Consider the following 72,089-nt stretch of genomic DNA (forward strand, 5'->3'; position numbering starts at 1 on the left):
GCTATCAAATCCCCCCTCATTCTTCTCTTCTGCAGACTAAACAATCCCAGCTCCCTCAGCCTCTCCTCATAAGTCATGTGCTCTAGACCCCTAATCATTTTTGTTGCCCTTCGCTGTACTCTTTCCAATTTATCCACATCCTTCTTGTAGTGTGGGGCCCAAAACTGGACACAGTACTCCAGATGAGGCCTCACCAGTGTCGAATAGAGGGGAACGATCACGTCCCTCGATCTGCTCGCTATGCCCCTACTTATACATCCCAAAATGCCATTGGCCTTCTTGGCAACAAGGGCACACTGCTGACTCATATCCAGCTTCTCGTCCACTGTCACCCCTAGGTCCTTTTCCGCAGAACTGCTGCCGAGCCATTCGGTCCCTAGTCTGTAGCGGTGCATTGGATTCTTCCATCCTAAGTGCAGGACCCTGCACTTATCCTTATTGAACCTCATTAGATTTCTCTTGGCCCAATCCTCCAATTTGTCTAGGTCCTTCTGTATCCTATCCCTCCCCTCCAGCGTATCTACCACTCCTCCCAGTTTAGTATCATCCGCAAATTTGCTGAGAGTGCAATCCACACCATCCTCCAGATCATTTAGGAAGATATAGAACAAAACGGGCCCCAGGACCGACCCCTGGGGCACTCCACTTGACACCGGCTGCCAACTAGACATGGAGCCATTGATCACTACCCGTTGAGCCCGACAATCTAGCCAGCTTTCTACCCACCTTATAGTGCATTCATCCGGCCCATACTTCCTTAACTTGCTGACAAGAATGCTGTGGGAGACCGTGTCAAAAGCTTTGCTAAAGTCAAGAAACAATACATCCACTGCTTTCCCTTCATCCACAGAACCAGTAATCTCATCATAAAAGGCGATTAGATTAGTCAGGCATGACCTTCCCTTGGTGAATCCATGCTGACTGTTCCTGATCACTTTCCTCTCCTCTAAGTGCTTCAGGATTGATTCTTTGAGGACCTGCTCCATGATTTTTCCAGGGACTGAGGTGAGGCTGACCGGCCTGTAGTTCCCAGGATCCTCCTTCTTCCCTTTTTTAAAGATGGGCACTACATTAGCCTTTTTCCAGTCATCCGGGACTTCCCCCGTTCGCCACGAGTTTTCAAAGATAATGGCCAAGGGCTCTGCAATCACAGCCGCCAATTCCTTCAGCACTCTCGGATGCAATTCGTCCAGCCCCATGGACTTGTGCACGTCCAGCTTTTCTAAATAGTCCCTAACCACCTCTATCTCTACAGAGGGCTGGCCATCTCTTCCCCATTTTGTGATGCCCAGCACAGCAGTCTGGGAGCTGACCTTGTTAGTGAAAACAGAGGCAAAAAAAGCATTGAGTACATTAGCTTTTTCCACATCCTCTGTCACTAGCTTGCCTCCCTCATTCAGTAAGGGGCCCACACTTTCCTTGGCTTTCTTCTTGTTGCCAACATACCTGAAGAAACCCTTCTTGTTACTCTTGACATCTCTTGCTAGCTGCAGCTCCAGGTGCGATTTGGCCCTCCTGATATCTTTCCTACATGCCCGAGCAATATTTTTATACTCTTCCCTGGTCATATGTCCAACCTTCCACTTCTTGTAAGCTTCTTTTTTATGTTTAAGATCCGCTAGGATTTCACCATTAAGCCAAGCTGGTCGCCTGCCATATTTACTATTCTTTCGACTCATCGGGATGGTTTGTCCCTGTAACCTCAACAGGGATTCCTTGAAATACAGCCAGCTCTCCTGGACTCCCTTCCCTTTCATGTTAGTCCCCCAGGGGATCCTGGCCATCTGTTCCCTGAGGGAGTCAAAGTCTGCTTTCCTGAAGTCCAGGGTCCGTATCCTGCTGCTTACCTTTCTTCCCTGCGTCAGGATCCTGAACTCAACCAACTCATGGTCACTGCCTCCCAGATTCCCATCCACTTTTGCTTCCCCCACTAATTCTACCCGGTTTGTGAGCAGCAGGTCAAGAAAAGCGCTCCCCCTAGTTGGCTCCCCTAGCACTTGCACCAGGAAATTGTCCCCTACGCTTTCCAAAAACTTCCTGGATTGTCTATGCACCGCTGTATTGCTCTCCCAGCAGATATCAGGAAAATTAAAGTCACCCATGAGAATCAGGGCATGCGATCTAGTAGCTTCCGTGAGTTGCCGGAAGAAAGCCTCATCCACCTCATCCCCCTGGTCCGGTGGTCTATAGCAGACTCCCACCATGACATCACTCTTGTTGCACACACTTCTAAACTTAATCCAGAGACACTCAGGTTTTTCCACAGTTTCGTACCGGAGCTCTGAGCAGTCATACTGCTCCCTTACATACAGTGCTACTCCCCCACCTTTTCTGCCCTGCCTGTCCTTCCTGAACAGTTTATAACCATCCATGACTGTACTCCAGTCATGTGAGTTATCCCACCAAGTCTCTGTTATTCCAATCACGTCATAATTCCTTGACATCACCAGGACCTCCAGTTCTCCCTGCTTGTTTCCAAGGCTTTGTGCATTTGTATATAAGCACTTGAGATAACCTGTTGATCGCCCCTCATTCCCAGTATGAGGCAGGAGCCCTCCCCTCTCAGACATTCCTGCCTGTGCTTCCTCCCGGTATCCCGCTTTCCCACTTACCTCAGGGCTTTGGTCTCCTTCCCCCGGTGAACCTAGTTTAAAGCCCTCCTCACTAGGTTAGCCAGCCTGCTGGCAAAGATGTTCTTCCCTCTCTTCGTAAGATGGAGCCCGTCTCTGCCCAGCACTCCTCCTTCATGGAACACCATCCCATGGTCAAAGAATCCAAAGCCTTCTCTCCGACACCACCTGCGTAGCCATTCGTTGACCTCCACGATTCGACGGTCCCTACCCAGGCCTTTTCCTTCCACGGGGAGGATGGACGAGAACACCACTTGCGCCTCCAACTCCTTTATCCTTCTTCCCAGAGCCACGTAGTCCGCAGTGATCCGCTCAAGGTCATTCTTGGCAGTATCATTGGTGCCCACGTGGAGAAGCAGGAAGGGGTAGCGATCCAAGGGCTTGATGAGTCTCGGCAGTCTCTCCGTCACATCACGAATCTTAGCCCCTGGCAAGCAGCAGACTTCTCGGTTTTCCCGGTCAGGGCGGCAGATAGATGACTCAGTCCCCCGGAGGAGAGAGTCCCCGACCACCACCACCCGCCTTCTCCTCTTGGGAGTGGTGGTCGTGGAACCCCCAACCTCAGGACATCGCATCTCATGCCTCCCAACCAGCGGAGTCTCCTTCTGCTTTCTCCCCCCAGACAACTTCTGTGACAAGCCTTTTAGGTTGGTCAGTGAATGTTGCAAGGCCGGTTAGGGATCCTCCTCCCCACGGGGATCCTCCTCAGCCCTCAGAATGTGGCCAACCCACAACACTTTTCAACACTGAACTCCACAGGCTCTAGGGCGTGGGTCTCCAGAGTTGCCAGGTGCTCTCCTTGCTTTGTGACATAGGGTACTCTGTGGTTTGCCTGCAGGAAACCCACAAGGATCTAGCCACCGAGACTAGCTGGAGGATGGAGTGGGGGCACTGGGTATATTTTAGACACCTCAGAGCTCATGTGGCTGGGGTTGTTCTCCCCTGACCTACAGCCTGAGATGCTGGGAGTTGACGAGGTCATCCCAGGTCGCCTGCTGCACCTCCAGGCCTGTGTGGAGAGGCTGACGTTGAATCTGTTCAATGTCTACCCCCTGAACTCAGGCTCGGAGTGGGTGTGTTTCTATCAACAGGTGTCTGCCTCCCTGAGCACTTAGGATCCTCACTAGTGCCAGGGCTGGGTGGGGATTTTAATACCATCTTTGAGGACCAGAATCACTCAGGGATCGAGAGCAGCCAGGCCTCTGAAGGCATCCTCAGAGAGATGGTCAGTCATCACTCCCTGGTGGATGACTGGCATGACCAACACCCGGATGACAATTCCACCTTTACCTATGTCCAGGGAGAGGTCGATCGGTTATGCTACTCCTGGTTGGATTGCATGTATGTATTTTGTTTTCACCTTGCCCAGGCCTGCTCCTCCAGCATTCAACCGGCCCAGTTTTCGGCCCACCACTCAGTGGCTATGATGGCCTCTTTCATCTCGGAGCTCACCTGGGGCACTTCAGCCTTCAGATCCCACTGCGCATACTCCAGGAGGAGTATGGGGGCCACCTTATTGCTTACTGCGCAGCTTTTCCTTGAACGGGGCTTACAAGAGGGTGCTCCCCCTTGACCCCTCACCCCAAGACCTCTGGAATCCTTGATTGGATTCCTGTCTCATCAGTCACCCTGGCCTCCTCCCTTTCATAACCCCAGTCAGCTGCAAACCCTGCAGCCAGTTCATTTCTAAATTCCACTGAGGGAATAAGTTCACATTCTCATGCTCCATATGCTTTACTTCCTCAGATGCTCTGATACCAAGTGGTGGGACTGAGTACCACCTTTGGAGGGTGAGGAACCCTGGTGGGCCAGACAGTACTCCACCCTTGTCCCATGGCCAACCAGGGATATCAGTTGGTGGATCCTTCATGGAGCCATGAGCACAGGCACGTACATGACACAGTTCAGCTCCATTACAGATGCCTGCCATTTTGTGGCATGAGGTAGACCCTGGCACACGCCTCTGTAGAATGCACAAGGTTGCAGCCCCTATTCCAACTCCTCCACAACTTCCACAGGAGGTTCTGGCTGCACTTTTCTCCACATCTTTTCATACATGCTCACTGCTTTAGCTCAACATACAGGATGTGGTCTGCAGGTCTCTTGTGTTACAGGTGAAATCTACTCTAATCTAAATCTGTAAAATTATTAAGAAAACAAATGATTAAGCCCATAAGAAAAAAAGAAACTTATAAGAAAAGATATATAGGCAAGCAAATAGGCTAGACTTTAGGCTGCCACAGCTGCTGGCTTCTAGTTGGTAATGGCCAAGGACTTAGAAGTGACAGAGAGAGGGAGGCATGTCTGTGTGGGGGTGAGTTACAAATCGAAAGAGAGAGTTTAAGGACTGTGAACAGGCTTTGGAGACCAGAGTGTCTGAGATGGAGGAGATAGGGAAGACAGAGAGGTACATAGATGAGACTTTCTGGGACAGAGAAAAATGGTTCCCCCACCCAGTCTGACAGCCTCTGTGCTGTTGAGGAGTGTAGTGAGCCCGAGTGGTCTCCCTCTGAGCAGGAGAGCGAGGGACCATTACGTGTCCCTTGGAGGGTGGAGCCTGATTGCCCTGCCCCCCTCACTAGGAGTACCGGGGTGTGGCCGGAAGTATAAGAGGACGGCCCTGCAGCACAGTTGCAGGAGAGGCTGTGGAGGAGAAGGACGCTCTGCCAGTTTGGCTGCATCCCCGAGAGCAACCCTCACCAGGCAGGGCCCAATCTACAGGCACCGATGAGGACTGGCCCAGAGTACCTGCTGCCATCTAACCCAAGGAGCCAGAAGAGGCCTGGAGGCTAGAGGTACTGAACCCAGGAGTGGCAGGAAGTGGCTCAGGGGCATCCCTGAAGCAGCCAGCTGCAGAGCCAGAGGTGGCCCAGTCAGCGTGTTGTGGCTGGATCCCCGCCGATGCATGAGCAGCCGATCCTGCCCCGGCCAGGGCCCTGGGCTGGGAAGCAGTGGAGTAGAGTGGGCCAGTGTCCCCCTGCCAACCCACCCTGGGCTGGCTGATCCCCTATCCTGTGCAAGGAGGCTCTAGCCCTGCAGAGGAGCTTCTCTTATTGGTCACCCTTAGAGACTGTCTGCTTGCTGGCTCCCTGAGCTCTTCCCAGGCCCCAGCCAGCCTGGATAGACTCTGTTTAAGGGCTGACTGCTTGACCCAAACCCAGGCTAAAGCCTGACAAGGACTATTAATTGCCCAGCCCTATTGTGCAGCTCTGGGCTGTCTTGCAGATTTGGGTCCGGGCCAGACCGGACTAGCCCGAGTGGTCTTCCTCCGAGCGGGAGAGCAAGGGACCATTACAAGGAGGCTGAAAGTCTCAGAAGAAGAACATTCAACTGGAGCAGTTGGGACCCTCTTTCCAGACAATCTCGTGGTGTCCTCTCTCACTGTGGATATTTCTTCGAGGAAGGGAACTCCATGTGCATATTGGGAAGAGACAGGTGATAGTTAGAGGGGATTCAATCATTAGAAACATAGATAGCTGGGTTTGTGATGACCAGGAGAACTGCATGGTGACTTGCCTGCCAGCTGCAAAGATCTCATGAGACATCTAGATAGACTTATGTGTAGTGCTGAGTAGGAGCCCATGGTTGTGGTATATGTAGGTACCAATGACATAGGGAAGGATAGGAGAGAGGTCCTGAAGGCCAAATTTAGGCCACTAGGTAAGAGTTTGAAGTCCTTGACCTCTACGGTAACATTCTCTGAGATGCTTCCACTTCAATGCACATGCCCACTTAGAAAAGCAGAACGGCAGGGTCTTTAAATGTATGGATGAGATGATGGTGTAGGAAGAAAGGGTTTATATTTACTAGGAACTGGGGAACCTTTTGGGAAAGGAGGAGCCTATACAAGAAAGATGGGTTCCACCTAAACCAATATGGAACCAGATTACTGGCATTTAAAATGACAAGGTCATATAGCAGTTTTAAACTAAGGGCTGGGGAAAAGCCAAGAGGTATGGAGGAGCATGTGGTCTGGAAAGAGACATCCCTTAGGGGAGGATTGGTTAATGGAGATTCTCTTTGTCTTAGTAAGGAAGAGATGCTGGAAGGCGATAAAATATTGGCAGGATCTGATAAGAAAACAGAAAAGGAAGCCATTAAATAACATTATGCAATGGCAGACAGTTTAAAAGTGACAATATTTTAAAGTCCTTATACACAAATGCTAGATGTGAAAATAATAGGATGGGTGAAATAGAGTGCCTTGTATTAAGTTAGGATATTAATATAACAGGCATCACAGAAAGTTGGTGGAATGAGGATAGTCAATGGAATACAGTAATACCAGGGTACAAAATATATCAGAAGAATAGAACAGATTGTGCTGGTAGGGGAGTGGCACTATATGTGAAAGGGGAGAATCAAATGAAGTAAAAATCTTAAATGAACCAAACTGTACCATAAAATCCTTATGAGCAGTAATTCCATGCTTGGATAAGAAGAATATAGCAGTAGGGATATATACTACTGACCACCTGACTAGGGTGGTGATAAATACTGTGAAATGTTCAGGGAGATTTGAGAGGCTATAAATTTTTTTAAAAAACCTCAATAGTAATGGGGGAATCTCCATATAAGTAGTATACCACTCGATAGCATTCATCACCATACATTTTTGACAGGTTTCCACACCCCATTTAGGGCTTATGTCCCACCCTTCATCCCCATTTCCGTTGGCATCGAAGTTTGGTTCCATGGGCCATTTTGAAAAAAAATTCTTATGTTTGAATAGGAGGAGTCTTGTGTGTGTTTGTGCTTTGATACGTTTAGAGAAAAAGGTTGAAAGAACAGAGTGAGAAAGTTTAAAGATTAAAAAAGAAAGTTTGGTAAGGTTTAGAGGAAAGAAAAGTTATTTGGTGAGGTTGAGTAAGAAGACATGATTGTAAAGGCCTCGTTTGGCATGTTATTAAAGAATCGAAAGAGAACTGAAAGAAAATGAGATTTTTGTTTTTAAAGGGTTAGTTTGAAAAAAGAGAGGCAAGTTATTAAACAATTGACTGATGATTGTAAAGGCCTAGTTTGGCATGTTATGAAAGAATAGAAAATTTTGAAATAAATGCAAAAGTGTATTAACTATCAGGGAAGGTTAAGAAAAGAGTATTTAAAAACAATAATATTGCAAACTAGGTTTAAAAAGAAATTTACGAATGCAGAGCCTGTTTAGTAAGCACATGGTAAAAACTATAAAGGGTGGCTAAGAAAAACAAATTTAAACTACTAACTATCAGGGTAGGTAAAGAAAAGAGCACTTAAAAACATTAAATAATATTAAAAGCTAAGTTTAAGAAAACAAATAGCAAAAAAGACTAAATTTACAGTTTAGTAAGCACATGGTAAAAAAGTGAATAGAAAAGCATTTAAACTATTAAATACAAAGGTAGGTTAAGAAAAAAAGAGTTAAATAAAAAAGAAACATAGAGGTTAAAAGAAAGAACACGGCAAGAAAAGGGAAAAGAAAGCCCCTTTTGCAAAGGGCAAAGATAGACAGCATGTGGTTGAATCAGAGAGAGAGAGAGAGAAAGCACTCTTATCCTTCCAGTTTTTTGGCAAATTAACCAGTTTTCCAGGGTTAGATCCCCTCAGACTTATTTTGACTGCCTTTGGATTGGACCAATCAGAGGTTGTTCTACAGCAGCATCCTAGAATTCATTTTCCTGAACCAATCCTGTAGTCCCATGATTTTAAACAAGAGCCAATTCCCTTCTTTCTTTCTTTCTTTCTTTCTTTCTTTCTTTCTTTCTTTCTTTCTTTCTTTCTTTCTTCTCCACCCCTACAATTTTAACTGTTTTATTCTTATATAAAAAAACCAGACCCCAAGTATTTTCCCCGCCATGTAGCCCTTTTACACAGAGGCTTTAATAAAAGTTAAAGCCATACCTTTGTAGTAACAAACAATTTTTAAAAGTTTTCCCCTATGTTTTAGGCTAATATGGGTTATTTTTTAGCAAGCACAATTTGAAACAGGCTTTTTTTAGCAAAGCCATTGTTAGCAAAAACAACCTCTGTGAGTCAGTGGATTAGAGATAAGGCGGCTGCTTCTTCCCCAAACTTTGTAACAAATGCAAGTAAAAGTTATATTAAGTCTTGTAAAGGGATAAACACTTTAAAAGACAATCCTATATGAAGACACATCCCTTCATTTAGCCCCTTTGGCAGAAGCGTTTCAATAAAAAGTGACAGGTTTCAGAGTAGCAGCCGTGTTAGTCTGTTTTCGCAAAAAGAAAAGGAGTACTTGTGGCACCTTAGAGACTAGTCTCTAAGGTGCCACAAGTACTCCTTTTCTTTTTAATAAAAAATGAGCATGCAGAAACAACCCAGGATTAAAAACACAGAAAACCTGTTTATAAAAGTAGTGTATAGTGAAAAAAAAAGTCCCCCCCCATATGTTTTAGACAACCACTGGTCATTTTTCAGTAAGGACAGTTTGAAGCAGCAGGCTTTTGCAGCAAAGTCGCTGTCAGCAAAAACAGACCCGAGACAGAGCAGGGCTGGGGAAAGGCAAAAGGAGCTGGGGAGCTCCAGCCTGGCAACTTCCCAGGCTTCAGATCTTGTGCAGGACCTAAGTCAGGTACTGGGGTTGCAAAGGTGCAGCCTGGGGCTAGGCAGAAGCAGCAGATCCAACCCCCCCTTGCCAGTGATGGGTGGTTTACAGACTGCAGTCTGCCCCAGTGAGCGGGGGCTAGATGGTGACTGGCAGTAGCCACTGAGGCAAGGAGGGGATAGGGGATTGGGGGTTCCCCAGGGAGGGGAGACCCAGATCTGTGGGTTACTGCAGTGGGCAGAACTCTGAGATAAAGGGCACCGGCGTCCAGACAGGGACACAGGTGCCAGCGGCGGGCAAGACATCGGCCAGCAGGGGGCTCTCCAAGGCTGGTGCCAAGAGCTAATTCCCGGACTGACCAACAGGAGGCGCCGTGCAGGTGAGTCTTGCATCACTACATGTACATGTACTTAACAATAATGCTTCTGTTTATTGTTACTTGTGCTTCACTAGCTATATCCTTGAAAGGAGGCACTCCCTCCACCCCAGCCGAGCGTCTACGCTGGATAAGAAAGTGCCCAAGACAGAGCAAGGAAGATATGTTCTGGCAGGTGCTGCAATTCTCTGGTACAGACAAGACGGAATGCAGGCTGTGGAGGGAAAGCGACAAGCAGGAAAGAAAAGAAAATGAGGCATGCACTCGGGATGCAATGGAGAGGCTGATACAAGTTTTGGAGCAGCAAACCAATATACTACAGTCCCTCATAACCCTCCAGACAGAGAAGATACATGTCTGCCCTCCCCTTCAGCACAATCAGAGCTCTTTCCCATGCCCTTCTCAAACTCCACCCACACATCTATTTCCTATTTCTGGGACTTCAAGCTTTTCCCTACACTCCACCCCCACAAACAGCTTTTCGAATGACAGCTGGACTTACTCTTAACTCTAAAATTCACCCCTCCCCTGGTACCTCCCCCCCTGCAAGAACGTGTGTGTGTCTGTGTGTGAGTGCATGGTGTTAGGGGGTTTTTGGCTATGAAAGCAGTTATTTCAATAATGATCACACTTTATTTGTTTCAATGGAACTTATGAGAGCAGATGTCAGTAGCTAACAAACAAGCAGTTTTATCATTTCCTTACATTGCATCCTGGGCCTGAACAATCACAACTGCTTCCTACCCAACCAAAACTGGACTTCATTATGCATTACAATCCCAATCACAGCACCAAACACTACTGGTTCCCATCTTCAGTGTGTTGCCTCAGCGCTTCACTGATTCAAATTGCTCCCTGTTGTGCCCCTCTAATAGCCTTGGTAGCTGGAGCTCAAAATCAGCAGCCAAGGGTTCTGCCTCAGCAGTCCACTCCTGAACAAACTTTTTGCCCTTTCCTTCACAAATTTTATACAACGTGCACATGTGGCTATGACCACAGGAATATTATCCTCATTGAAGTCTAACCTGCCATAAAGGCCTTGCCAGCGTGCCTTTTATATGCCAAATGCACATTTCACGGTCATCCTGTCCCTACTCAGCCTCTTGTTGAAATGCTCCTTACTGCTATCCAGGTTTCCCATGTACAGTTTCATGAGCCATGGCATTAAGGGGTACGCTGGGTAACCCAGGATCACTATAGGCATATCGATATCCTCTATGGGGATTTTCTTGTCTGGAAAGAAGATCCCCGCTGGCAGCTTTTTGTAAACACCAGTGTTCCTGAAGATTCATGCGTCTTGCCCTTTTCCAGACCACCCCGCATTGAAGTCAGTGAAACACTTGTGGTGATCCATGAGCAGTTGCAAAACCATGGAGAAGTACCCCTTCGAATTGATGTACTCCATCTCAATGTGATCTGGTACCAAAATTGGAAGGTGCATGACATCTATCTCCCCTCCGAAGTTAGCGAAACCCATATCTGCAAAGCCATCCACAATTTCATGCACATTGCCAAGAGTCACAGTCCTTCACAGCAGGATGTGATTAATAGCCCCTCACACTTGCCTTAACACAGCCCAAATGGTTGATTTCCCGACTCCAAATTGATTTGTGACTGACTGATAGCAGCCTGGTGTCTCCAGCTTCCACTCTGCAATCACCAAGTACTTCACCACCAAGAGGGCAGCTCTCATTCATGTGTTTTTGCCCCACAGGTATGGGGTGAGGTCAGCACACAGTTCCAGGAAGGTGCCTTTCAGCATCCTAAAGTTCTGAAGCCACTGCTTCGCATCCTACACCTGTATAATAATGTGATCTCACCACTCAGTGCCAGTTTCCCAACCCCAAAAGTGATGTTCCACCCTGTTCACTTCTTCTGTGAATCCCAAAAGCAATCTAATGCTGCTGTTATCCATGTCAGACAGCATTTCAGGCAACGGTAACTTCTATTGCCTTTGCAACTTCAAGACTGATTCCACTGCAATTCGCAATGTGCTACTAACAGCTGGCAGATCAGTGGGGAGCAGCGCGGGATCCATGCCTGCAGAGAGGGATGGCAAGTTGAGTAGAAAACTAGGGATGTTAAAAACGCCGCGAACGGGAGATGGAAAAACATGGAATGCTGGGACAGAAGGCAATGTATCATGGGACATTCAGCTTGGACCCATGATGTGTTGCATTCTGCTCTGCGTTCCCACAACACCTATCAGCACAAGGAGGAGAGATGAACTGTGGGATAGCTACCCCCAGTGCATTGCTCTCACTGTTGCTGCACCACCCCTCATGTGGACGCGCTATGCCAAAAGAAAAAGACAGTGTGCATGTGCAACAATGATTTTCTTTTAAGGCTTTTTGGTCGTTGACCAAACTTTCAGGGAAAAAAACCCTCTGAAAGTGTAAACATAGCCTTAATGCAATGAAACCCAGGTTAGAGAGTCCATGCTGTAGGGATTTCCCCACTAACCTGGTTGCTCAAAATCTGAGAGTGGAAAAAAACCAAACCTTTGCCAAGATGTGCCAGAGGAAAAGAAAACATCCCAACTAGAACACACCTCAGGGAAAAGACCTGGGCATTTCTGTTCAACAACTTTATTAATGATCTGGATGATGGGATGGATTGCACCCTCAGCAAGTTCGCAGATGACATTAAGCTGGGGGAAGAGGTAAATACATTGTAGGGTAGGGATAGGGTCCAGAGTGACCTAGACAAATTGGAGGATTGGGCTAAAAGAAATCTGATGAGGTTCAATGAGGACAAGTGCAGAGTCCTGCACTTAGGACGGAAGAATCCCATGCACCGCTACAGACTGGGGATCAACTGGATAAGCAGCAGCTCTACAGAAAAGGACCTGGGGATTACAGTGGATGAGAAATTAGATATGAGTCATCAGTGTGCTTCATTGCCAAGAAGGCTAAAGGCACATTGTGCTACATTAGTAGGAGCATTGCCAGCAGATCGAGGGAAGTGATTATTCCCCTCTATTCAGCACTGGTGCAGCCACATCTGGAGTATTGCATGCAATTTTGGGCCCCCCACTACAGAAAGGATCTGGACAAATTGGAGAGAGTCCAGCAGAGGGGAATGAAAATGATCAGGGGGCTGTGACACATGACTTACGAGGAGAGGCTGAGGGAACTGGGCTTGTTTAGTCTGTAGAAGAGAGGAGTGAGGGGGGACTTGATAGCTGCTTTGAACTACCCGAATGGGGGTTCCAAGGAGGATGGAGCTCGGCTGTTCTCGGTGGTGGCAGATGACAGAACAAGGACTCAAGTTGCAATGGGGGAGGTTTAGGTTGGATATTAGGAAACGCTATTTCACTAGGAGGGTGGTGAAGCACTGGAATGTGTTACCTAGGGAGGTGGTGGAATCTTCATCCTTAGAGGTTTTTAAGGACTGGCTTGACCAAGCCCTGGCTGGGATGATTTAGTTTGTGTTGTTCCTGCTTTGACCGGGAGGTTGGACTAGACGATCTGCTGAGGTCTCTTCCAAACCTAATCTTCTATGATTCTATGACTAGGGCACCATATTATGGAACGCAGGGACTCTGAAATGGGTTTCTTGGTCACTGTGGAAACCAACTCATTGTGAGCTCCCAATGTGATTCTGTGGCCAAAAGGACAAATGTGATATTAGGATGCATAAGCAGGGGAGTGGTGAGTTGGAGCAGGGGAAAGAGTTCACATTTACTAACATCTTTAATCCTGAAGGATCCCCTGTGTCACTGAAATGCAGCCACCTCAGTGCTAGAGACTGTCAGGTGGGGAGGCACAGGAAAGAGGGACTTTTTGGCCCATGATACTGGAGCAAACTCATCCCCTGTGGATAAGGGACCTGGGATGTTTAATGCCTGTGCGGAGTGGAAATGATTACAGACCTATTCTCTGTCCCATTGTGTGCACCTTGCATTGCGTTTGTCCGACAGAAAAGAGATGGTACCTGTGATTTCTGAGATGGAAGCATCTTCCCTGGGAATCCCCCTCCAGAGGCTGTGTCCCACACTTCTCTCACCCTGGCATCTGCAACATCATCCCATGCCAATAGCTGAAACAGGAGTGTGCACTATTTATAAATCAGCTGTATGCAATCCCAGGGGGTCTGCTCAGCCTCTATGGGAGAAGTGGCATCTGGATGTAAACAGGATGGACACTGGAGCCACTCTAGCCAATGTCTCTATTTCCAATTCTGTGCTTCTGTAATGTTTATCCTTTATTAGGAGTAAACAGTAATTAATGGACCTCCCCAAAGAGAGATGAGGCTCTGTGCCAAGGACTCCCTTTCCAGGTCCAAGCTTCTGTGTTTGTTATCCACTGTTAGCAGTAAACAATTTTTAAGTGACTTTCCCAGAGGGAGTTGAGACCCCTTGGGCTCTGTGCTGAGCGAGAGAGGAAATAGCTATTCTCTGTGTATATTTAAAAATTATAGTTGATTACTAAGAAAACTAGGGATAATGCCTAGGATAGCTAAATAGCAGATAGACAGATCTGGAGAAAGATGACTGAGGGGAGACATGAATATTTTCTGCAGGCACATGGGGCTGTCGGTCAGGGATCAGAGTTCAGTAATTCTCATCAGTAATTATCATCATAAAGGGAATAAACTTTCATTGAAGGATCTTCAAAACACCTAGGAAAACAAAGTCACTATGAACATATACATATCCGCATTATACCCATAGAGACATAAGTTGGCCAAAGTAACACAGAGAATAACAGATAGAACCCAGGAGTCCTGACTTCCTGGCCATAACAATGGTCTCTCCATCAGTAACTGTGTGTAAAACAAACGGGAAATAAACTCACAATCATAGAATCATAATATCATAGAATATCAGGGTTGGAAGGGACCTCAGGAGGTCATCTAGTCCAACCCCCTACTCAAAGCAGGACCAATCCCCTACTAAATCATCCCAGCCAGGGCTTTCTCAAGCCTGACCTTAAAATCTTCTAAGGATGGAGATTCCACCACCTCCCTAGATAACCCATTCCAGTGCTTCACCACCCTCCTAGTGAAAAAGTTTTTCCTAATATCCAACCTAGACCTCCCCCACTGCAACTTGAGACCATTGCTCCTTGTTCTGTCATCTGCTACCACTGAGAACAGCCGAGCTCCATCCTCTTTGGAACCCCCTTTCAGGTAGTTGAAAGCAGCTATCAAATCCCCCCTCATTCTTCTCTTCTGCAGACTAAACAATCCCCGTTCCCTCAGCCTCTCCTCATAAGTCATGTGTTCCAGTCCTCTAATTATTTTTGTGCCCTCCATTGGACGTTTTCCAATTTTTCCACATCCTTCTTGTAGTGTGGGGCCCAAAACTGGACACAGTACTCCAGATGAGGCCTCACCAATGTCGAATAGAGGGGAATGATACGTCCCTCGATCTGCTGGCAATGCCCCTACTTATACATCCCAAAATGCCATTGGCCTTCTTGACAACAAGGGCACACTGCTGACTCATATCCAGCTTCTTGTCCACTGTAACCCCTAGGTCCTTTTCTGCAGAACTGCTGCCGAGCCATTCGGTCGCTAGTCTGTAGCAATGCCTGGGATTCTTCCGTCCTAAGTGCAGGACTCTGCAATGTCCTTGTTGAACCTCATCAGATTTCTTTTGGCCCAATGCTCTAATTTGTCTAGGGCCGTTTGTATCCTATCCCTACCCTCCAGTGTATCTACCTCTCCCCCCAGTTTAGTGTCATCTGCAAATCTAGTAGGACCTGTTCATTGGGTGGGTATGAAGGACTTCTGCAGGGTGCAACCTGGAACTGGGGTACCACAAAGCTCTCTGGCATACCACGATGAGCCCCCTCTCATGTTGTGAGGCTGTGAGAAGCTGCAATCCACTCCAGGTCTTGCACTTACACAGCCATACACAGACAGGGTGTAGCGGGGAAGTTACCCCACTCCGGAGCAAAAAGCCTGGACTGAGTGGGGAAGCAGCCACAGCTGGGGCCACACCCCAGTGAAGTCAGAGATGGCCCAATAAAAGGGCTGGGAGCCAGGAGCTGAGTGAATCTCTCTCTAGCTCTTGAGGGAGAAGGACCTGGCTGCCTGGGACCACAGGGTACCAGGTGCAGAGCAGAGCAGAGCAGGGCTGGGGAAAGGCAAAAGCAGCTGGGGAGCTCCAGCCTGGCAACTTCCCAGGCTTCAGGCCTTGTGCAGGGCCTAGAACAGGTACTGCGATTGCAAAGGTGCAGTCCGGGGACAGGCAGAGGCTGATGGTCCAAACCCCCCTTGCCAGTGATCAGTGGCCATTATAGACTTCAGTCTGCCCCAGTAAGCGGGGACTAGGTGCTGCCTGGCAGTAGTCACTGAGGCAAGGTGGGGATAGAGGGTTGGGAGTTCCCCTGGAGGCAGCACCCCAAGGTAAAGGGGCATTGGGGTCCGGGAGGGACATGGGTGTCAGCGGCAAGTGAGACATCGGCCAGCAGAGGGTGCTCCAAGGCTGGTGAACATCTAATTCTCAGACGACTAGCAGGAGGCACCATGCCGGTGAGTCTTCAACATCACTACAGAGGGAGACACCCAGCTGCAATTACATGAACGCTTTCACTAGCCACTCATGAACCGCAACAGAGAGGCTCCAGCCAGTTCCCCCAGCTCCCCAACCTAGGACCTCAGAGCTGTACTGTCTTGCCCTTGTTTCAAGGTTACTTCCCCATTCTGAACTCTAGGGTACATATGTGGGGACCCACATGAAAGACCCCCGAAGCTTATTCTTACTAGCTTAGGTTAAGAACTTCCCGAAGATAAAAACTGCCTTTTCCTTGAACTTTATGCTGCCACCACCAAGCGATTTAAACAAAGAACAGGGAAAGAGACCACTTGGAGATGACTTCCCCCAAAATATCCCCCCAAATCCTACACCCCCTCTCCTGGGGAAGGCTTAATAAGAATCCTCATCAATTGGTACAGGTGAACACAGACCCAAACCCTTGGATCTTAAGAACAATGACAAAATCAATCAGGTTCTTAAAAGAAGAATTTTATTTAAAGCAAAGGTAAAAGAATCACCTCTGTAAAATCAGGATGGCAAATACTTGACAGGGTAATCAGATTCAAAACATAGAGAATCCCTCTAGGCAAAACCTTAAGTTACAAAAAGACACAAAAACAGGAATATACATTCCCTCCAGCACAGCGAATTTACACAAGCCAAATAAACCCAAAAGAAAATCTAATGCATTTTCTAGCTAGAATACTTACTAATTTAACAGGAGTTAGAGTAGCAGCAAAAAGAAAAGGAGCACTTGTGGCACCTTAGTGACTAACAAATTTATTTGAGCATAAGCTTTTGTGAGCTACAGCTGTAGCTCATGAAAGCTTATGCTCAAATAAATTTGTTAGTCTCTAAGGTGCCACAAGTACTCCTTTTCTTTTAACAGGAGTTGGAAGGCTTGCATCCTTGATCTGTTCCCAGCAAAGGTATCACACAGATAGACAAAACCCTTTGTCCCCCCCTCCAGATTTGAAAGTATCTTGTCCCCTTATTGGTCATTTTGGGTCAGGTGCCAGCCAGGTTACCGTAGCTTCTTAACCCTTAACAGGTGAAAGGATTTTGCCTCTGGCCAGGAGAGATTTTATAGCACTGTATACAGAAATGTGGTTACCCTTCCCTTTATATTTATGACAATTATGAACTGGAATATAAGCGTTGAAACCAAAATGTGGTCGCTGATTGCCTTTCTCGCCTGCCTTTGCCTTCACCAGATGGTCCCCTGGAGGATGAGGATGTAGTGGTTGTGCTTATTACAAGCACTCTCACTGCAGTTACAAGAGAACAATTTCAAGCTGCTCATTCAGCATGTCCAATTCAACAAAAACTATGGGAATTTCTGACAAAGAGATGGCCCAGTCACCCTGAAAACCTTGACCCAGTTTTTCTGCCTTATTTTAGAGTTTGGGATGAACTTTCTTTGTTTGATGGATGTGTGCTATGAGGTGCACACCGGCTCCTTGCGCCAGAAGAATTACAGTCAAAACTCATACACCTGACACACGATACTCATCAAGGAATTGTAGGAACCAAACAATGACTATGTGATCTTTACTGGTGGGCAGGGCTGGACTCTCAAACTGAAGCACTCATCAAATCCTATGTCACTTGCCAAATGCATGATAAGACAGCAGTGACATGTACCCCTCCATTACAGCCTGTTCCTCTTCCTGAATCTGCATGGGAAAAAGTGGAGATTGACATTGTAGGAACCTTTGATACTGCTCCAATTGACTGTCATTATGCCATCACTTTAATAGACTATTTCAGTAAATGGCCTGAGGTAGCGTTTACATCGCAAATCTCTGCTGGTACAGTAATTAAATTCCTCTCTTTAGTGTTTAGCAGGGAAGGTAACCCCAAAGAACTGGTTTCAGATAATGGTAGTCAATTTACTTCCCTGGAGTTTCAAACTTTTCTAGCACAGAGGGACATTTTACACAGAAGGGCATCCCTACATTACCCTCAAGCCAATGGGGAAATCAAACAGTTTAACAGAAGTTTGAAAGAGAGTTTTCAAATGGCTAAACTAGAAGGGCAATTGTAGAAACCTTCACTACTGATTTCTTGCAAGCATACCAGGCTACATGACATGCCACAATGAAAAGATCACCTGCAGAGTTACTGCATGGGAAGCAGATGAATACTAAACTGAACATTTCTGGATTGTTAAAGGGATGACCTGATGCCCCAAACGAGGATGATGTGAGAAAGACAGTTGAACAGAACCAAGCAAAGTCTAAGGCTTTCACAGACAAGTGGCAGGATGCTAAGGAACCAAAGTTTGAGTGTGGTTTCTTTGTTAGAATACGAAAACCTGGAATTTTATGCAAAGGGGACCATAAATTCACAGCTCCCCTTAAAATCGTAGAGAAGAAGGGACCTTACACCCATCGACTTTCTGATGGGTGGGTATGGAATGCTTCTTATCTTCCACCTGCCTGTGCACCAAGAGGAGATTATGCCAACACTCAGTCTGCATTAGATGACTTCACTGTAGTACCAACACAACAAGACATTGCACTGGAACCGGGTCTTGAGAGACAGCCTGTCAGACCCAGACGACCACCTGTCTTGACTAGGGACTATGTTATGTAGTATCTACAGTGTTTTCAGTGTAATATTTCTGCCAACAGTATAGTGTCTTGTTTCATATTTGTTCCTGTGTTTAGAACAATAATGTTTATTTTAATTGGGAGAGTTTCTTAAGAGAGGAGGGAATGTAGTGTTTAGATGTTCCTTGTAATTATTAGAATCGGGAGTACTGGCTGTTGGGAATCTGAAAGGACAGGAAACAGGAAGAAGGGGGGAGCAGTTGAGAGGCTGGGAGAGAGCTACAGAGGGTGCAGCAGCAGCTTCGTAAAGAGGTTTCCATTTTGAAAATAAAGTCCTGTTGAAGCTTGTTAGTATCTTGCCTGGTTGATACAACAATATGGAAGACTAGTGAACTGTTTGTACCATCACGGAGAGACACTGCGTGATTCAAATCCTGTCCAATGTATAGAACTTAGATAATTACTTAGGTAACCAACTTTGATCTGAACATTTATTACTTACAATCACTTAAAATCTATCTTCCTGTACTTAATAAATCCGTTCTATCTAAAACAGTATGTTCTTTGAAATGAAATGGGGAAATATGCTCAGGAACAGGGGCTGGTGCATTGTCCTCTCCACACTGAGGGAGGGGCAGACTGGATAATAAACTTACAGTGGTCAGGCTTCTGACCAGGCCAAATGGTGCAGCTTTGGGGTCCAAGGCTTGGGACCTGGGGGGAACTATCTGGAGCCTCTCTATTGTTGGTTCATGAATGGGTAGTGAAAGTATTCATGTAACTGCACCTGGCTATGTCCCCGTCTGTGTATGGCTGTGTCAGTGTAAGACCTGGAGAGGATTGCAGCTTGTCACAGCCTCACAGTGTGAGAGGGGACTGGGATTGGTATGCCAGAGAGTTCAGCAGTTTTTCAGTTCCAGGGTGCATCCCTGGGAAGTCTGTCACACCCAGACAATGAAGAGACCCTGCTAGACCATGAGTCCGTTTCCCTTTTATTATGAGCTCAGTTACTGAGAGAGAGACAGTGGTTACATCAGGGAAGTCAGGACTCCTGGTTTCTCTCTGTTATTCTCCGTGTGACCTTGGCCAAGTCAGATAACCCCGTACCTCAGTTTACCTTTCTGTATAATGGGAATATGTTCATAGTGACTTTCCTTTGCTAGGTGTTTTGAAGATCGTTCAATGAAAGTTGCTGCACAGTATGATGAGAGGTTTCAGAGTAGTAGCCATGTTAGTCTGTATTCGCAAAAAGAAAGGGAGTACTTGTGGCACCTCAGAGACTAACAAATTTATTTGAGCATAAGCTTTCATGAGCTACAGCTCACTTCATCGGACGCATTCAGTGGAAAATACAGTGGGGAGATTGATATAGACACACAGAGAACATGAAACAATGGGTTTTATCATACACACTGTAAGGAGAGTGATCACTTAAGATGAGCCATCACCAGCGGGGGGGGGGGAGGAGGAGGAAAACCTTTCATGGTGACAAGCAAGGTGGGCCATTTCCAGCAGTTAACAAGAATGTCTGAGGAAGAGTGGGGGGTGGGGTGGGGGGGAGAAATAAAATTGTGTGATGAGAGTTACTGATCTCTGATTCCTTAGTGACAGCCCAATGTGTTTGCAGAAAGTGTTCTTGTCTCCCCTCAGCCTTCTTTCTCCATATCTGTCTGTCTACCATCTACCCAGCCATCCTGGGCATTTACAGGGCCTTAGAACCTATGGAGACCTAATAAACCATAATTTAAAAACATACACAAATACACAGAGAAGCCAGTTCCTCTCTGATTCAGCACAGAGCCCAAGAGTTCTCACCTCCTTTTGGGAACTTCCCTTAATTACTGTTTTTTTCTAAAGCTGGATGAATACCACAGAAGCACAGACAGGCTTGTCTCCAGCTTGTTTTTTCTGAGATGCAGCTTCTTCCATAGAGGCTGAGTGAACCCCCCTGGGATTGCACAGAGCTCTATTATAAACAATGCACACACCTCTGTTGGCTCTCAGCGTGGGATGTTGCTGCAGATACTGGGGTGAGAGAGGAGTGGGGCACGGCTACCTGAGCAGGATTCCCAGGGAAGACGCTTCCATCTCAGGATTTACAGGTACCATCTCTTGCTGCTCGACAAACTGAGTGTTACGTGCGCGTGATGGGATAGAGAATAGGTCTGTGGTACTTTCTGCTCTGCACAGCTGTCAGGGTTCCCTCCCCACTCTGAACTCTGGGGTACAGATGTGGGGACCTACATGAAAGACCCCTAATCTTATATTCTACCAGCTTAGGTTAAAACTTCCCCTAGGCACAAATCTTTTCCTTGTCCTTGGACTGTGTTGCTGCCACCACCAAGTGATTTAAACAAATGTTCAGGGAGGGGCCACTTGTATCCCTATCCCCCCCCAATATCCCCCCAAGCCGCTTCTCCCACTTTCCTGGGGAGACTTGTGAATAATATACTAACTAATTGGTTACAAAGTGAGCACAGATCAAACCCCTGGATCTTTAGGACACTGCAAAATCAATCAGATTCTTAAAAGAAGAATTTTGTTTTTAAAAAAGTAAAAGAATCACACCTGTAAAATCAGGATGGAAGGTAACTTTACAGGGCAAATAAAAAAGATGTAAAACACAGAGAATTCCCTTCTAGGCTTAGCTTCAAAGTTACGAAAAACAGGAATAAAGCTCCTTCTTAGCAGTGGGAATATTCACAAGCTAAAACAAAAGATAATCTAATGTCTTTCCTTGATTTGCTTACAATTTTTGTAATCTTAGAGGCTCGTTTCAGGAATGTCTTTAGGAGATGGATTTTCATGCCCTGGTCCCTCTCTGTCCAAGAGAGAACACAACAAAGAGCACAAACAAAACCTCCCTCCCATCCCCAGATTTGAAAGTATCTTCTTTCGCCATTGGTCCTTCTTTTCAGGTGCCAACTATGTTATTTGAGCTTCTTAACCCCTTACAGGTAAGTGATTCTGTACCTCTGGCCAGGAGGGATTTTATATTATTGCATACATAAAGATTCTTTCCCTTCCCTTTATATTTATGACAACAGCCATTAAATAGCCCAGGGCCCTTGCCACAGGTGATGAATTTGCTCCAGTATCATGTGTCAAAATGTCTCTCTTTGCTATGACACCCCCCCGTTCCCCAGAAAATGGACTCCAGCCCTGAGGTGACTGCATTTCAGTGGCACAGGGGATCCTTCGGGATGAAAGGTGTTAGGAGATGTACAATAAAAGGCCAAATTCTTGGAGTAAAAACTGAAAAAAGACCCGAGGAACTAGCTGTGTGTTAATGTACAGAGACTGTCACCTCCTCCTCTTGCATCTCATCACTCTGGCTGTTAACAGGGAAGGAGGGGACTGTTACCTGACTTTTATTTGCTGGACAGCATGGAGGTGTTAGTTAAGGCTCCTCCCTGGAAGAATTATAAGAATGTTTCAACATGGGCAAGATATCTCTCATAGCTTCACTCAAGAATTCAGTTAAATTCTTATGTCTGAAACTTTCAAAAAAACAATTCAGCCGGATGCAGACACCCAGCATGGGAAATATCTATCCAAATGCTTAAAATTTGGCAAATTTATAAGTGGCTGAAAATAAGGCCTCCTAATTGAATGTGTCAGACAGCCTTAACTAAAGATGGTGCCACCAGCACCACCTACAATGACCAATCCATTTGTGAAACCCATTCAGCTAAGCTCTTTGCTACAATAATGTATGTGGCAAGGAGTTCCACTGGCCAAATATGGATTATGTTAACAATTTTCTTTTATCGGTGTTATATGTTCAGACTTTCAATGAAATTGAATGTTTCCTTGTTCATGTTTTGTGTGAGAAAGTAAATATTAATACCTGATCTACTTTCTTTATTGATAAATTCATGGGGTATAAGGTCAGAAGGGACCATTAGATCATCCAGTCTGAATTCCTGAATAACACAGGCATTACATGCAGTTACCCCGTATTGAGGCCAATGGCTTGTGTTTGACTAAGGCCTCCTCTATACTTGGACTTTACATCATAGAATCATAGAGCCACAGGGTGAGAAGGGACCACGAGTGTCAGCTAATCTAACCCCCTGCCAAGATGTAGGATTTGTTGCATCTGAACCATTCAAGAGAGATGACTATCCAGCCTCCTTTTGACATCCTCCCTTGAAGGAGTCTCCATAAGCTCCTGAGGTATCTGTTCCATTGTCCTACTGTTCATGCAGTTAGGAAGTTTTTCCTGAGATTTAGTCTAAATCTTCTATGCTGTAGTTCAAATGCAGGACCTCTTGTCCTGCCCTCTGTGGCAAGAAAGAACAACTTTTCTCCATCTTTTTTATGGCAGCCTTTGAAGTATCTGAAGACTGTGATCATGTTTCCCCTCAGTCTTCTATTTTCCAAACTAAAAATACCCAGTTCCTTTAGCCTTTTCTCATATGGCTTCTGTTCTATTCCTTGGATCATCTTTGTTTCTCGCCTCTGGATCCTTTTCATAGAATCATAGAATCATAGAATATCAGGGTTGGAAGGGACCCCAGAAGGTCATCTAGTCCAACCCCCTGCTCAAAGCAGGACCAAGTCCCAGTTAAATCATCCCAGCTAGGGCTTTGTCAAGCCTGACCTTAAAAACCTCTAAGGAAGGAGATTCTAGATTTTCAGTTTCTCTATATACTTTTTATATATTTGTGACCAAAACTAGACACAATATTCCAGCTGAGGACTAACCAGCACTGAGTAGAGGCATACTATCATCATGTGTGACTTGCAGGCTCTATCTCTGTTAATGCAACAGAGAATTGCATGTGCTTTTTTTGCAAGAGAAAAATAATCCACACCCCTGAGAGACGTTGCTATATCAACCTTATGCGAGTGTACACAGCATGAGGTCAGTGGAAGAATTCTTCCATCAACCTAGCTACCACCACTCAAGGAGGTGGATTCCCTACTCTGATGGGAGAGCCCCCGCCATCTGTGTATGCTGTATGCTGCAGGGAGAACCCAAGCCGCCCACGTAAGTAGTGTTTACACTGAAGCACTATGGCAGCATCACTGTAGTGTTTTAAGTGTAGGCAAGGCCTCAAGCAGATCTTCCAGAAAAGCATCCAGTCTGGATCTGCAGACATGAGCAGTTGGAGAATCCACGAGTTCCCTTCACAATTTGTCCCAAAGGTTAATCAGCCTCAGTGCCAACTATTTGGTCCTTATTTCCAGCTGGAATTGTCTAGCTTCATCTTCCAGCCTTGGGTCTTGCTTTGCCTTTCTCTGCTAGATAAAAAACCCCAATATTACTATTTAAGATAAATAAATGAAGCTCTTTTAGTCTCTCTCACACTCTGTCATTTTCTCCAGCCCTGAATCCTTTATGTGGCTTTTTGCTCCACCCACTCCAATTTTTTCAACATCCTTTTTGAAATGTGGACCCGAGGACTGGATGTAGTCAGTTTCCCCAATGCCATGTGCAGAGGTAAAATCCCTCCCCTGCTCCAGCTCACCACTCCCTTGTCTATGCAGCCAAGGATTGAATCAGCCCTTTTGACCTCAGCATCCCACTGGGAGCTCACGATTAGGCCATCCACAGTGAGCCCTAAATCATTTTCCCGGTCCCTGCCTTTCATAATAGAGTGCCCTAGACTATAAGTCGGGCCTGCATTCCCTGTTCTGAGAGGATAACTTTGCATTAGACTGTATTAAAATACTTTGTTTGCATGTGCCCAGCTAACCAAACACTCTAGATCAATATGTATGCCTGCCCTGGCCGCCTCATTGTAACCACTCTGCCAATATTTGGGTCATGTGCAAATTTTATCTGCAGTTATTTTATATTTGTTTCCAGTTCATTGATGAAAATATTGAATAACATAAGGCCAAGAACTGATCCCTGCAGATCCCCGCTAGAAACAGCCGCATTTGCTGACAACATCCGCTTGACAAGTGCTTTCTGAGATCTGTCAGGTATCCAGATTTTATTTCATTTAATGTATGCTCAACTGAAATTGTAGACTGTTCATTTTTTTATCTGAATGTTTTCCCTTACTTAACTAAATGCTTCAGAGAAATTAAAGTCTATTGTATCTGCCCAGTTCCCTTGATCAACCAAATGTGTACTCTAATTAAAGGATGGAAAAAAGGTTTATATGACACGACAACTTTTCCATAAACCATGTTGTTGATTAGCATTAATTATATTCCTAGACTTTTTTTGCAGTAATCCTTTTCCATTGTTTCATAAAAGTTCAGTTTTTTAAACTTTCCCTTTATCTTTTTAATAGTTAACATTTAACACAGTACTGTTCTGTATTTACCTTTTTTGTTTGTTTGTTTTGGCTCAGCTGCTGCCTGATTGTGTACTTCTGGTTCCGAATGAGATGTGTGATTGATCGGTCAGTTCATCACTCGGACCCCAAAGTTTTACTGTAGATGCTCTTTAATGTCCTCCTGGATTGCTAATGGACTGAAAAGTATTTCATCACCTCATGTGATATGAGTACCTCATACTACGTCTTTCCAAATGCAGAATAAAAAAATATATGAAATACATCTACCTTTTCTGCAACTTTAATAAGTTTCCTTTTTTCCTCTAGAATCTTTCCTAAAACTTTTCTAGGATTTCTTTTGTTGTTAAAATATAACCTCCTTTTTGTGATCCTTAGTCCTGCCAAGCATGCATTTTTCCCTGATGTCTTTAATGTCCTTTATCAATTTTCAAAACTTCTAATTTGTGGTTCTTGCCATCTATAGTCCCGATTTTTTTTTTGTCTTGGGAAACTTTTCCATTCTGTGCATCATGAAGATGACGCCGATCCTCCATGGGCCCATGTATTATTTCCTCTGCATGCTGGCTGTCACCGACCTGGCCCTGTCCATGTCCATCCTGCCCAAAATGCTGAGCATCTTCTGGTTCAATTCCAGGGAGATCGATTTCAGTACCTGCCTCACCCAGATGTACTTCATTCACTGCTTCTCAGCAGTGGAATCTGGGATCTTTGCGGCCATGGCTCTGGATCGCTATGTAGCCATCTGTGATCCCCTGAGACATTCCACCATCCTGACAAACCCCGTGGTGGCCAAGATCGTTCTGGCCGTGCTCCTGCGCAGCAGCATACTTGTATTGCCCAATCCCTTCCTGGTGTGTTGGTGACCCTATTACAGAACCAGCCTCATCTCTCACATGTACTGTGAGCACATAGCTGGGGTCAAGTTGGCCTGTGCTGACATCAGTGCCAGTAATTACTATGGCCTCTCTTTGGTATTCTTCATCACTGGTCTGGATGTGGCTTTTATCACCGTGTCCTGTACTCAGATTCTCAGGGCTGTCTTAGGCCTCCACACAAAGGACGCCCAGCTCAAAACTTTTGGGACCTGCAGCTCCCACCTCTGCGTCATCTTAACCTTTTACATCCCAGCTCTCTTCTCCATCCTCACGCGCCGGTTTGGCCACAATGTGGCCCTGCAGTTCCATGTTCTCAGTGCCAACGTGTACCTCCTGGTGCCCCCCATGCTAAACCCTATCATCTACGGGTTGAGGACCAAACAGATCCGGGACAGGCTGCTTCGGCTCTTTACTCATAAAAGGACCTAAAGTTTTCTCCTGGTATTTTGACTCTCAGACTGAGCTCCATGCAGAGCCCTCTTTCTGAATCACTTACTGAACATAATTTACATAATTATAATGAATTTATATAGCTCTTTTTTTAACCCTGTTATAGTCTTGGCCTTAACAACATCCTGTGATAAAGAGTTCCAAAGGTTGGCTGAACAATGTGTGAACAAATACCTCCTTTTGTTTGTTTTAAATCAGCTACCTATTAATTGCATATGGTGACCCCTCGTTCTTGTGTTATCAGAAGGAGTAAATAACACTTCCATATTTACTTTCTCCACACCAGTCATGATTTTATAGACCTCTATCATTTCCCACCTTAGTCGTTGTTAGAGAGCTTATTCCTTCACTCTCCCACTTCCCTGGTCCTTCTCGCATGAACAGAGAGCAACAATACCTGAAGAGCAAAGGTGCAAACAATTCAATATTTATTGGGGTGAACCTCCAGCAAGCTTAAATACAAGTTCCTTTTTCCTTATTTTCGAATCCCAACTTACTTCCTGTTTGCCCCTAATTTATATAGCAATATTCTTAGCCATACCTTCACCAATCATTCTACTGAAATTTACCTAACCAATCCTAACGTATTGTAACATGATTAGCTAACCATTTATATCCCACCACCTTAATTAGTTTACACCCAGCAAAATTAATTATACAGCAGACAGAAACAATCACAGAACCAGACAGAGACCATGCAAATAAACAATAGCAGAGTGGGAACTCTAATGACAAAACAATACAGAAGTGAGGATTTCACAACTACTTCTATAAAGACATAAGCGTTTCCCAGCTGTGTCTATTGATAAGTGAGTTCTTACCAGACAGAAAACTATCAAACTAAACTTCCTTTTACATCCTCTAGGCTCTTCCCTTTCTCTGGAGGTGTTAGATCGGATCCCCTTCCTAACAGCCCCAGATTGACTAGGTTGGCATGTGAGGAGGTGACCGGTCGCTTCCCAGCTTATGGCTGCACCTGCTGCTTAGCCAAAGGCCTTAGCCTAAGCACAAGGCCTCGGACTGTCACGGTGAGAGAAGGGCCTTATACAGATTCTTTCTTGTAAACCTCTATTACGAGCTAAATGATAAACATAAACCTACATTCTTAGAGTATAGGCCATCTCTTTTCCAAGCTGAAATGTCCCAGGCTTATTCATTCCTCCTTGTACAGAAGCCGTGCAATACCACTGATCATTTTTTCACTTTTCTGAATCTTTTCCAATTCCAATAGATCTTTTTCATTGTGGGGCAGCCACACCTGCACGCAATATTCAAGATATGGACGTATCATGGATTTATATAGAGGCAATATGATATTTTCCATCTTATTATCTATCCCTTTCTTAATGATTACCAACTTTCTGTTTGCTGTTTTGACGGCCGCTGCCCATTGAGTGGATGTTTTCAGAGAATTATCCACAATGACTCCGAGATCTCTTTCTTGAGTGCTAACAACTAATTTAGACCCCATCCTTTTATATGTATCGTTGGGATTTGCCATTTTGTTGCCCAGTCACCCAGTTTTGTGAGATTCCTTTGTAGCTCTTCGCAGGCTGCCTGGGACATAATTATCTTGAGCACTTTTTTATCATCTGCAAATTTTGCCACCTCACTGTTTACTCCTTTTCCAGGTCATTTATGAATGTGTTTAATAGGACAGGTCCCAGGACAGACCCATGCGGGACACTGCTGTTTACCTGTCTCCATTCTCACCATTTAGCCCTACCCTTTGTTTCCTATCTTTTAACTGAAGTGCCTAGCAATGCTTTCAATCTCAGCTAATGATCCCTAATTTAATTTAGTGACAAGCCTTTTGTTATTTAATCACCCTGCCTCTGTTTATGAACAAATTCCCTGCCCCACAGGTGAAAGCTGGGAGAAGCACTGCACTCATCACATACCACTCTCAAGCTGAGTTGCATTTAAGAGCTCCATTTGGCTCTAGGACATACGCTGTGAGGAGACCTCAGGTATGAAACTCAGGTTGGGCTGGAGCCCCCCTATACTCCCTAAATGGTGCCGTTGACCAGCTGAGCTCCCTCTGCTCTGGGGTGGGAGCTGCTGCAGCCTCAGAAGGAGCCTGCCTGCAGATAGGAGGGGCCTCAGCTGAGCAAAGACTGACGGGGAGAATGACCTGGTGTCTCCCCCAGCCCTGCTGTAACTGGACACTGCCAGATCCCCTTTTCCACTGCACTTTCCCATTGAAAACCTGGTACTTGGCAACCCTAAATGGCACCTGGACACAGAAGCCAAAAAACCAGACTGTCCAGGTAAAATCCAGATGGGAGGAAACTCTGTTTAACAGCACAAGGGTGGGAGAGGGGACTTTTTGTCTGCAGAGCTATGGCTGCAGCAGAGAGCCAGACTCCAGCAGGAGGAGAAGCCAGGAGTTGCATGAGGTGGCCCCTTGACACGCTAGAGATCTCTGACCAAATCCCAAAGAATGCTCCACTGTGGTGAGGTTACAGATAAGGAATGGTGTGCAGGTGTCATATTGTTTTTACCTAGACCTGTGTGTGACACTCTGCATGTTTACAAAATGTTCTGATTTGATGAATATGATTATATATACATGTATCATTTTTGTATTTGAAGTTATTAATATTGACTATGTATCTGTATTCTAAATGTGGTGGCACCTGGGTGATACCTACAAGGCAAGAGGCTTCCAGTCTAGACAGCCAATTGTGAAGCGTCTTTTCAAGGTAATGGGCTATTAAGGGGAAAATAGTCCATAGGAGAAGTTTAACCTTCACCTGGTGAGCCTTCCTGGGAATGCCTGAGTCAGCCAATGGATAACGTCTGCTATAACTCAGCGAAGCATGCAAATGCATGTGACTAAACCACGTGACACTGAACACCATTTTGGTACCTGTGTTATTTCAAAAACTGTGCTGGGAAGTTGGCTTAGAACAAAGGGATTCCCACCAAATAGAAGAGACTAGAAAAGGGGGGCAGTGACATCAACAAGTGACCTCACTCCCCACACATGAACACCTGGAAACACCTGAGGAACAAAGACTGAACCGTGAGAAGTGCTGGTCCCAAGTTGAAGGTGTTTCCAGCCTGTGTATGGAAGCTTGATGGACTGTTTGTACTATCTAACAAGGTGACACATTGCTTGATTCAAATCCTATTTAGTGTATGAGACTTAGACTGTGATTTTCTTTATTTCTTAAGTAACCATCTTTGATCTGATTGCTATTACTTATAGTCATTTAAAATCAATCTTTCTCTGTTTTGTATTTTTTAACTGAAACAATGTGGTTTGCTGCAAGTTTGGGGAAAACCTCTGCTCATTTAACAAACGATTGTACATGGTCCTCTTCACATCGAGGGAGGAGTGAAATGGGTAATAAAGGAATACTGGTCAGGCTTTTGACCAGGAATGGGCAGTACAGCTCTAGCATCCTAGGCTGGGAAGCTGGGAGTATTTTGGCTGGAACTGCCCTATGGTGGGTTCATGAGTGGTTGGCCAGAGCAGTCACAAATACAACTAAATGTGGTCCCTGCCTGTGAATGTTGGTGTGAGTGAAAGCTTGGAGGGTTGTGACCTTTGGGGCTGTCACCTGATGTGCTGAAATTACCTCTGAGCCTATTTTCTCTGACAGCTTGGGATTTCAAGAACCCCAACTTGTTGAGCCAGACACGCTAGCCTGCTGCAAACACAGACCCAGGTTGGTCAGGCATGACTTGCCCTTGGTGAATCCATTTTGACTGTTCCCAATCACCTTCCTCTCCTTCAAATGCTTTAAAATGGTTTCCTTGAGGACCTGCTCCATGATTTTTCCAGGAACTGAGGTAAGGCTGACCGGGTCTGTAGTTGCCTGGGTTCTCCTTCTTCTCTTTTTAAAATATGGCCACTATATTTGCCTTTTTCCAATCATCCATGACCTCCCCGGATCGCCATGAGTTTTCAAAGATAATGGCCAATGGCTCTGCAATCACATCAACCAATTCCCTCAGCACCCTCGGATGCATTAGATCTGGACCCATGGATTTGTGCATGTCCAACTTTTCTAAATTGTCATTAAACTATTCTTTCATCACTGAGGACTGCTCACCTCCTCTCCATACTGTGTTGCCCAGTGCAGCAGTCTGGGAACTGACCTTGTCTGTGAAGACACAGGCAAAAAAAGCATTGAGTTCTTCAGCTTTTTCCACATCATCTGACCCTACATTGCCTCCCCTATACAGTAAGGGTCCCACACTTTCCCTGACCTTTTTCTTGTTGCTAACATACCTGTAGAAACCCTTCTTGTTACCCTCATGTCCCTTAATAACTGCAACTCCAATTGTGCCTTGGCCTTCCTGATTACAACCCTGCATGCTTGAGCAATATTTTTATACTTTTCTCCAGTCATCTGTCCAAATTTCCACTTCTTGTAGCCTTCCTTTTTGAGTTTAAGCTCACTGAAGATTTCATTGTTAAGCCAAGATGATAGTCTGCCATATTTGCTATTCTTTCTGCACATTGGGATGGTCTGTTTCTGTGCTCTCAATAAGTCTTCATTAAAATACAGCGAGCTCTCCTGGACTCTTTTCCCCCTCATGTTAGCCTTCCAGGAGACCCTGCCCATCAGTTCCCTGAGGGAGTCTAAGTCTGTTTTCTGATATCCAGGGTCCATATTTTGCTACTCTCCTTTCTTTCTTTTTTCAGGATCCTGAACTCAACCATCTCGTGGTCACTGATGCCTGGGTTGCCACCAACTTCTGCTTCCCCTACCAATTCTTCCCTGTTTATAAGCAGCAGGTCAAGAGGAGCATGGCCCCTAATTGGTTTCTCCAGCACTTGTACCAGGGAGTTGTCCCCAACACTCTCCAAAAACTTCTTGAATTTTCTGTGCATTACTGTATTGCTCTCCCAGCAGATGTCAGGGTGGTTGAAATCCCCCATTAGAACCATATTTTCCATTCACCTTGTCCACCAATGACTCCCACAAGCCGTGGCTGATGCTCCTCAGTCTTCCTCACATGTGGTTGGGTTTTGGTGTCGGGTTCCAGCGTATCCATCAATGGCTGGGCCAAAGGGCTCTCCTTGGCCACATCCTACTCGTCCTTAGAACTGTCGCTCATGTAGTGCTTTCTCTGTGGGTGGTTGTTGGCCATTAGAAGTAAAAAAAAAGTCCAAAATTCACACAGGGTGGGTGAAGGAGTCCATGTTTCCTCTTGGCATTTCCACAATCTCTAAAACATGTTTTTTGAATAAGATGGCCTCTTCCATGTGGCGCTGGGACTTCCAGGGACTGTGCTGTGCTCTGATTGGTAGAGGATGGCAGGAGGAGCTTTTAGAGGGTTCACACAACCCTCTTCTTGGTGGGTCACCCCACTCCGGAGCTTGTGCTATTTGGTCAAATCTGATCTGAGGGAGGTCCTTTGCAGCTGAAACCCATCCTGATTGGTAGAGGGCAGTGGAAGGAGTTCTTAGACAGGTCACATGACTCACTTCTGGATGGATCATCGCACCCCAGAATTCCCCTGGATTGGTTAAATATGCTTTTGGGGTGGCACTAGGGGGTCAAAACCCATTCTGATTGGTAGAGGGTGATGGGAGGAGTTCTTAGAGGGGTCACATGTCACCCTCTGCTTCCAGTCATGTGTCCATCTTGACCCCAGAAGTAATACCCTGGGGGTGCCTCTTAGGGAGAGAGGTGGGTGGGGCCTCACAAGGGGGCGGGACCATCCTTTTATTGATTGTCCCTTATGCTACTCCCAGCTAAATGGAATCGAATTAATAACCTATCTGCAAGCATTGCAAAAAAAACATTTAAATCAATTCCACTTGCAGGTATCTGTCAAATTAAAAAAATCTATACAAAAGCCAAAAAAAACTATTTTAAGAAAAATAAAAAAAAATACTTAAAAAATTGAAAAACAAGTTGTGCTTCTATCTTATGCTGAACCCAAGTACAATTGATGTCATCAATGAACTGTGCCACATATTATTGTAAATAAACTCAGTACCTCCATATATAAAATTAAAATCTTACCAACCCCCCCCCCAAAATAAATGAATTCTACCATTCAAATCAGATAAAACTGTACCCAAAAACATATTTCTCCATAGGCGCAAAACCCCAAAATAATAATTGCTGAAAAAAGCCAGTACAAATCAGCCCAGTAACCAAAAGAAAAGAAAAGAAAAGCAAAGCATAAGAACACTAATCCTATACTTTTGTTTAAATGCTGCCATTCAAACTAAGGATACAGCTACACTGCCCACCGGATTGGCGGGTAGTGATTGATCTATCGGGGGTTGATTTATTGCGTCTAGTCTAGACGCGATAAATCGATCCCTGAGCACTCTCCCATCGACTCCGGTACTCCACCGCCACGAGAGGCACAGGCAGAGTCGATGGGGGAGTGGCAGCAGTTGACTCACCGCCGTGAAGAGGCCCGGGTAAGTCGATCTAAGTACATCGACTTCAGCTACGCTATTCTCGTAGCTGAATTTGTGTATTTTAGATCGACACACCCCACCCCCGCCAGGGTAGACCAGGGCTAAGTTACAAACTCTTTCAACACAAAACCCAGAAATTGTTACAGTAAATCAAAATATTGTATTAAAACTAAACTCAAATTTACCTATTAAAACAAAACATCATAAATAACAGTAACTTGGGCACAAAAAATAATGAAACCAGGTCAGAAACAATTTAAAATACCATACATGTCAACTCAAATTGTCTTTAAGTAAAATTATCAAACAAAGAAAAAACAATTTCTATGTAAAACTTGAAATAAAACTTTGTTTACTGCATAAATCAGTCTTGCCAGCACATTGCGGATGAACCATTCAAGGTAACGGACCATTAAGAACCGTGACATGCCTTAGAAGAAGTTTATCCCAACTTGAAGGACTTTCCTGTGCACGTTCTAGCCAGAATATGGGTAATGGCCTCTGCTCTGACTCATCAAAGCATACAAAGGCATGTGATCAGCTCATGTGACACTGGACTCCATCTTGTACCTGAACTTTTCCACTGACTGTGCTGGGGGCTTTTGCTTGGAAAAAATGAAGTTCCCTCCACATGGCATGAAGCTATAAAAGTTGGGAGCAACATCATCATCTGACCTCACTCCCCACGCAACTCAGTTAAAACAGTGTGTTGTTTGAAATGCAAAAGGGAAATCTGCTCAGGAACAGAGGCTGGTGCATTGTCCTCTCCACATGGAAGGAAGGGCAGACTGGGTAATAAAATTACAATGGTCAGGCTTTTAACCACAGCAAGACAGTACAGTGCTGGGGTCCTAGGCTAGGGAGCTGAGGGGAACTGGCTGGAGCTTCTCTATTATTGGTTCATGAGTGGATAGTGAAAGCGTTCATCTAACAGTAGCTTGGTGTGTCGCGGTCTGTGTATGGCAGTGTAAGTGCAAGACCTGGAGAGGATTTGAGCTTGTCACAGCCTCACAATGTGAGAGGAGACCTAGGTTCATGTACCAGAGGGCTCAGGGGTACCCTGTCTCAGGTTGAACCCCAGGGAAGTCTGTCGCATCCACCCAAAACCAGGCCCTGCTAGACCGTGAGTCCATTTCCCTCTTGTCATTCGCTCAGTTACTGATCGAGAGAGGCAGGAGGTCAGGACTCCTGGGTTCTCTCTGTCATTCTCTGTGTGACCTTGGCCAAGTCAGATCGCCCTGTGCTGCAGTTCACCTATCTGTACAAGGAGGATATGTTCGTAGTGACTTTCCTTTGCTAGGTGTTTTAAAGATGCTTCAGTGAAAGGTGCTGCACAGTCTGATGATCATTATGGATGAGCATTACTGATCTCTGACCCCTTAGCGACAGCCCCATGTGTCTGCAGAGAGTGCTTGTGTTGCCCCTCAGGCATCTGTCTTCAGATCTGTCTGTATACTCTCTACCCCTCCCTCCTGGTCATGTATCTATGAACACATGAACCTATGGAGATCTGTGCATTATCCCTAGTTTTCTTTCTAATCAACTATAATTTTTAAATATACACAGAGCACTCAATTCCTCTATGACATAGCAGAGAGCCAAAGTGTTCCCCTCTCCCTTTGGGAAGATCCCTAAATTACTGTTTACTATTAAAGCTGGATAAATAGTACAGAAGCACAGACATGGAAAGAGAGACATTGGCTAAAGTCCCTCTGGTCTCCAGCCTGTTTCTATTCAGATGCCACTTCTCGCTAGAGGCTGAGCAAAGCTCACTGGGATTGGACAGAGCTATATTATTAATGGTGCACACCACTATGTCAGCTCTCAGTATGGGATGCTGGTGCAGATGCTGTGGTGAGAGAGGTGAGGGACATGGCAACCTGAGGGGATTCCAAGGGAAGACGCTTCCATCTCAGAATTCATAGAATCATAGAATCATAGAATCATAGAATATCAGGGTTGGAAGGGACCCCAGAAGGTCATCTAGTCCAACCCCCTGCTCAAAGCAGGACCAAGTCCCAGTTAAATCATCCTAGCCAGGGCTTTGTCAAGCCTGACCTTAAAAACCTCTAAGGAAGGAGATTCTACCACCTCCCTAGGTAACGCATTCCAGTGTTTCACCACCCTCTTAGTGAAAAAGTTTTTCCTAATATCCAATCTAAACCTCCCCCATTGCAACTTGAGACCATTACTCCTCGTTCTGTCATCTGCTACCATTGAGAACAGTCTAGAGCCATCCTCTTTGAAACCCCCTTTCAGGTAGTTGAAAGCAGCTATCAAATCCCCCCTCATTCTTCTCTTCTGCAGACTAAACAATCCCAGCTCCCTCAGCCTCTCCTCATAAGTCATGTGCTCTAGACCCCTAATCATTTTTGTTGCCCTTCGCTGTACTCTTTCCAATTTATCCACATCCTTCCTGTAGTGTGGGGCCCAAAACTGGACACAGTACTCCAGATGAGGCCTCACCAGTGTCGAATAGAGGGGAACGATCACGTCCCTCGATCTGCTCGCTATGCCCCTACTTATACATCCCAAAATGCCATTGGCCTTCTTGGCAACAAGGGCACACTGCTGACTCATATCCAGCTTCTCGTCCACTGTCACCCCTAGGTCCTTTTCCGCAGAACTGCTGCCGAGCCATTCGGTCCCTAGTCTGTAGCGGTGCATTGGATTCTTCCATCCTAAGTGCAGGACCCTGCACTTATCCTTATTGAACCTCATTAGATTTCTTTTGGCCCAATCTTCCAATTTGTCTAGGTCCTTCTGTATCCTATCCCTCCCCTCCAGCGTATCTACCACTCCTCCCAGTTTAGTATCATCCGCAAATTTGCTGAGAGTGCAATCCACACCATCCTCCAGATCATTTATGAAGATATTGAACAAAACGGGCCCCAGGACCGACCCCTGGGGCACTCCACTTGACACCGGCTGCCAACTAGACATGGAGCCATTGATCACTACCCGTTGAGCCCGACAATCTAGCCAGCTTTCTACCCACCTTATAGTGCATTCATCCAGCCCATACTTCCTTAACTTGCTGACAAGAATGCTGTGGGAGACCGTGTCAAAATTCACAGGTACCCATGTCCTTTCTGCTCTGTGCAGCCATGAAACATCCCAGGGCTATTGCCACAGGGGATGAATTTCCTCCAGTATCATGGGTGAATATGTCCCTCCTTGCTGTACTCTCCCCAGCAGTGGCCCGTATTTTGCTGAGGCAAAACTCCCCTTGGAGTGAGAACTGAGTAAAGACCTCAGGAGTCAGCTGTGTCTTAATGCACAGAGACTGTCACCTCCTATTGCATTTCAGGGCTCTAGCAGTTAACTCAGGGGTGGGGGGTTACCTGACTTTTATCTGCTGTAATGCATGGAGGTGCTAGGGCTCCCCACTGGAACAATTATAAGCATTTTTCAACATGGGCAAAACGTCTCCTTTCCTAGCTGCATTCGAGAAGTCAGCTAAATTCGTATGTCTGAAACTTTCAAAAAGGATTCAGTTGCAAGCAGACACCTAGCATGGGAAATTTCAGTCCAAACATTTACATTTTTGGCAAACTTATAAGCAACTGAAAATCATATCTCCTAATGGAAGGTATCAGAAAGCCTTAACTCACGGTGGTGCCACCAGGTCCACCTACAATGGCCAATCCATTTGTGAATCCCATTCAGCTACACCCTTTGCTCCAATAATGTCTGTGGCAAGGAGTTCCACAGGCCAAATATGGATTATGTAAACAATTTTCTTTTCTCAATGTTATATGTTCAGACTTTCAATTGAATTGAAGGTTCCCTTCTTTATGTGTTGTGACACACAGTAAATATAGATGATGGATGTGCTTTCCTTATTGATAGATTCATAGAGTTTAATGTCAGAAGGGACCATCAGATCATCCATTCTGACCTCCTGTACAACAGAAGCCATTAAATTTCACCCAGTTATTCCTGTATTGAGACCAATGTCTTCTAAGGCCTGGATTGTACATCATAGAATCCTAGAGCCAGAGCCTGTGGATAACCTCCAGTGAAGGAGCTTCCAAAATCTCCTGAGGTGTCTGGGACATTGTCTTACTGTCCTTACAGATAGGTGGTTTTTCCTGAGATTTAATCTAAATCTGCTATGCTGCTGTTTGAACCCAGTGCCTCTTGTCCGTCCCTCTGTGGCAAGAGAGAACAACTTTTCTAGATCTTTTTTTATGGCAGCCTTTCAAGTATTTGAAGACTGCTGTCATGTCGCCCCTTAATCTCCTCTTTTCCATTTTTGGTGGTTGTTTTTTGGCTTCTGCTGGTGCCTCATTACTCATTTCTGGTTCTGAATGAGGTGTGTGGTTGATCAGTCAGTTTGTAACTCCGGTGTTTGTAACTCTAAGGTTCTACTGTAGATGTTGTTTAACATCCTCCTTGGCAGCTAATGGACTGGAGCCTATTCCATCACCTCATGTGATATGAGTGCCTCATACTGCTTCTTTCCAGTGCAGAAGAAAACTATTTCTTGGACACATCTACCATTTCATAGAATCATAGAATCATAGAATATCAGGGTTGGAAGGGACCCCAGAAGGTCATCTAGTCCAACCCCCTGCTCAAAGCAGGACCAAGTCCCAGTTAAATCATCCTAGCCAGGGCTTTGTCAAGCCTGACCTTAAAAACCTCTAAGGAAGGAGATTCTACCACCTCCCTAGGTAACGCATTCCAGTGTTTCACCACCCTCTTAGTGAAAAAGTTTTTCCTAATATCCAATCTAAACCTCCCCCATTGCAACTTGAGACCATTACTCCTCGTTCTGTCATCTGCTACCATTGAGAACAGTCTAGAGCCATCCTCTTTGAAACCCCCTTTCAGGTAGTAACATTAACATATTTTCTTTCTCCCTCTAGGAATTGGTCTAAATCTTTTCTAGGATTTCTTTTGTTTTTAATATACTTAATAACCCCCTTTGTGTGATCCTTAGCCTCGCCAAGCACGGCGTTTTCCCTCAGGTCTTTAATGCCCCTGATCAATGTTCATAACTTCCCATTTGCGTTGCTTGCAATCCGTCTTCCCTTTCTTCCCATTCGTTCTATATTGCTCCCGCCCTGCATTTGCTACTATACATTTCCCACTGAACAATTTTTTTAGCCAAAGTTGTCCACCTCCTTGACCCTGGAATCATGGGGTTTTTAGCCACCTCATCAACTCCTCCGAAAGAACTCTTCCTTTTCATTCCCATTTTTTTCTCTGAATTTTTCCTCCCATCAGCTTTGCTGATATTTTGCCTTAGCTTTGAGGAATGAGCCCTTCTGAAGGATTAATTGTCTGAAACTATTACTAGCAGGGAACTGTTCTCTGTCTGGCCATTGGAATGTCATCAGTTCCATTCTTTATTTTAGAGACTAACAAATTTATTAGAGCATAAGCTTTCGTGAGCTACAGCTCACTTCATCGGATGCATTAAATGAAATCGAAATGAAGTGAGCTGTAGCTCATGAAAGCTTACACTCTAATAAATTTGTTAGTCTCTAAGGTGCCACAAGTACTCCTTTTCTTTTTGCGAATACAGACTAACACGGCTGCTACTCTGAAACCATTCTTTATTTTATTCTCCTCCATCATATGACCCCTTCTTTATCTCTTCTCTGAACTAAACAGTGTCAGATTTTCAGTCTATCTGCATATGGCAGCCTCTCTCTTTCTCATCACCTGTCTCAGAAACCCCTTTTATTTCAGCTGTATCATTTATAGAGAGTGGGTGACCAAAACTGAGCCCATGTCCAGAGGATGTGGTTACGTGGAGCTGCCATCAATGACTCCTGGGTCTTTTTCCGGACGTGAGTTCTAGTTGGGATGTGTCCCACTAGTACACATCTTGAAAAAGGTTTGATTTTTTTCCACTCTCAGATTTTGAGCAAGCGGGTGAAAGGGGAACTCCCTACAGCATGAACTCCCTAGCCTGGGTTTCATTGCATTAAGGAACAATGAGGGATAACCAGTATCCACACTTTTATTTCCCGCTGGTGCCTCTTAAGGTTTCCCACACTATGACATGTAGGAATTATTGAAGGATGGAGCAATAGCAAATTTGGGATTAAGCTTTCCTGAGTGAATACCCACTTCATTGGATGCATGCATCCGATGAATTGGATATTCACCCACGAAAGCTTATGCTCCAATATGTCTGTTAGTTTATAAGGTGCCACAGGACTCTGCCGCTTTTACGGATCCAGACTAACATGGCTACCCCCTCTGAAATATGGAATTGGCATTAGTAGGGTCAGTTGTTCATAATTTATTTATCTGAATAATGGAAATGTCATTTTCAGTGTATGAAGAGCGACCGATCTGTTTCACCCATGAAAACAGTCACCAGTAGTGCATGTAGTGTTTTATATTTACTATGTCTCTCCATTCAGACATTTATACTATGACCATCACCCTAGACCCTGGGCACATACAGAAAGTCAGGAGAACGTATGGTACATGCAGGAGACACCGTTCTGCCTCAGAGTTCGACACCTTCTTCCCTACTCCATGTCAGATTCCAACACAACGGACTTCACCAACCCCTCCACCTTCATCCTGATGGACATTCCTGGCCTGGAGACGGCCCACGTCTGGATCTCCATTGCCTTCTCCGCCATGTATGCCGTAGCTGTTTTGGGGAACTTCACCATCCTTTTCATTGTGAAAAGGGAACCGAGTCTCCATGGGCCCATGCACTATTTCCTCTGTAGGCTGGCCGTCACTGACCTGGTCCTGTCTACATCCATCTTGCCCAAAATGCTGAGCATCTTCTGGTTCAATTCCAGGGAGATCAGTTTTAATGCCTGCCTCACCCAGATGTACTTCATTCACTGCTTCTCAGTGATGGAGTCTGGGATCTTCCTGGCCATGGCTTTTGATCGCTACGTGGCCATCTGCCATCCCCTGAGACATTCCACCATCCTGACAAACTCCCTGGTGGCCAAGATTGGCCTGGCCGTGGTGGTGCGTGGTGGCATGCTCATACTGCCCACTCCCTTACTGGGGAGGCGGTGGCCATATTGCAGAACCAACATTATTCTCCACACGCACTGTGAGCACATGGCTGTGGTGAAGCTGGCCTGCGCCGACACCCGCATCAGTAGTTACTACAGCTTCTTTGTGGCATTCTTGGTGACTGGTCTGGATGTATTTTTTATTGCCATGTCCTATATTCAGATCCTCAGGGCCATCATCAGCCTTCCCACAAAGGACGCCCGGCTCAAAACTTTTGGGACCTGTGGCTCCCACCTCTGTGTCATCTTAGCCTTTTACATCCTAGCTCTCTTCTCCTCTCTCATGCACCGGTTTGGCAACAATGTGGCCCTGCATTTCCATGTTCTCATTGCCAATGTGTACCTCCTGGTGCCCCCCATGCTAAACCCCATCATCTATGGTATGAGGACCAAACAGATCCGGGACAGGCTGCTCTGGCTCTTTCCTCATAAAGGGACTTAAAGTTTTCTCCTGCTGCTCTTGCCCTAAAACCAAGCTTTGAGCAGAGCTGTTTGGTGACACGATGCTGGGTCCTCTTACCTGATTGACTTACTGGACAGTCAAAGACACATTAAATCCTTTCCTGACCTTACTGTGCTGTGTCAGCATGACAAACTGTGGAATAAAGAAAAGGAGTACTTGTGGCACCTTAGAGACTAAAAGATTTATTTGAGCATAAGCTTTCATGAGCTACAGCTCACTTCATTGGATGCATTCAGTGGAAAATACAGTGGGGAGATTTATATACATAGAGAACATGAAACAATGGGTGTTACCATACACACTGTAACAGGAGAGTGATCACTTAAGGTGAGCTATTACCAGCAGGAGAGCGGGGGGGGGGGGACCTTTTGTAGTGATAATCAAGGTGGGCCATTTCCAGCAGTTGACAAGAACGTCTGAGGAACTGTGAAGGGGGCGGGATGGAGGGGGAAATAAACATAGGAAAATAGTTTTACTTTGTGTAATGACCCATCCACTCCCAGTCTCTATTCAAGCCTAAGTTAATTGTATCCAGTTTGCAAATTAATTCCAATTCAGCAGTCTCTCGTTGGAGTCTGGTTTTGAAGTTTTTTTGTTGAAGAATTGCCACTTTTAGGTCTGTAATCGAGTGACCAGAGAGATTGAAGTGTTCTCCAATTGGTTTTTGAATGTTATAATTCTTGACATCTGATTTGTGTCCATTTATTCTTTTACGTAGAGACTGTCCAGTTTGACCAATGTACATGGCAGAGGGGCATTGCTTGCACATGATGGCATATATCACATTAGTAGATGTGCAGCTGAACAAACCTCTGATAGTGTCGCTGATATGATTAGGCCCTATGATGGTGTTCCCTGAATAGATAAGTGGACAGAGTTGGCAACGGGGTTTGTTGCAAGGATAGGTTCCTGGGTTAGTGTTTTTGTTGTGTGATGTGTGGTTGCTGGTGAGTATTTGCTTCAGGTTGGGGGGCTGTCTGTAAGCAAGTACTGGCCTGTCTCCCAAGATCTTGAATAGGCTTGAATAGAGACTGGGAATGGATGAGTCATTACACAAAGTAAAACTATTTCCCCATGGTATTTCTCCCTCCCACCCCACCCCCCACTGTTCCTCTGATATTCTTGTTAACTGCTGGAATTAGCCTACCTGCTTGTCACCATGAAAGGTTTTCCTCCTTTCCCCCCCTGCTGCTGGTGATGGCTTATCTTAAGTGATCACTCTCCTTACAGTGTGTATGATAAACCCATTGTTTCATGTTCTCTGTGTGTGTGTATATAAATCTCTCCTCTGTTTTTTCCACCAAATGCATCCGATGAAGTGAGCTGTAGCTCACGAAAGCTTATGCTCTAATAAATTTGTTAGTCTCTAAGGTGCCACAAGTACTCCTTTTCTATTAACAATTCATTAACTCATAGGTTTGCCACATTTCTAATTTTTGGTAACTGGAACCCTGAGGGCCACCCCCTTGTCCCACCTCTTCCCTCAAGCCCCCACCACTCTCCACCTATTCCCCAAAGGCCCTGCCCCTCTCGCTCACTCCTCTCCTCCCCCTGCCATTCACTGGATCATCTCCATCTCCCTCCCCCCAGAGCTGGGTTCCCTCTGCTCCAAGTCTGGAACAGGAGCTTCTGCAGCCTCAAAAGGAACCTGCAGTGAGTGCAGTGAGGATGCCACGCTGGGGCCGAAGGCCAGTCAGGATTGGCGAGGGAAGCCAGGAAGCCATATAAAAACAATGAAGGTTGGGAGAAGGGCTGTGTGGCAGGCAGGCGAGATTGTGCACTGTACAGCTTGTGGGCCCTAAAGCTCAGCTGCAAAGTCTTGAAGGAAGAGACCATTGTGTGGCTTATTTCTATAGCTTTCAGCTCCCTTTTGTTCCTTCTGGCTTGGGGTCTGCAGCAGCCAGGGTCTCTGCAATGGGTATGGCCTGGGAGCCCTTTGACCTGAGCCAGGACTCGGAGGAAGGACAAAGGATCAGTTCTGAAGCTAAGTGGACAAGAGCTGAGCAAGGTGGAAGGAGAAGTCCCTGCATTAGCTGGGAAGGCGGGATGCTGGGCAGAGGCCAGAGCGGCTTCGGCAGCTAAGAGGGAGGGAGATAAATGGCACAGCTTCCATTAGCCGGCTATATATACATGTACTTGTCATCTTTTCTAGAGCAACATGGCAGTCATAGAGGCCCACCAATGTGCTGCAAAGAACAAGATCAGTGCAGCATGTGATTAGGGCCTTTCTGTAGCAGCATCCTGGAAATAATAAATAATCATCTCCATTTAATACATGAGCTGAGAATAGGAACCAGGAGTCCTGCCTCCTCAGCACCACTGCTCTGGCCATGAACTGGCATTGCTCCTCTGGGTTGTGTTAGATGCAGTGAGGCTATTTGCATGTTGTGATCAGTGGAGTTACCATACTTCTTAAACAGGAAGGGAGGAATTTATGAAAGAAACAGCTGAAAACTACAGCCACAAAAATAGGTTTCCACTCAGCCCAGTCTTCAGCCTTGTCTTACTTGTTTAACGTGGACCACACACTGCCTGGAACTCTGCACAGTTCATAGAGCTCAACAATGTGCTACTAGGAACTAAATCAGTGCAGCGTGTGAGTCAAAGACCCTGATTAGGATCCCTTGGTAGCAGCACATTAGAAATAATAAATAATTATCTCCATTTCATACATGGAGAGGCTATGGTTCAGATTGAGGAAGTGAATCAAGGTCAAGGTCACCCAGTGAATCCGTGGGAGAGCTGGGACTCTGCTCCCAGATCACTGGTCTCTGTTGATGCTTTATCTCTAGTTAAATGACATGGGAAAAATCTTGAGCTGGTGGAAGTGGTGCAGCCCCACTTGAAATCAGGGGAGATCCCCTCACTAGAGAATCCAGTGGACAGAGAGCACCAGGCCTCTGTGCTGCTGCATGGACCACACGAGCCAGGTCTGAAAGTGACTAAGCAAGGGATTCGCAGCTAGTGTCAATATGTAACTCAGACTTTACCCAATAATCACGCTGCTGCCAATCCATTAGTAACTAAAAGTTTAATAATAAAAGAAAACAAGAAGAGTTATACATGGTTAATAGATCAGACACATCCAAGTGATTTTTCAGTGTTCATAAATCAGGATCACAGCAGTGATAGAATAAACTGCTAGAATGCATCCGATGAAGTGAGCTGTAGCTCACGAAAGCTTATGCTCTAATAAATTTGTTAGTCTCTAAGGTGCCACAAGTACTGCTTTTCTAGATTGCATAAGTCTCTCTGTAAATTACCTGAGTAGGTTGAGGGTCACTGGTCCTTTTTCAGAGCTTCTTTGTTTGAAAACCAGTGCAGAGAAATGAAGACAATATGGACATATCTCAGGGGTCCTTTTATATCTTCTGCCCTGTGCATGTAATTTTACTGTCCCAAACAAAGTCAACAGCCCAGGTGCCTGGAAAATTACTGGCCCAAGTTGGATTCCAGGACCATATGAACATATCAGATGCTCTTGCCTGCTTTGATGACACACAAGGGTAGCCACTGACCATATTCTTGCAGAGGTGTGTTTCTTCCGTGGCCCATTTTGAGAATTAAGTTTCCTTCATGGGTCATCAACACATAGCTCCCTGGCCTTATCTAACTGGGCAGTGTTACCCAGGAAATCAACACGTGTAAGATACCAGTACATCACCAATAATCATAACTACAGACACATAGGGGTCATAGTGGACCATAGGCTAAATATCAGTCAACAGTGTATGTATTAGCAGGAGTGTTGTAAACAAGACACGAGAAGTAATTCTTCTGCTTTACTCTGCTCTGATTAGGCCTCAACTGGAGTACTGTGTCCAGTCCTGGGTGAAATATTTCAGGAGGGATGTGGACAAATTGGAGGGAGTCCAGAGAAGAGCAACAAAAATGATTAAAGGTATAGAAAAATGTCCTATGAGGGAAGATTGAAAAATTTGTGTTTGTTTAATCTGAAAAGAGACGACTGAGAGGGGACATAATTGCAGTTTTCAAGTATGTAAAAGGTTGTTATAAGAAGGAGGAAAAAAATGTTTTTCTTTTCTCTGAGGGTAGAACAAGAAGCAATGGGCTTAAATTGAAGCAAGGGAAGTTAAGACTGGACATTAGGAAAAACTTTCAAACTGTCAGGGTGGTTAAGCTCTGTAATCAATTGTGTAGGGAGGTTGTGGAATCTCCATTATTGGAGATTTTTAAAAGCAGGTTAGACAAACACCTGTACAGATTTTTCCATTAGAATCTGTTGTTGGTCCACTATCCCCTCCAAAGCCTTAATATGTTGGAGGAGATCAGCTTCCAATTTTACCCAGTACTCTATCACAGTGCACAGACCTTGTAACACCATTCCCTTTTTCTGATGTTCCTTTCCTTGGGGCCTCCCAAAACCTCCCCCATCTCCTTCTCAATCTCATCCCAGGTCGACCTCCACACCTGTTATGGGCCTTCATTCTTCTGTATCCATTTATTTAAAAACATCATTACTCCAGCTTGTCAGAACCTGCCATGACAATCATGAGAGCCTGCAATATGCTCTTCTAGCAGCTGCATGGACTATTGAAGAGGGGGACTTACCTGGCTGCGACTCACCTGTCCAACATGATATATCCAAGTCATAGCACCAAGATGTTAGAGGGCTTTCCCTTCACCCTCTCCCCTGGGTCTTGCCACACAGACAGAAAGCAGAAGACCAGAAATCTGAGGTGCAGGCAATGAGATGTTTATTGGGGTTATTTTCCAGCAAGCATGTCCATAACACTTATGCCTTAGTGCCTTGTTTCTCAGTGTCCCATCTGCCCCCATTCTTAGCAGTCACAATTATTCCTGAAATGCACACCCTCAGTACCACCCCTTGCAATTTATAGTCATGTTCTGTTTTGTGGGGTAATGAGTCTGTGGTCTTTGTCCCAACTCTTTTGCATCCCACTGGAGGGGTAAAGAATGAGGTTGTGCTATGGTCAGGGACAGGCATTTCTTTGGCCTTTTAGTGTTTTATACCTCCCCCAATCCCCCCTCCCCTTCCAACTGGTTGCCTGATCTTGCCTTGAGATAAGAGTTGAGGCAACCTTAAAGTGTGTGCATGTATATTATACTCTCATCATGCCCAATAAGACTCTTAACTCTTCTTACCTATTCCCATTATGCCAACAAACCCATCTGGCTAGGCAGAAGCAACATACAAACTGTCTTTGTCCTTTGTTCACATACATTAGTATAAGATATAAGTATATACAGATAAAGAGTATCAAAAATCAAATGGGCAAAGGAGACCCAAAATTCTATCTCAGGCAAATATACAGGCCTGAATCCTTCATTATCAATAGCACTCGTAATAGTCACTCGCTGTCTCCTCTCCACATCCCTCCCCCACCCACAGATGCAAGGGAGCCATTTCAGATTTTTTCACAGAAGTGGCAACTTTCACCGTGATTCCAGGGGCTTCTTCGGCTCTTGAGAACTCTAGTTTTTTGACAGATAACTTAGCAATGAATTGACAGGAGCTCTCTATCTAATTCCTATTTTTAAAAAAAGAAAATTAAATAAACATTAGAGCCACTCAGTTCTAATACTAACAGGTTCTGGTATCTTGTGGCAAGTCACTTAAGGGACACTGGTTAGGTTGAAAATTTTAATGTGTATTCTTACTTTGTTATTATATATGCAGAAGGAGACCCCATAAAGACTCCTTAGTTCTATCTTAGCTCCGGGAAGGGAGTGGGTAACATCACGGTGAAAGACTGCTTGATTCAAATCCTGTCTAGTGTATAGAATTTAGATTGCAATTTTGTTTATTTCTTAGGTAGCCAACTTTGAGCTGTACACTATTACTTATAATCACTTAACATCTATCTTTCTATAGTTAATAAATCTGTTTTATATTTTTCTTTAGAAGGGATATCTGTTCAGAAACAGAGGCTGGTGCATTGTCCTGTCCACATTGAGGAAAGGGCAGACTGGGTAATAAACGTAAACTGGTCAGGCTTATGCCAAGGGCAAGATGGTTCAGCCACAGGGGGTCCTAGACTGGGGAGCCATGGGGAACTGTCTGGAGCCTCTCTATTTTTGGTTCATGTGTGGCTAGTGAAACCATTCTTATAACTCTAGCTGTAAGTACAAAACCTGGAGAGGACAGCAGCTTGTCACAGCCTCACCATATGAGAAGGGGCCCAGATTGGTATGCCAGAGGGCCTGGTTGAAGGCTGCATCATGGGGAAGTACGTCACACCCTGCTAAACCTGTTTCCTTTTCCCTCTTGTCATGCACTCATTTACTGATGGAGAGACCATGGTTATAGCAGGGAAGACAGGACCACTCAATTCTCTCTGTCATTCACTGTGTGACCTTGGCCAAGTCATCTCTCACTGTGCCTCAGTTTACCTATCAGTATAATTAGGTTTTGTTCATCGTGACTTTCTTTTGATATGTGTTTTGAAGATCCTTCAGTGAAATGTGCTACACAGTATGATAATAATTACATATGAGAATTACTGATCTCTGATCCCTTAGTGAGAGACCCGTGTCTCTGCATATAGTGTTCATTTCTCCCCTCAGACATATTTATGTGGAGTAGTCAATTCCTCTCTGACTCAGCACAGAGCTCTAGTGTTGTCAACTCCCTTTGGGAAGTTCTCTTAATTGCTGTTTACTCCTGAAGCTGGTTAAAGAGCACAGGAACGCAGACAGGCCTGTCTCCAACCTGCTTACATTCAGATGCCCACTTCTCCGTTAGAGGCTTGGCAAAGCCCACTGGGACTCTACAGAGCTATGATATAAAAGATGTACACTGCCATATCAGCTCTCTAGGTTGGATGCTGCAGCAGATGCTGGGGTGAGAGAGGTGTGGGACACGACTACCTGAGGGGGATTCCAAAGGAACACATTTCCATCTCAAAAAGAAAAGGAGTACTTGTGGCACCTTAGAGACTAACAAATTTATTAGAGCATAAGCTTTTGTGAGCTACAGCTCACTTCATCGGATACATTTGGTGAGCTGTAGCTCACGAAAGCTTATGCTCTAATAAATTTGTTAGTCTCTAAGGTGCCACAAGTACTCATTTTCTTTTTGCAAATACAGACTAACACGGCTGCTACTATGAAACATTTCCATCTCAGAATTCACAGGTACCCATCTCTTGCTCAGGAGTTCACCTGCTCAACAAACCCAATGCAACGTGGGTGTGATGGCATAGAGAATAGGTCTGTGGTCCTTTCTGCTGTGCACAGCCATTAAATATCCCACAGCCCTTGCAGAGGTGCTGGGTTTCCTCCAGTATCATGGGCCAAAATGTCACTCTTTTCTGTGCACCTCGGCCTGCTCCAGATTATGGCCTCCAGCGCCAAGATGGCTGAATTTCTGTGTCATGGAGGATCTCAGACATAGGTAAGGTTTTTCGAAGGAGTGGGTGGGTGAGATTCTGTGGCCTGCGCTGTGCAGGAGGTCGGACTAGATGATCAGAATGGTCCCTTCTGACCTTAGTATCTATGAATCTATAATCCTTCAGGATGAAAGGTTTGAGTAGATGTACAATACAAGTCTAAATTCTGAGGCTGTGGCCTGTAGTTTGCTCAGAACCCACTAAGGTCAAACTCCCTTGGAGTAAGAATTGAGTAAACACCTCAGAAGCCAGTGGTATGTTAAAGCACTGAGCCTGTCACCTCCTCCTCTTGCATTTAAGGGCTCTGGCTGTTAATGGGGGGCTGTTACCTGATTTTTACCTGCTGGAAAGCATGGAGGTGCTAGGGCTCCTCTGACAGGGTGCTGGCCAATCTTAATTAAGGGTGGTGCCACCAGCACCATCTATAATGGCCAATCCACTTGTAAATTACATTCAGCTGTGGTGGAAAAATTAACCATGCATTGTGTTTGGATTAAAACCAAACCTGAGGCTCCTTTATTGATTACAAGTGCAGGGGGGTAACAGCTTTAGGTAGCTGCCCCCCGATGCAACCCCGATGCAAAGCACACATTGCTTTTTAAAGCTTAAAATCACAGACAAATTACACATACTTTTATTTTAATTACCTTATTTTGAATATAGCTAAACAAGCTTTTTCTGTTATTGACAGGTGTTTTCTTTGTGGTTAACAAGCTTTTTTTTTGGTTATTAACAGGTTGGTTTTGGCGGGGGGAGGGTTAACATTTGCCCCTTACAATGGAATTGTCCACACTTTTCTTTTTATGCTTCATATGCATAGTTAGCTAGGCCAAAGTTTTCAGCCTACTTGGGAAGTTTAGGCCTGCCTGGGTCCACTGAATTTTTTCTCCACATCTCCCCTCTCCCTTTTTTTTTTTTTTGGATTGGACCTAAAATTTTATAGTCATAAGCCTGTTAATTTGTTGTTGTTGTTGTTGTCCTTTTGCCCAAACTGTGTTACACATTTTATTTACAATCATTAGTGCCACCTGCTTCCTTGTGCTGAGGTTGGCAGGCCTAGGGCTGGACAGGCAATGATAAATACATCTATTACAGCAACAATAATATAACCCTATGCTAAACAGCAGTAAAAGCAACAACATTCCCATGGTGATGATGTGATGTGGTTGGGATTGGTGTATAGCTTTAGTTACAAAACACGATACATTACACAATGTACACAAAGTAGACATTTTATAGGCAGTATAAAAGGCTTTTTTTTTGGCTTGATATATATTTTGGAGCATGTAAATTTGTTTCTGTAATTTGACATTTTTTTTTGAACCTTTAATAGGAGTGAAAACAAGTTTTGGAATTGGTCAGGTACTAAAGCAGTCCAGTTAAAGGGTATTTGTAACCTTATGGCTAATTGTAGAGTTTTATCTGCAGGCCAATAAATTATATGATTGCCTGCGGCTGTGGTGAGATTAAAATGTACATTATTTAAGGTCATGGTTTTAACATGCACACAGCTAGTATTAACTTGGAAAAATAGATGTCCTGTCAGGGTAGTCCCGTGTTTTATACCCTTTCAACAAACACTGTTTTGAACTGTGACAACTTTTTTTGGCTTTAGTTTATGTACACACTGAAGCTGTGGGGTTCTAGCAGCCAGGGTGTTTATTGATTTTTTATTTTTATCCAGATATTGGGCATTATTTTAGGAGCACTGACTATAAATCGGTTAGGCATACCAGGTGGTTTAATTTTTCAAATGTTTTGGTGAATTTTTAATCCCACATGCATTCTTCCCTTGGACCCAGCAGGATTTGGTATGTGGACGCCCACATTTCTTCAACCGGCCCATATGCTTGGAAGGAATACTGGGAACATCTGCATTTTTACACAGAGAATTTTTAAGTATGTTTTCCTCACTACAGATCAGATGGTACTCCCGAGGTGGCTGTAAGGGCAGAGGGTCATGCCTGATGTTTAAGATCCCTCCGAATGCCCGTGAGCTGGTTATTTAGAAAATTCTGAACCTTTGAACAAGCCTGATTTTACTGCAATACCTTTCCAGTGTTGGTGATACCCAGTACCATCTCTGTTAACAGTTTTTGGGTAATTGAACTAAGGGCAGAGATAACGTGTAATTCATCAACACCAGCCTGAACCTGGGCCAGCTGTGCTCCAGTAATAAGGCCTGTGGCTTTTTTAAAGTGTTCCATTTGTTTTTTATGTTTTTGACTTTTATGGATATCCCAGATTGCTGCTATGCTATTTGCACCATCCCATAGATGTCCAGCCAAGTCCCTTTTCTTTTTAGGGGAAACCCAGGCCCTTTGCTATGCTAACCTGATGGCAGCCCCTTTAGAGAATTTGGATATGTACAGGTAATTTAAAAACTGGATAAGGGCAATGTGAATTTAATGGTTAATTACAGTTCATCGGTGTTTTAACACACTAACACATTTTTTTTTGGATGAAGCATTAGACCACATTTGTTGGCTAAACACCTTCACAAAAAGGTGGAGTGGCATTAGCGTCAATGGATCAGAAGGGGTCTATTTCAATAGGGTACAGGTTAAATTAACAGTTACTGGGATAATTTTAGTACAGGCAAAATTTCCGGTGGCAGAACAAACTTTTTGGGTATACGTTTGATTATTTACTAGTGAGGCTACTGATTGGTTAAGAGCTAGAAAAATATTACTTTTCCATCCCCACCCTAAGTTTGTGAAGAAGAAGAGGCTGAGGAATATTAAAAGTTCTATCTTTAGGTAGTGTTGGCTAGTTTTTGCAAGCTATTTTTAAAGATTTTGTAGTTTTAATTTATTTAGGTGTCCAGCAATGAGGCAGGAAGGGAGAGGTTACTAGCACAAAGAAAAGGAGTACTTGTGACACCTTAGAGACTAACAAATTTATTTGAGCACAAGCTTTCGTGAGCTACAGCTCACTTCATCGGATGCATTCGGTGGAAAATATAGTGGGGAGATTTATATACACAGAGAACATGAAACAATGAGTGTTACCATACACACTGTAAGGAGAATTAGCACTTAAGATGAGCTATTACCAGCAGGGTGGGGTGGGGAAGAAAAATCTTTTGTGGTGATAATCAAGGTGGGCCATTTCCAGCAGTTGACAAGAACGTCTGAGGAACAGTGGGAGGATAGGGGGGAAGAAATAACAGGGGGAAATAGTTTTACTTTGTGTAATGACTCATCCACTCCCAGTCTCTATTCAAGCCTAAGTTAATTGTATCCAGTTTGCAAATTAATTCCAATTCAGCAGTCTCTCGTTGGAGTCTGGTTTTGAAGTTTTTTTGTTGAAGAATGGCCACTCTTAGGTCTGTAATTGAGTGACCAGAAGGACTCCAAAAACTATTTCCCCATGTTATTCCCACCCCACACTGAAAGAATACAGACACAAAGCTGAATGTCTAACCACAGAGGCCGCCACAGCTGAGCAGGGACTGGCGTGGGTTAATGACCCGGCACCTCCCCCAGACTTGCAGAAACTGGACACTGCCAGATCCCATTTTTGACTGGACTTACCAGTTGAAAGCACAGTACCTAACAACCCTAAATGGTTCCCAGACACAGAACCCCAAAACAAGACTGTCTAGGTAAACCCCAGATGGGTTCAAACCCTATCAACTTGCGTTTCATAGAATCATGGAACTGGAAGGGACCTCAAGAGGTCATCTAGTCCAGTCCCCTTCACTCAAGGCAGGACTAAGTATAATCTACCCCATCCCTGACAGGTGTTCATCTAACTTGCTCTTAAAAATCCTCAGTGATGGAGATACCACAACGTCCCTAGGCAATTTATTCCAGTGTTTAACCCATTGCTTCTTGTCCTATCCTCAGAGGTTAAGGAGAACAATTTATCTCCCTCCTCCTTGTAACAACCTTTTATGTACTTGGAAACTGTTATCATGTCCCCGTTCAGTCTTCTCTTCTCCAGACAGAACAAGCCCAGTTTTTTTAATTTTCCCTCATAGGTCATGTTTTCTATACCTTTCATCATTTTTGTTGCTCTTCTCTGGACTTTCTCCAATTTGTCCACATCTTTCCTGAAATGTGGTGCCCAGAACTGGACACATACTCCAGTTGAGGCATAATCAGCATGGAGTAGAGAGGAATAATTATTTCTCGTGTCTTGCTTACTATACTTCTGCTAATATATCCCAGAAGGATGTTTGCTTTTTTTGCAATAGTGTTACACTGTTGACTCATATTTAGCTTGTGATCCACTATGACCCCCAGATCCCTTTCCAGAGAACTCCTTTCTAGACAGTCATTTCCCCTTTTGTATGTGTGCAACTGATTGTTCCTTCCTAAGTGGGGTACTTCGCATTTGTCCTTATTGAATTTCATCCTATTTACTTCAGACAATTTCTTCAGTTTGTCCAGATCATTTTGAGTTTTAATGCTGTCTTCCAAAGCACGTGTAAGCCCTCCCAGCTTGGTATCATCTGCAAACTTTGCAAGTGTACTCTCTATGGCATTATCTAAATCATTGATGAAAATATTGAACAAAACAGGACCCAGAACCGATCCCTGCAGGATGCCAGTTGTTATGCCCTTCCAGCCTGATTGTGAACCAACCACTGATTACTCTCTGTGAATGATTTTCCAACCAGTTATGCACCCCCCTTATAGTAGCTCCAGCTAGGTTGTATTTTCCTAGTTTGTGTATGAGAAGGTTATCCGAGACAGTATCAAAAGCTTTACTAAAGTCAAGATATACCACATCTACCACTTCACCCCTATCCACAAGGCTTGTTACCTGTCAAAGAAAGCTATCAGGTTGGTTTGACATGATTTGTTCTTGAGAAATCCATGCTGACTATTACTTATCACCTCATTATCTTCTTGGTGTTTGCAAATTGATTTCTTAATTATTTGCTCCATTATCTTTCCAGGTACAGAAGTTAAGCTGACTGGTCTGTAGTTCCCCGGGTTGTCCTTATTTCCCTTTTTTATAGATGGGCACTATATTTGTCTTTTTTCCAGTCTTCTGGAATGTCTCCCATCTTCCATGACTTTTCAAAGATAAGTCAATATGGAGGATTTCAACTATCCTCATATGGACTGGGTACATGTTACCTCAGGACAAGATGCAAAGATAAAGTTTCTTGACACCTTAAATGGTTGATTCTTGGAGCAGATAGTCTTGGAACCCACAATGGGAGAGGCAATTCTTGATATAGTCCTAAGTGGAGCACAGGATCTGGTCCAGGAGGTGAATATAACTGAACCACTTGGTAATAGTGACCATCATATAATTAAATTTAACATCCTTATGGTGGGGAAAACACCACAGCAGGCCAACATGGGAGCATTTAATTTCACAAAGGGGAACTGCACTAAAATGAAGAAGTTAGTTAAACAGAAAATTAAAAGGTACAGTGCCAAAAGTGAAATCCCTGCAAGCTGCATGCAAATTTCTCAAAGACACTATAATACAGGCTCAAATTAAATGTATACCCCAAACTATCTGACATATTAAAAGAAACAAATGTGCCACTGTACTTGAACAAAAAAGTAAAAGAAGCAGTGAGAGGCAAAAAGGCATCCTTAAAACAGTGGAAGTTAAATCCTATTGAGGAAAATAGAAAATAGAATAAACTCTGGCTAATGAGGTGTGAAAATATAATTAGGAAGGCCAAAAAACAATATGAAGAACAGCCAGCCAAAGACTCACAAAGTAATAGCACAAAAGTTCCCAGATGAAGGAACCAGAAGGATGAACCGTCATGGGCACTGTGAGAAGAATGTTGCACTGAGAAGAGTGCTGGCTCGAGTGGAGAGACAAAGTCGTTCCTTGCATCCTGCTGGGCAGATTGGAAATGTTAAAGTGGGCAGAAGACTGTTATTCCTCCTTGGATAGGGAAGATCCTTGATGAACGCTGCTGGGTACCAGGAAATACCAAGGATCTTGAGCACTTTTAGAACCTACCTCCGGGACAAGACTACCTAATGGGCTCCAGCCAGCCAATGTACTGACTAATGCCATCAAAGGAAGGGTACCAGTGAGTCTCCTAAACTCAAGTTCAACTACCTGAAGGGGGGTTCCAAAGAGGATGGATCTTGACTGTTCTCAGTGGTAATAGATGACAGAACGAGGAGTAATTGTCTCAATTTGCAGTGGGGGAAGTTTAGGTTGGATAAAACACTGGAATGCATTACCTAGGGAGGTGGTGGAATCTCCTTCCTTAGAAGTTTTTAAGGTCAGGCTTGACAAAGCCCTGGCTGGGATGATTTAGTTGGGGGTTGGTCCTGCTTTGAGCAGGGGGTTGGACTAGATACCTCCTGAGGTCCCTTCCAACCCTGATAGTCTATGATTCTAAGTGCGAAAGCTGTGGGGTTGTGTGCTAGGAACAGAACTGCAGAGGTGCACCAGCCTGAGGAGGGGGTTCCTCAGGTGAAGTAACATTTGAAGAGAATGGCAATGAGCTGCAGGTGACAAGGAGGGAGAAGGAAGGGGAAGTTACCATTCCTCAAGAAAGATGAGGTGGGAGAGTGCCAGTTCCAGTTCAAGCAGTGCCCCAAGGGCTGGTTCCTGCGCAGGGAGCTAACTTAAAGGTGCTGCCAGAGAAGCATCAAGAAGTCTTTTGTAAGGATGAGGTGACCAGTTGCGATGACTGGCTCAAAGGTGTCCATGACAGATCAAAGACAGCCGGCAAAGTTGCTCTCAGTACAACTAAAGACACAGCCAAAAGTAGGAAAAGAACTTATGATCACAAGTCCAGGGGCTCTCATCAGACCTGGTGACCATGTACCAGTTCATAATCATAGATAGCAAAGATGTAACAAACTACAGGACAAATGGGAGTCAAATCCCCACATTGTGGTCTCTCATAAAAATCCTGAACTGTCGGTTTACACTATCCAGCCTGAAAGAGGAGGTCCTGAGAGAGTAGTACATAGGGATCAGCTGAAATGTTGGACTTTTATTCCGACCATGGCTCATAGGAGGCAGAGAGAAGCATGTCCTGAGGAGACTGAAGTCAAGGTGGCAAACCCAAACCCTGATGAAAATGGTCAGATCCCTCAAATGGTCCTGGTGTTAACCAGGGACAGTGAAATAGAAAATACGGGACTAACCAGATTAAGAACATTCCGGAGAACTTCTAGTACTGTACTGCCTGTTACACTTAGAGATGATTCTGTGACTGGTTCTATGTTGTGCTTTAATGAATATTGCCATGTATAGTATAAAGACGTGCAGATGGGATATTAAATATAGTAAATGTTCTTTTATTAATTGTTTATGTTTTTTATATAACATGATGCTGGTAAATCTTGTTAATATGGGGCCCGGATGTGTTGGTGTGAGTATTGTGGGTATTTCTGAATTTTAGCCCGGTGTAAGGGAACTCTTCGGGAGAGCAGGGGCCCAGGCTGAGCTGGGAGCAGAGCCACTCCGGGTAGAGCCAGAGGGTCAGAGAAGCAGCCCAAGGAGAGATCAGGGCTGGGAACAGGGTCACAGGAGCCGGAGGGTCAGAGAAGCGGCCCAGGGAGCAGATCAGGGCTGGGAACAGGGTCACAGGAGCCGGAGGGTCAGAGAAGCGGCCCAGGGAGCAGGTCAGGGCTGGGAGCAGGGTCACAGGAGCCGGAGGGTCAGAGAAGCAGCCCAGGGAGCAGGTCAGGGCTGGGAGCAGGGTCACAGGAGCCGGAGGGTCAGAGAAGCAGCCCAGGGAGCAGGTCAGGGCTGGGAACAGGGTCACAGGAGCCGGAGGGTCAGAGAAGCGGCCCAGGGAGCAGGTCAGGGCTGGGAGCAGGGTCACTGTAGCCGGAGCCCGAGAAGCAGCCCCGGGAGCTGGAGGCAGAGCAGCAGCAGTAGCAGCAATGGGGCTGGATCTGGGACTGGAGCAATTTCAAGCCGGGTAGGGCAAGCAGCTGGAGAGAGCCAGAGGGATCCTTGGGCAGAGGGCCCCTCCCTTGGAGATGCCCCCAGCCTAGAGGACTTATAGACCAAACTTGGGGGGAGGATTGTAACCCTGAAGGGTTGGCCAACACTCGGAAGAAGAATCCTGCCACCTAGACCCTGAGGCGTGCGGCCACCGCCAGAGTAAGTGTCTGACCTGCGGCATCCCTGCAGCACAGCCAGGGCCTGTGAACTGCCCTGACATCCCAGAGATGGCAGCTTGTGATGCCCCGTGGCCACAGAGCAGGGTGACGTGTTTTCCTTTCACCTTTTCTGTCTTCCTTACTTTTTTTGTTGCTCTTTATTCAATTGCATTTGCTTTGAACTATATGCAATGATCAGTGGTCAAAGAAGTTTCCAGAGCAGAGAGAGCACCCCAGAACACCCTCGTCCTTGTCCTAATTGACCATGATAAGTGGTTAGTGGTTGAGCCCCCCAGAAATCTGGGCCCAGCCTTTTTGTACTCCTCTGGCTCTGTCAGTCTGCTTTTTTTACTTCAGCAGGTGGGTATCGTAGTTTTAAGAATGCTTGATAGAGATCTTGTAGGTGTTTGTCTCTGTCTGAGGGATTTTAGCAAATGCGGTTGTATCTTAGAGCTTGGCTGTAGACAATGGATCATGTGGTGTGTCCTGGATGGAAGCTGGAGGCATGTAGGTAAATATAGCGGTCAGTAGGTTTCTGGTAACACCCTTACTCTACTTGCGCTACATTGATGACATCTTCATCATCCGGACCCATGGATCCCACCATCAACATCAGCCTAGACCAATCCACACAAGCAGTCCATTTCCTGGACACTACTGTGCTAATAAGCGATGGTCACTGAGACAAAGCTCTGTCCTTGCCTCTGCGTTTCCTGGCAGATTTCACTAGCCTCAGATGCTCACTGTGACCCTTCACGTAACCCTTCTCTCTCTAGAGACAAGGGTCAGAGTCTTCTGAGCCATTTTCATCATAAGCCAGCGAGGGAGGTGAGGAGAAGTTATCCTTCCTTGCACAGTCTCTGTTGTCTCCCAGTCTCAGTGATTAATCAGGGGGCAAAGGTTTGGGGGGGGGGAGCCCAGGCCCGCCCTCTACTCTGGGCTCCAACCCAGGGACCCCAATAGTATCAGCTATGGTAGCTGACCTTTTAGAAACATGACACGTACAATTCCCTGGGCTACTTCCCCCACAGCAACCCTCACTTCCTCAAGCTCCACTTCACCCTTACCTCAAGGCCTCCTTCCTTGTGCCTGATATGGTGTGTACTACTCAGCCTCTCCAACAGCGCAACTCCCACAGCTCCTGACGTGCACCCACCTGACTGACTGGGAGACTTTAAACTAGTTTCAGCCAGCCTCTGATTGGCTTCAGGTGTCCCAATCAACCTAGCCTTCTCCCTGCCTTCTGGAAAGTTCTTAATTGGCACCAGGTGTCTTAATTGATCTGGAGCAGCTGCCATTTCACTTATCCTGGTACCAGGGATTTGGTTAGCCTGGAGCTAATATATCTGTCTCCCACTACTCTTCCACAGCCATCTGGCCTTGCCCCGGTACATATCCCCCCCCCTCTGCTCAACACCATAGATTTGGGCAACTTGGGACGCCAGGCAGTATGCTCATGACAGACCATCAGCGTTGCCATGGTGGCATCCAGCCCTAAGCCGTATGTGGAATGAGGCTATGAGTATGGGGTCATTACAGAGGGCCGTCTGAAGGTCTGTAAATGCCCCCTCTGCTGTGTCGGTCCACTTTACCATGTCTAGACCTCGGGCCTTCACCAGGTCCGCTAGGGGACTTGCCCTATTGGCGAAGTGTGTAATAAACCATCGGTAGTAGCCTACCATGCTAGGAACGCACAGACCTGCTTCTTTCGGGTCGGCCGGGGCCAGTTTTGAATTGCCTCTAGCTTATTCTTTTGGGGCTTTACTATGCCCCTTCCCACAAAATATCCCAGGTACCTAGCCTCTGCTAGCCCTATGGCGCATTTACTGGGATTAGCAGTGAGGCCAGCCCACCTTAAGGTGCGCAGTACTGCCTCAACTTTCTCCAAGTGGGTTCCCCAGTCTGGCGTATGGATGATGACATCATCTAGGTATGCAACTGCATAACTAGTATGGGGGCTCAGCAGCTTATCCATGAGGCGCTGGAATGTAACTGGGGCCCCATGTATCCCAAAAGGGAGGACGGTGTATTGGAATAGCCCATCCGGGCTGGAGAATGCTGTCTTTTCTTTAGCTTCTTTGGTCAGAGGAATCTGCCAGTTCCCTTTTGTGAGATCCAGTATAGTCAAGAATCGGGCACTACCCAGTCAGTCAACCAGTTCGTCAATGCGGTGATATGCCGCGAAAGTCATTACAGAATCTCATGGTACCGTCAGGTTTAGGCACTAGAACAATTGGACTGGATCACTGACAGTAAGATTCTTCAATAATCCCTAATTCTAACATTTTCTTTATTCGGCCTTGATTTCCTCTCTTTTGGCTGCTGGGATTCGGTAGGGTCTCAATGTTACCTTGGTTCCGGGGATCATGTGGATATGGTGATAGGTCTCAGTCATCTGCCCTGGTTTTGTAGAGAACACATCTCTGTTGCGATTAATCATGTCGGCTGCCTCAATCTTTTGGATCGGCATCAAGTCGGATGATATCCTCACTTGCTTGTGTAAGTTATCCTCCTGGGGAAGGGTCTCCTGCATGACTAAGCATGTCTCTCGATCGTGCCAAGGTTTTAGAAGATTGATGTGGTAAATTTGCTCTGATTTCCGGCAGCCTGGCTGCCGCACCTTATAGTTCACCTCTCCCACATCTTTGATTATTTCGTAAGGTCCCTTCCAGTGGGCCAACAGTTTACTTTCTGCTGTGGGCACCAGTACCATCACCCGATCCCCTGGTTGGAACCGTCGAAGCTTCGCTTGGTGGTTATAATGGGTTCGTTGGGTCTCCTGTGCTCTCTCCACGTGTTCCCGTACAATGGGCGTAACTCGGGCTATCCGATCTCTCATCTGCAGTACATGCTCAACTATGTTCCTTCTGGGATTTGGCTCCTCTTCCCAGGCTTCTCTGGCTATATCCAATATGCCCCGAGGGTGGCGCCCATATAGTAGTTCGAATGGAGAGAAACCCGTGGAGGCTTGCAGAACCTCCCGGATGGCGAACATGAGGTAAGGCAATAGGGTATCCCAATCTTTCCCATCCTGGCTCACCACTTTCCTGATCATGGCCTTGAGGGTCCTATTGAAACTTTCCACAAGGCCATCTGTTTGCGGGTGGTATACAGAGGTCCGTAGGGCTTGTACATAGAGCAGTGAACAGAGATCTTTCATCAACTTGGACATGAAAGGTGTCCCTTGATCAGTCAATATCTCCTTGGGTAGCCCAACCCGGGCAAAGATCTGTACTAGCTCCTTAGCTATTGTCTTGGAAGCTGTGTTGCGCAGGGGAACAGCTTCCGGGTACCGGGTTGCATAGTCCAGTACAACAAGCACATGTTGGTGGCCCCAAGCTGTCTTCTCTAGGAGCCCTACCAGATCCATGGCTATCCGTTCGAAAGGAACCTCTATTATTGGAAGAGGTATCAAAGGAGCCCGCAAGTGCGGGCGAGGGCTATGTAACTGACACTCCGGACAAGAGGTGCAGTATCACTGGACATCTTCATGTACTCCTGGCCAGAAGAACCTCCGCAGGATCCGTGCCTGGGTTTTCTCTACCCCTAGGTGTCCTCCAGATAGTTGACTGTGGGTGAGACTCAATATGGCTTTTTGATGTTTTCGTGGCACCAGAAGTTGTCGTATCTCTTGCTTCTTCATTTGCACCATGCGGCACAGGAGATCTTTCTCCACTATAAAGTAAGGTCCGGGTCCCCGGACCTTCCCATCCACGGGTATCCCATCGATCTCGGCCACCTCTTTCCTGGCATTATCATATCTGGGGTCCTCCGCCTGGTCCCGCCCAAAAGTCTCTCTCCCGGGACTAACCTGCCCAAGCTCCCAGGAGCCGGCTTCTGCTTCTTCCAACGGCTCGCTGCCATCATGGCTGGGGGCAGCTTCTGGCTCACCTTCTGTGGTGGAAGTTTCTCTGTTGGCTGCTCGAGTCCATCTGCCTACTAGGGAGGTCTTCTAGCCCTGGGTCAGGATCCGGGTTCCCAAGGCCTTCACAGCCTTCCTCTCTTTTTTTGTCTTCCGCGTCTTTTGGGGGGCTGAGAACAGATCCTGAGAAATCTCAGCGAACATCAGGGGTTGACATTCCCCTGGTGACACGTCACTGTCCTCAGGGCCCCCACCTCTCTCCAGCCTCTCCCGGGGGAGTAAATTATCAAACCCTGGATAGTCCCTCCCTATGACTACAGGATAAGGGAGTTTAGGAACTACACCCACGGTTACCTCAATGGGGTTTCCCTGAACCTCTATTTCCACTGGGATGGTGGGGTAATGGCTCACGGCCCCATGCAAGCACGTCACTGCTACACGTTTGGCTTGTAGCAGCTGACAATTTTTTACCAGCTTACATGATATGAGGGTGATAGCACTCCTAGAGTCCACAAGCGCTGTAGTCTCTGCTCCATTTATCCTCACTGACCTGGTGTAATTATGCAGGCCTAATGCGACCCCCGTGAGGTGGATAAGGGAGCAGGGGACCTCCCAATCCCCCAAGTTATATTGCATAGGCTCCCCAGTGCTGGGACACTGTGCTATGTGTCCCCACTCCCCACATGCATAAGATCTATAATTGCTTTTAATCACTCCCCTATCCTGGGGGTTAGGGGGTTTAGTCCCAGGGTTCCCCTCACTCAGGCCAATCCCTTCCTTCTGGGGTCGCCACTGGTTTTCGTCCCCCCCTTCTTTCACCTAAGACTCCCCGGGGGTTTGGCTGCCCAACCTTCCAGGGTTGGGGTCGTGTGTTTGCTTCGAAAGAGGCCTTCCTTGGGTAGTCAGATCAGTTCCCTGGCTGTCATCCATCTTTCTACCAGTGTGATCATCTCGTCGTACGTGGATGGATCGTTCTGGCTTACCCATTTGCGGAGATCTGGTGGCAGTCCCTGCATGTAATTGTCTATGACCAGGGTCTCCAAAATCTCCTCTGGCCTGCACACCTCGGGCTGTATCCACTAACATGGGAGGTGTATGAGGTCAAATAGCTGGGACCTCGGGGGTTTGTTCTCCTGGTATTTCCACTTATAGAACCTCTGGGCCCTTACCGCTGCCATTACCCCTGATTGAGCTAGGATCTCTGCCTTCAGACGGGTATAGTCAGTGGCATCCATGGGGGCAAGTCAAAGTAGGCCTTCTGGGCCTCTCCACACAAAAAAGGGGCGAGGATGCTGGCCCACTGCTCCTGGGGCCATGCCTCATGCTGAGCATTCCTTTCGAATGAGAGGAGATACGCCTCTACGTCATCTCCTGACGTCATCTTTGGCAGACAACCAGTGGCCCTCAGGATTCGTGTCCACGCTGTGAATGAAATCCCATTTTTAACACCAGTTGTGACAAAGCTCTGTCCTCTGTCCGTGAGTCCCACATTTTCTGGTGGATTTTGCTAGCCTCAGAGGCTCACTGTGACCCTGCACGTAACCCTTCTTTCTCTAGAGACCAGGGTCACAGTCTACTGAGCCATTTTCATCATAAGCCAGCGAGGGAGGTGAGAAGTTATCCTTCCTTGCGCAGTCTCTGTTGTCTCCCAGTCTCAGTGATTAATCAGGGGGCACAGGTGGCGGGGGGGGGGGGAGCCTGGGCCCACCCTCTACTCCGGGCTCCAGCCCAGGGACCCTAATAGTATCAGCTATGGTAGCTGACCTTTTAGAAACATGACATGTACAATTCCCTGGGCTACTTCCCCCACAGCAACCCTCACTTCCTCAAGCTCCACTTCACCCTTACCTCAGGGCCTCCTTCCTTGGGCCTGATATGGTGTGTACTGCTCAGCCTCTCCAACTGCGCAACTTCCTCCCACAGCTCCTGACATGCACCCCCACCTGACTGACTGGGAGGCTTTTAACTAGTTTCAGCCAGCCCCTGATTGGCTTCAGGTGTCCCAATCAACCTAGCCTTCTCCCTGCCTTCTGGAAAGTTCTTAATTGGCACCAGGTGTCTTAATTGAGCTGGAGGAGCTGCCATTTCACTTATCCTGGTACCAGGGATTTGTTTAGCCTGGAGCTAATCTCTCTCTCTCTCTCCCACTGCTCTCCCATAGCCTTCTAGCTTGGAGGGAGGTGGGAAGCTGCTACTCCTGCTGCTACTAGGCCTAAGCTCTCCCTGCTGCTCCAGCTGCTCCCCTGGCTGGGCCAGGCACCCACCCCACCCCCCATTCTCTGCTACCTGGTTCTGGACCCCCCACTCTCGGGTGCTGCAACTGCTCCAATTGCAGCCACAGGGCGGGGGGTGGGGCTGCTAGCCCACTCCCCAGACAGGAGGAGTGAGGGATCCCGGCCACTGCTGTTGTGGACACCACCACCACCACCACCTGAGAGGGGTCCTTTCTGCTTGCCTGAACCACCACCTGGAGTTCCTGGAGCTGCTATTGCTGCTGTGGAGTCTGCTGCCTGGAGCTGCTGAAGCCCCGAGGAGGAGAAGAAGAGGACCATCTACCAGTGGGGGAGCACCTAGAGACTCTGCAGACCACCGTGCAGGGGGCCCTAAGACTGAGTAACTTTCAAACTGTGCTCTTGTGGTGGGGGTCTTGACTGTGTTTGTAGGGACACAGGGGGTGTGGCGTGGAGCTGCCCCCTGATCCATCTGTGTCCCCCCCCAACACGCACCACTATTACCACCACCGCCCCCTCCACCACCCCCACTGGCTGTATACCATCTGCCTCAGCTCCTGCCTCTGGACTCAGCTGCTTGCTTGGCTTGCCGCGCCCTATTTCCACCCTTTGGGCCAGAAGCAGCAGCCAGCTTAAAAAGACTTGTGCAAGTGCATGTGGGTGCACGTGCCCCCCCCAGACTGCCCACCCCACAGTTTTGCCCTTTACTACCTGCCCCATTTGCCACTTGCAGCTTTGCCCCCCCTTTTTGCCCCAGCCCCCCTTACTAGCTTCAGTTTGTTTGCCTGCCCCACCCATTTCCTTCTGCAGCCTTTGTTTGTTTGCCCCGCCCCAGCCTCTAAAGCTAGCCCCTTGGTTTCCCTGTTCTACCCCCAGACCGCTTAGCCCTCGCTCTGTGTGCCCATGCCCCCTCCCATGCGCTTGTGCAACTCCCCATTTTAGTTTCAACCCTCTTCACTGCACCCCCAATGTTGTTGTATCCCCCCCACAGTGCACCAAGAGGAGCTGGAATTCCACCCTGTGTTGGCGACTGAACCCAACCCCTGATTGCCCCCCGTCCAGCCCACCCCTATTGGCGCCCTCCTCCCCTGCCTGCAGCCTAGCAGGGAGGAGTGGTCGACCTGCTTCCCCTCTCCCCTCCTCCTTCTGGTATCTCCCTTCCCTCCCTGCTCACGATGCTGGGGGACGAGATGGGTAGGGCCCGCCCCGCACCCCCAGCTACCCCTCCCCCGCCTGCCCCTCCGTCACCCCCCCAAGCCTCTACCTCCGCCGCCGAACCATCTGCCATTGCCCCCGCTGGGGCACCAGCAGCGACGGGCACCGGGGTGACCTCCACTGCTGCCATGTTCTTCCCCCACTCAGATTCTGGGGGCGCCCCCCTAGCCGGCGGGAAGGGCCAGGGGAAGAAGAAGGGGAAGGGTCCCGCTAAAAAGACCAGGCCCTCCATGGCAGGGGCTGCCCCCAATGCCCCGGCCCCACCACCAGCTGGGGCGCCCCTCCCCGCTGTTCCCTCCACCAGCTCTGCAGGTGTCCCTCCTCCGGCCCCCAGAGCATACGCCCAGGTGGCGGCAGCCCCCCCACCTGCTGCTACATCATTTCTCCAGCCCACCGCCTCCACTACCATCTATAGCGGCCGGGGCCCCTTTCCCACCATGACCAGGAAGCACGGCGTCTGTTGCCTCCTGGTGCCCACCTCGCCCCACGTGGAGACCTATGTGCGGGCGTTGGCGAGGGTGGTGGGACCCACGGCTATTGTGGCAGCCTCCAAAATGTATGGCAAGGTCGTCTTCTTCCTAGCATCGGAGGCCGGCACCCAGGAGGCGGTGGAGAAGGGCCTGGCGGTGGGGGGCGTTTGTCCCCTTAGAGCCGCTAGAGGACCTGGGCGTCCACCTGGTCCTGACCTCCGTTCCTCCCTTTCTCCCCAATGCCGCCCTGTTACCCGCCCTCTCTACCCTGGGGAAACCCATCTCTGTCATCAGCCCTCTCCCGTTGGGCTGCAAAGACCCCGCCCTCCGTCACGTCCTCTCGTTCCGCCGGCAAGTGCAGCTTCAACTGTCGCCAGCGGCGCGTGACGAGGAGGCGCTGGAGGGGTCCTTCCTAGTCCCCTACCAGGGGGCCCGTTACCGGGTGCATTACTCCACGGGGGAGGCCCGGTGCTACCTCTGCTGGGCGATGGGGCACGTCCGGAGGGACTGCCCCTTGGCCCGGCAAGGAGGGGCATCTGGGACTCCCGAGCCTTGGCAGGGCACCGGCCCCGTCATTGCCAGCACCCCTGGCTGCCCGGCGCCCGAAACCACCCCTCCTCCTACCCAGTCCACCATTGCTCCCGCCCGGGCCCAAGGGGCATCTCCCCAACTATGCCCAGACGAGCGGGAGAACCCCGCCACCGCTGCTTGCAATCTGGCGGGGCCTGTGGAGGAGGCAGGGACACCGCCGGGCATGGGAGAGGGCCCACCCCAAGGGGAATCTTCCCTCCCTTGTGCTGCCCCACCGTTACCCCCTCGAGTCCCTGAGCCATCGCCTCTGCCCCCTGACACAACCCCTGCTAGCCAGCCCCCGGATGATGCCATGGAGGGCTGGGCCCTAGTCCAGGGGAAGCGAGGCAAGCGGAAGGCTCGAGCTCCGCTCCTCCCATCTGATGCGGAGGCCCCCCAGAAGACCAGGAAGGGGGGCACCGATGCCGAGCCTTCCGCTCTACCCACGGGTGTGTTCCACCCACCAGAGCCGGCTGGGGAAGACGTGGCAGCACTGGAAGGCGGTATCTCCCCTCCACGGGAGTCCCTCTCCTCCAAGACCCCCGAGGCACCATCTGAAACCCCAGTGTGCCCCGAAGTAACCGTCGCATCAGGTGCCGGTGGGGAGAATCCCGGGGTAGCGGAAAACAATTTCCCGTCTATATATGAGGAGATCGAGGCCCTGGGTCTGACCCCGGTCACCCAGGGGGAGGACGATCCTATGCCAGTGGGCCTCAATCTGCGTGACTTCACTCCAGCCCCCCTTTCCCCATGTTCCCTCCCCCTAACCGTTGCTTCTGCTCCCACCTCTGAGGAGCCCCTGGACTCCTCCATCAACCCGGCTGCAGAGGGCACCCCGCTGAGAGCCGCCGAGTCTGTTGAGGCGATGGCCAGTGCCACGCGGCCGGGACCTGAGCCACCAGGGGCACCCCTCATTGGTGAGGAGCATTCGACCTCCTTTCTGGGAGAGGACCCTACAGAAGAGAGTCCACCTCCTGATGCCGTGGCTGCCAAATCCAGCATAGATCCCGTGCCCGGCATCACTGAGAGCCCTCTCCCTACCCAGAATTTCACTTCTAACCCTGCCCCTGCCCCTGCCCGTCCCTATCCCTATCCTGTCCACCTCCCGAGATGTTATTGCCACCTCTGGGGCTGTCTCCTTCCCTTTTCCAATAGATGACCCCCAGGGAGCGGCCTTTGTGTTTACCCATCCCGACTCACTAGGGGCTGCCATCCTCCCTTCGCCACCCCCTATCGCCCCAGGGTTCGAGGCGGGCCTAGTGACGCCAACCCATCAGGAGCTCCGGCGGGGGTCCGCACCCTGTCTGCCCGTCTCGGTGGGCCATGGGGCTGTACTAAGGGCCCCGTTGGGGACTAACCAGAAGACCATAACCCCAGCCTCCCATGCGCTGCGAGAGGAGTTGCGGGAATTTCTAGAAGATGTCTGTGGCTCCCGCAACAAAGTACAGCTTGCTCTCCAACGATGGGGGGACTTTCATCAAATCCTCCGGGCCGCAAGGGCCCTCATGGGAGAGGGTAAAAGGACTGGGAGGCAGGGTGCCGCGGCCTACCAGCGGGTCCGCCTCTTCCGTGACTCTTTACTCACCTACGGGGTAGGTCACAGACTGCTCCGCGGCCCATCAGGAGCCGCGAGCATCCCTGCCGGCGAGGATCCCCCCCATCCCTCCTCATGGCACCTCTTACCATCGCAACATTGAACACCCGCGGCTGTAGGATGGGTCTCCGCAGGTCCCAGGTATTCTCCTTCCTTCGGGAGGGGAGGTACTCTGTGGTTTTCCTGCAGGAGACCCATACGGATCCGACCGCCGAAGACAACTGGCGGCTGGATTTGGGGGACAGGATATACTTTAGCCACCTCACAGTTCGTACGGCTGGAGTGGCGACCCTGTTCTCCCCTGACCTACAGCCCGAGGTGCTGGACGTCGCCGAGGCTGTGCCGGGACGCCTGCTGCACCTCCAGGTCCGCATGGAGGGGCTCGTAGTCAACCTCGTCAACATCTATGCCCCAGCAGCGAGCCCGGAGCGGCTGCAATTCTGTCAGCAGGCGTCCGCCTTCCTCGGCACCTTGGATCCTCATGAGTGCCTGGTCCTGGGAGGGGACTTTAACATCACCCTCGAGGAGTGGGACCGCTCCTTTCAACTCTTTTCAATGACCAGGTCCGTGGCGGCCACCGAGGGGGCAGATCTCCTCACGGAGCCCCTGCTACACAACCCTCAGCTCCGTGTGCAGGTGGCGGAGTCCCGCTCAGTGCACCAGAGGTTGGTCCTGGCAGAGATCACAAGAGTTGGAGACCTTCTGGACTATGACCGGGGAGACTGGCTGGATACCCTGATGCTCGTTCAGCGCATGGGGCTCTCCAGACCTTGTAACTCCCCGGCGCATACTTCAGGATGTGAAGGCCGCTTTGCCGCCCGCTGCTTGGGTTTATCTCGACCGGGTCCTACACGAGGGCATGCCCTGCCCAGCCGTTACCCCAGGCCCGCCGGACCTTTTAATTGGACCCCTGCCCCGTGGACCCAACAGACCCTCTCACCCCTTCACTGTAAGCTGGCTGCAGGAGATGCAGCTGGTCTGCTTTCAGCCACGGTAGGCCAGCCTATATTCCACCTTAGTCCCAAGGCCCGCCGGGGATGTCAATTGGTGGCTCCTTCACGGAGCCATGAGCACGGGCATGTACTTGGCGCGGTTCACCTCAATCCCAGACACCTGCCCCTTTTGCGGCATGAGGAAAACCCTGGCACATATATACCTGGAGTGTGCCAGGCTTTAGCCCCTATTCCGGCTCCTCACCAATATTTTATTACGCTTTTGGTTACATTTTTCCCCTCACCTTCTTATTTATGCACTCCCTATCCATGGCCCCACAAAAGCACAGGATCTCCTGGTCAACCTCCTCCTGGCCCTAGCCAAAACGGCCATCTATAAAACCAGAGTGACTGTGGGGCCTATTTCCGATCCTCGGTCCGTTCACATATCTGGGCAGAATTCCTCTGGGCGATATCCTCTGACTCCCTTGATGCCTTTGAGGAGCAGTGGGCGCTGTCCGGGGTTCTCTGCTCGGTGTCCCTATCCGGTTCCCTTCCCTTCGTCTGACCCTTTGACCACACTCCTGTTCCTGTTATTTCATTAGTTGTCCCCCGGAATTATTTGGAATCTAGGTCCTGTGGATCCCCCTTCTAGGCTGGGGGGGATCCTTTAACAGTGGACGGGCTTCGCCTGCCCACTTCCCGGATCCCAAAAGGACTACTCTTCCATAGCCATCTGGCCCTGCCCCGTCACATCACATAAACACCACTCTATACCGGAAACCTACTGACCGCTATGCTTACCTACATGCCTCCAGCTTTCATCCAGACCACACCATGTGATCCATTGTCTACAGTCAAGCTCTAAGATACAACCGCAATTGCTCCAATCCCTCTGACAGAGACAAACACCTACAAGATCTCTCAAGCATTCTTAAAACTACAATACCCCACCTGCTGAAGTGAAAAAACAGATTGACAGAGCCAGAAGAGTACCCAAAAGTCACCCACTACTGGACGGGCCCAACAAAGAAAATAACAGAACGCCACTAGCCATCACCTTCAGCCCCCAACTAAAACCTCTCCAGTGCATCATCAAAGATTTACAACATATCCTCAAAAATGATCCCTCACTCTCACAGATCTTAGGAGACAGGCCAGTCCTCGCTTACAGACAGCCCCCCAACCTGAAGCAAATAGTCACCAGCAACCACACACCACACAACAAAAACACTAACACAGGAACCTATCCTTGCAACAAACCCCGATGCCAACTCTGTCCACATATTTATTCAAGGTTTCAGAGAAGCAGCCGTGACACCACGCCATCAGGGACTCGTTCACCTGCACATCTACCAATGTGATATATGCCATCATGTGCCAGCAATGCCCCTCTGCCATGTACATTGGCCAAACCGGACAGTCTCTATGCAAAAGAATAAATGGACACAAATCTGACATCAGGAACCATAACATTGAAAAACCGGTAGGAGAACACTTCAACCTTGCTGGCCACTAAATAAAAGATTTAAGGGTGGCAATTTTGCAACTGAAAAGCTTCAAAAACAGACTCCAAGGAGAAACTGCTGAGCTTGAATTAATATGCAAACTAGATACCATTAACTTGGGTTTGAATAGAGACTGGGAGTGGCTGGGTCATTACACATATTGAATCTATTTCCACATGTTAAGTATCCTCACACCTTCTTGTCAACTGTCTAAATGGGCCATCTTGATTATCACTACAAAAGTTAAGGAGGACTTGTGGCACCTTAGAGACTAACAAATTTATTAGAGCATAAGCTTTCGTGAGCTACAGCTCACTTCATCGGATGCATTTGGTGGAAAAAACAGAGGAGAGATTTATATACACACACACAGAGAACATGAAACAATGAGTTTATCATACACACTGTAAGGAGAGTGATCACTTAAGATAAGCCATCACCAGCAGCAGGGGGGGGAAGGAGGAAAACCTTCCATGGTGACAAGCAAGGTAGGCTAATTCCAGCAGTTAACAAGAATATCAGAGGAACAGTGGGGGGTGGGGTGGGGGAGGGGAGAAATACCATGGGGAAATAGTTGTACTTTGTGTAATGACTCATCCATTCCCAGTCTCTATTCAAGCCTAAGTTAATTGTATCCAGTTTGCAAATTAATTCCAATTCAGCAGTCTCTCCTTGGAGTCTGTTTTTGAAGCTTTTTTGTTGAAGGATAGCCACTCCCAGGTCTGTGATCGAGTGACCAGAGAGATTGAAGTGTTCTCCAACTGGTTTTTGAATGTTATAATTCTTGACGTCTGATTTGTGTCCATTCATTCTTTTACGTAGAGACTGTCCAGTTTGGCCAATGTACATGGCATCTCTGGTCACTCGATCACAGACCTAAGAGTGGCTATACTTCAACAAAAAAGCTTCAAAAACAGACTCCAACGAGAGAGTTATATATATATATATGCATAGAATGGAACATATATCTTACTATATGTTCCATTCTATGCATCTGATGAAGTGAGCTGTAGCCCATGAAAGCTTATGCTCTAATAAATTTGTTAGTCTCTAAGGTGCCACAAGTCCTCCTGTTCTTTTATCAGAATAGATAATATTGTCTATGTCTGGATATATTACAGGGATGGTAATGGTAGTGATAATAGAGGTAATGGCAGGGGCAGTGGTTGTCGCAATGAGGCGTTTTTGATATTCCTCATCTGAAATCCAATTAGGGACAGTAGTACATTCCCAGACTACTTGTCCAGCAGTGCACAGTCCAGCCGATAGAATAAACCCCAAAATCCAATGAACGCCACACTCCCAAGACTGGTCACAGTTTCCTCACTGCCATCCTTCAATCCTCCATTTCTTCCACCAGGGCCAGTTTTTAATGTCCTGTGTAGTCAGGAACTCCTGGGCCTTGGCAGGTTCGGTGGAGCGAGCGTTTCTCTTTCTTCTTTCCTGGAACAGTCGTGGTCAGCATCATACAGGGGAGAGGTTACCAGCTCATCACCCTGCAGAGCTGTGGTTGCTGTAGCAAATGCTGATGACACAATGATTTCATCAGCGGACAAGGGAGAGGTTACTAGCACTTCACCGTGTCCTTTTCTCCTGCCATTCAGGAGGAGGAACAGAAGTACCAGAAGTAGAAACAGACTGATCAGCAATTGGTGTAGAATCATCTCGAGGCGGAGGGGTCTTTTTGCAGTGAGAAGCATGGGTCCAGGCAGTCAGTCTTTGGCACTTCACAGCGATGTTGGTAGTCAGCAGGACTTGGTAAGGGCCTTTTCAGCATGGAGCCAGAGCATTCTTTCGCTGGTGGACCTTTACGTAGACCCAATCTCCTGATTCCAAGGAGTGGCAAGGCTGTTCAGGGTCCTTGGGTAATGCTTCTTTCACCTGTGAGTAAAAAGACTTAACACACTTCATTAGTGCCTGGCAGTAATTAAGCATCATATCATCCATCAAATGAATGTCCACCTGAGCAAGGGCCAGTGGGAGCGCCCTGTATGAAATCTCATGTGGGATAAGTCCAGTCTTTCGGCTGGGAGTGGCCCTCATGCTCATCAATGCTAACGGCAAAGCATCTTGCCATTTGAGGTTTGTCTCTGCACAAATCTTAGCCAGTTTGTTTTTCAGAATCCCTTTATGACGGTCTACTGTCCCAGCAGATTGTGGATGCTGAGGGCAGTGGAGATTGTGTTGAATACACACAGGTATACCAAACCTTGGTATGCAAATTTTCACAATAGACTTGGCATCTGCCCTCCTGCAGGGGAAGGCTTCAACCCAGCTTGAAAAAAAAATCAACTAATCATACATATTCATAATTACAAAATTTTTGACATTTGAATAAAATCAATCTGAATATTTACAAACAGTCCCCACGGAGGGGGATGGGCTACTAGTCTGGTTTTAACAGCTTTACCAACATTGTGCTGCCGGCAGATTGAACATTGCTGGCTGTAGTGCTGGGCGACAGAAGGAAAACCTGGGGCATACCAATCGTGTCCCACTGCAGCAAGCATCCCCCTTTGCTCACATGTGCCACCCCATGGTGCACACAAGCAAGATAGGGCAGAAGCACTTTCGGCGCAACCAGCCAACCATCCTGGAAGCGCCAACAATGGTCAGGGTGTAAAGTGCACCCAGCAACCCTCCAAGTACGTTTTTCGGTCTCTGGCGCCATCTCCTGGATCCTAGCAAGGTCGTCGAGGGAAGCCAGTAGAGGTTGCTCAACTAAGGCAAAAATAAAAGCAGCCTAAAACAATAGATTCAGAGAATTGCAGAGCCAGGGCAGCTGCAGCAACCGCCCTAAGACATGGTGGAAAGCCAGTTGCTACTGGATCCAACACAGTGCTGTAATAAGCCAGTGACCGGTATTTATTTCTATGTTTCTGTGTTAGCACAGCCAACGCAAATCCATTCCACTCATGACAGAAAAGAATAAACGGCTTAGCATAATCAGGGAGTCCTATGGCAGGTGCACTAGAAGGGGCTTATCTAATAGTTACAAAGGCTTGTTCCACCTCCTGAGACCACAAGAGTGGCTCGGGGGTATCTGTTTTAGTTAAATCCTGAAGTGGTTTGATTATTGTAGCACAACCCAGAATCCACTGTCTGCAATATCCAGTCATGCCAAGAAAGGTTTGCATTTGAGAGAATTTGTTAGTCTCTAAGGTGCCACAAGTACTCCTTTTCTTTTTGCAAATACAGACTAACACGGCTGCTACTCTGAAACCAGTAACAGGACTAGGTATTTTTAGAATAGCTGTAATATGTTTGTCTGACAAATGACAAGAGCCAGATGAAATCTCATGACCTTGGTAGTGCACTCTAGATTGGCATAGCTGAAGCTTTTCCCAGGAGGCCTTGTGACCTTTTGAAGCAAGAGCAGCTAAGAGAACCATAGGATCAGTTTTACACGAATCAAAGGAAGGCGACACAAGCAAAAGATCATCCACATATTGTATAAGTACAGATTTTCCTAGAAAGATCACATCATTCTTTTTCTTTTTCAGGATCTGAGTAAACAGGGAGAGTGATTCTGTATACCCTTGGGGTAAGCGAGTCCAGATATACTGGCGTCCCTTATAGGTAAAGGCAAGCAAATACTGGCTATCAGGGTGAATAGGAATAGAAAAGAAAGCTGAACAAAGATCCATAACAGTAAAATAAGTGGCTGTAGAGGGAATACAGGACAAAATAGTTGCTGGGCTTGGAATCACAGGAAAAGATGGCAAGGCAACAGCACAGAGATCCTGAACAAAACAATAAGTATTTTTCCCTGGTTTCTTTACAGGGAAAATAGGAGTATTACAAGAACTAATAACAGGAACAACAATACCTTGCCGTAACAAAGACTCTATTACTGGGACTATACCTTTCTCTACATCAGGGCGCAGTGGGTACTGTGGTACCCTCGGAAGAGGCTTAAAAGGGTTAACCAGGATTTTAACTGGTTCCGCAGTTTGAATCTGCCCCACTTCCTTTGCATGCTGAGAACAAAGGCAAGCAGGCACTTGTAATAACAACTTGCAATAACTTTTCTCCTTTTTTTCTTTTTTTTTTAACCTGAGGGCATCATCACAACCCTTCTGTTTGGACTGAACACACCTGTGTTCTTCTCTGAAGGTGTCACCACAACCCCTTAACTCAATAGGTCTGACCTAAGCCACACATTGGCTTACCCTGGGGCAATAACACATTTCCCAGCCCCGCATACGCATACAACTAACTTTACAT

The 72,089-nt window shown here is 46.9% G+C and overlaps 1 protein-coding gene and 1 pseudogene across 1 annotated transcript; both read left to right on the plus strand.

Moving 5' to 3' along the window:
- Nucleotides 1-25,364: 25,364 nt before the first annotated feature.
- Nucleotides 25,365-26,153, plus strand: LOC119863302 (annotated as a pseudogene).
- An 8,220-nt stretch (nt 26,154-34,373) lies between these two features.
- On the plus strand, nt 34,374-40,026 carry LOC119845925 (olfactory receptor 52K2-like). The gene is made up of 2 exons (XM_038378913.2): nt 34,374-34,477; nt 38,961-40,026. Exons 1-2 carry the CDS (start codon nt 34,374-34,376, stop codon nt 40,024-40,026), a joined length of 1,170 nt encoding a protein of 389 aa, XP_038234841.2.
- Nucleotides 40,027-72,089: the final 32,063 nt, after the last annotated feature.

Source organism: Dermochelys coriacea, chromosome 1, assembly GCF_009764565.3.
Source record: "Dermochelys coriacea isolate rDerCor1 chromosome 1, rDerCor1.pri.v4, whole genome shotgun sequence".
Classification (NCBI taxonomy): domain Eukaryota; kingdom Metazoa; phylum Chordata; order Testudines; family Dermochelyidae; genus Dermochelys; species Dermochelys coriacea.

Bases quoted from the DNA above. Each gene is read 5' to 3' on its own strand.
- LOC119845925 (XM_038378913.2), top strand. From the start codon at position 34,374: ATGGTGCACACCACTATGTCAGCTCTCAGTATGGGATGCTGGTGCAGA. The intron at 34,478-38,960 runs GCTTCCATCTCA...CTCTCCATTCAG, and splicing joins AGGGGATTCCAAGGGAAGAC to ACATTTATACTATGACCATC.